Source organism: Haplochromis burtoni, unplaced genomic scaffold, assembly GCF_018398535.1.
Source record: "Haplochromis burtoni strain Fernald_Lab_line unplaced genomic scaffold, NCSU_Asbu1 Contig_76, whole genome shotgun sequence".
NCBI classification, from domain to species: Eukaryota; Metazoa; Chordata; class Actinopteri; order Cichliformes; family Cichlidae; genus Haplochromis; species Haplochromis burtoni.
The window spans coordinates 632,172-702,134 of record NW_024582437.1 but is presented as its reverse complement, the minus strand read 5'-3'; the positions used below and the strand labels follow the sequence as shown (position 1 = coordinate 702,134).

Genomic DNA, 69,963 nt, shown 5'->3' with positions numbered 1-69,963 from the left:
TCTCTCTCTCTCTCTCTCTCTCTCTCTCTCTCTCTCTCTCTCTAGCATACTGAATGAGTAGCAACCACAACAGCCTCTTATCACTACCACAGCACTTCGGCATTGTTTGCAGCTAACTGTGTTGAATCAGTTGTGTTTCTAGATCTGAGTTTCTTTGTTTAATTTCAGTCAGTGTGACCAGATCAAAGTCTGCACCGTAGCTGTGCCCATTATTATGCTACATGTGGAATGTGTGGACTGCTGGGTTCCCCGCCTTGCGTCCCTGGGCCTGCCAGCGTAATGGGGTGTAAAGTAGATCGAGCTCGGAGTGTCACTCTTGAGCCTGCAAACAGACAACGCCTCCCTCCTCCCCCTCTGCTTCATTAATCTCCCTCTCACACACACTGAGATGGCATGTAGCTCAGACAGAAAAGTGATCCAGTGTTGAACAATGGAGAAGCGGGAAGATCCATCGATCGTGCAGTGTTTCTGCAGTCCACATGCCATCACATCAGGAACACAGCTGCACTTTGAAAGAAATGACTTCATCCGAGTTGCACGCGTAGTGATTCATTGAACAGGGAATTAATTAACACACGGGGGGTGTGATCCTGTTCTCAGTTAAATGTTTACATCATTGGACTCTGTTCTAAACATGAAGATATGAATAAAGTTGATTATATGTTGGTTACCTCCAAACTTTATTGGAGACCTAATAGATGAGACTCTAAAGAAGTGCTTTGTCTTATACTTCCTCACATGCCCCCCCCCCAGTTTTTCTTTTTCTTTTTTTTAATGAAATCCCTTAGTTCTCTAGTAACTCATGAATGGCATTTTCTATGACAGGTTAAGAGTATCCTGTATTCGGGCTAGTAATAACTTGATAGCAGCTATAATCTGAAGCGATAAAGAAAAACACATCATTATTATTTATTTATCAGTTTTAACTGCTGGGAACTCGATGTGTTTCTTTCATCACCTTCTACTTTTCCAGACCTCTTTCAGTTCTTCACAGGCAAAGACATGTCCTCAGTGCTGCTGGCCAAGTTTGGAGTGTTATGATAGTAGAGCTCTGGCACCAAGAATCAAAGAGCGTGTTTACTCGAGTGACTTCCTTAAACCAGGCTCCTGTCATTGTCTCACTACCTTTAATACCCACACTTTAACTGTAAAAGCCGCTGAACTAAAGAGCTGTCGTGTAGAGATGAAAACTAAAACTAGAAAAGGTGGTCTCTCACCACAGCTAGGTGTATTACTCTGAAGGATTTGCTGTGCGATGATGTATAAAATCTGAATTCTGATAGATCAAAAACACCCTTAAGTATATTAATGAGGCAGATCTGCTGTCAGCATCCCAAAAGACTTTCATTGATCTGAGAAGCTTTTTGTTTTTCAAATTCCAATAATTCTAATAATAAAAATTTAAATTCTAACAATATAGACAAGTGACTTTAAAAGGGGGGGAGAAAAAGTCAAATCTATTTACCTCGACTTGGTTACCAGGTTTTCAACCCACTTCATAGTTGATGCCAAGATGAATAACAACAAGCTGTGGGCCAGAAAATTGGTAATGCTGGCAGCTTACCTTTGTTATCTATATGTGAGCAATCATTGAGTCCCTCAGACTGAATTTGACGCATGTGGTAGGTTTGTTTTCTTCATGTGGGTTGCATATTTCAGGGTTCCTATTATGTGTGGAGTCTTTCTGAAAGATGCGTTATTTTCTCAAATAGTAAATGAGGAATCTCACAGATTAATAAAAGTTAATGTACGTGTTTTGTCCAAGCAGGGGAAACATTTAAGCATTTAATTTAATGTTGCAGAAGGGAAGAAACCTGCAGCTTTTTCTTTAAACGTTCTGAAAACCAGTGTTGTTTTAATCAGCTTCTCACACTGAGGGATGGCGCCCTTCCAATCACAAGTCTGTCTCTGCTTCGTCTCCTTTTTCTTGGACTTAGCAGCAGCAGCTCACCTCTCGTTGCCATTTCTTATCATTTGTATGAATTACCACTGATGCGCTTGAGCAGTGAGCAGACATTGACACAGGGACGGAGAAGACAGGGCCTTGAGTGAGGCAAATGCCCTCATCTATCATCCCAATATAGAGCCCTCAGTGGAGCACAACCATTGTCTGCAGCAGGCACACACCCAGGAATAGCAGATGGAGGGAGAGAGGGAGGATGGGGCGAGCTGATTTGTTTTCTGGGCTTTGTTTATCTGAATGTGTGTTTTTGAAGTTGATTAAATCTCTACCACCTGTATTTTTTGTTTTTTTGCTGTTTGAAGACAGTAATTGCAGATAATGTGCTCCTGAGCTGATCAGTGGACTGTAGAGATTGAGTACATCTGTGGTTTGGCCAACAACAGAAAAAGAAAAATGTACAATTGCCCATTGCAAACTGGAATTTGACCAAATGCTGAAGTTCCATTTATTTTTCCATGTTGTGAGTTTCTGCATAGATTTTCACTCTTTACTAAACTTGTGCTTGTCATTTCTAGGTGGCGTACTTAAGGCTGTGAGATCGCAGGTCAGAAGGCTAGGTGGTCAGGACTCCCACTCATCACTCTTGGTTACATATTTCAAGAACTACTGGGAACAGTCAGGATTACATGTGCCGTTTCTTTAAGTTAACATCCCCCAGTGCACTGAGAGAATGGGAATGGAATTTACTGCAGGAGGGGGAGAAGTGCACCAAGCAGGCTGTAGCTTGTTAAGCACATCAAGTTGTGGATTGCGGTTGCTTCTGTCAGAATATTTTAGTGTGTCATCACCTGCACTTAGATTCATGTTGAAACAGGATGATGGCACACTACATTTGTAGTTCCAATGATCTTGAAATGTATCACAATGGTACAAAAGCCTGTGTATATGTGTTGGGTTTGGTTGTTTTTTTTTGACAATTCTTAGCAAAGAACCTGAATAAACAGTTGCTTAAAAGAATCACCTCTCTTTTTTTGTCTTATCTCCCTGAGATGACTGCTGGTTGATATGTGGGACATTGTTCTTCAGTTGGCTCTTGATGAAGGCTTATTATGGGAACACTTCAGCCCCAGGGCACAGCAGCACATCTTCCACTTGAGAGTAATTACAGCTCATGGAGCTAGGTGATTTTTTTTTTGTCTTGTTGTGGGTTTGTTTGGGAGTGTGTACCAGTTATTGATAGTATTTATATGATGTGCGTGATATGAGGAATTATTGTCAAAAAGGATGTTTATACTTTGAAAGTGGTCCTTTTCGTTTGAAATAATTGCTCTACTTCCAGATGGATGGAAATTCATGCAGACGGTCAGGATTTCCAACAGAGAAATCTTTGGTGGTCCCACAGATGGTGTGATGTTTATAGCTTTGACAAAAAATGTTTTACTATCACAAGGATTACCATGTAGCCTAGACATGTGTTAGTTATGTCCATCATTTTGGTTTATGATCAAACGCCTCCAAAACTAATAACACTCCCATAAACCTCATTCCTCTTAACATGCTAGCATTTTAAAATTAAGATGCTGAACATAATTAAAAGGTTGTCGGCGTGTCAAGTAAGGATAAGTAACAATCAGGGATTCCATGAATGACATTTAACTTGGGATTTACTAACACCTGCCTAATATTGTATTGGTCACCCTTTTGTTGCCCAGCCCTGACCCACTGAGGCATGGACTCAACTAAACCCCTAAAGGTTCACACACACACTGCCTGCACCAACTTGCTTTCTTCCCACAGTGCATCCTGGTGTCACATGTTCCCTGGGTATGGTGGAGCCCATGCACCAAGCCATCTATGTGATGTACATAAAATGTGATTTCTCTGTTGTCCAGTTCTGATGCTCACATGCTCATTGTTGGTGCTCTTGGAGGTGTACAGGAGTGAACATGGACACCATGACTGGTCTGCAGCTATGAAGCCCCCCATAGACAAAAAACTGTGATGCACTGTGTATTCTGACACTTTTCTATCAGAGCCAGGATGAACTTTTTCTGAAATCTGAGCTACAGTAGCTTGTCTGTTGGATGAGACTACAAAGGCTAGCCTTCTCTCTATGTGTGTATCAATGTTTCTTGGCTGTTGGATGAGCCTGTTGCTGGTTCACCACTGTTCCTTCTTTTAACCACTTTTGATAGATACTGACCACTGCAGACCAGAAACAGACACTGGCCCAGTCGTCTAGCCATCACAATCTGGCCCTTGTCAAACTTGCCCATTTTTATTATATTCACTTGCGCCCTAAAATATCTCACTGACTAACAGGTGCCATGATGATGAAGAGATAATCAGTGTTATTCACTTCACTTGCCAAAGCGAGGAGTAGTTCCCATAGCCCAGCTTTTACACGCTGAAGGCAAACAGCATAGAAGGGTCTGACAGTGAGAAGGAGTCCTCACTGGCTGCATTCATTTTTATTTAGCAAAGACACAAGCTTGCAAGAAATGAGGAGAGACAAGGGCAAAGTATGGTGGCCCTGAGAGGCCAAACGGACTGCAACTTAAGAAAACACCAGCAATAAGAAAAACACTGCAAAAGCACACAAAACACAACGGAAATAGGAAAAATGACAACAGAAATAGGAAAAAACAGATTTCCAAAAGCACAACGGAAGTGTTTCTGGGGAGACAATAACCCGACGGACCAGTTGCAGGAACCAAAATATACTAAGAATTGCGCTGGGAGACACTTTAAAGAAGTGGAGGATCGATTGGTTTTGTGAGGAAAGAAAAGATGAGAGGTAAGTGTGTTAGCCTAACTGTTAGCCTAAAAATCCGTCATCAGTATTATATGAATCATGATAAAACACACCTACCATGTTTTGGGTTCCTGCGACTGGCAACTAGCTATACAGTTGTATACAGTTGTTATGAAAGGGGAAACTGTCCATAGACGCTGGAACCATATTTTTTATTAGGTTGTAAAACATGTTTATTAATCCTGTAAAGTTCAGAATTTTAACATGGCAGTCTATGGGGACTTACTCTCTTTTTGATGCAGCGTCAAGTGGCCAGTGAAGGAACTGCAGTTTTTGGCACTTTCATCTTACTTTTTTTATTTAGATTTTATATTTTGTTTTGTTTTGTTTTGATGTCCTCCGTCATTTACATCAACGTCAGGTTGGGCCTCCTCTTGATACCTCCAATGAACAGCTACGAAATACAAGTCCAATATGTGGAATCGACTTAAGCTCTTTTGTCTGCTTAATTTGTTACTGAATAACAAGGGAACCTGCCTCACCTGTCCATGAAACTGTTTAGCAGTTAACTGTCCAATTAAATTTGAGCTTCTAAAAATGGTTAACTGTAAATAAAATATATCTATAACTCCTGAACATTTAATGCAAAACTTTTGTTAGACCCCATGAATTAAAACTGAAACGCTGCACTCCAACCAAGTCTTGATTGTCTGATTTAAAATTCACTGTGGTGTTGTGAATAAGAAACCTAGAAAAACTGTCCTTGTCCAAAAACATATAGACCTAGCTGTATATTCTCCCTTATGTAATGTCAGAAAGCCATATCTTTCACTTAGCTGTCACTTCAACTGCTCACCTCAAAGTTGACGCTAGTTTAACTCATGTATCCACTCTGTGTCACCAACAGTTATTCTACCTGTCATCACTACCAGTCACTGTTCATCCCTCGACTCTTTTTTTTTTTTTTGCCTGTGAAAAAAAGGTGATTTATTAATTTGACACTTTTAATTCATATTTTCAAATGTTATATGGAGAGCATGTCATCAGTGTCGCATTTGAATGCTTGAACTTGCCCCATAAATCAGGAGAGAAATACTTTTCCTTCCTGCTTATGAGCAAAACTGCCTCCAGAGGCCAGCCAGATGAGTAAAGCAAAATGATCTATTACAGATTACCACTGAAGCATGTGATGCACACACCTCTACTTCACGGCTCATGAACACGGCACCCAGTGTGCATAGGTTATCTCCGACCAACAGTGCAGCATAATATCTGCCTGCACATCTATTTTTACAGGCTCCTAGTGAGGACAAGGGGACTTTTTCTCCTTCCTTCTCCTCACTGCATGCCTGGATCTGCTTAATGCTGATGCGGCAAGTGACAATTACTTTTAAAAATACAAAGAAGCATTGTGCCCACCGAGGCAGCAAAGCAGAGAGTGAATTGGCTAATTAAATACATCCAACACTGAACCGTCAAGGGGTTCTCATTTCCTTTCTGCCCTTTCTCCACAAGTGCAAATGAAGTAGGCTCTAAATAACCCATTTGTTTCAAGCCCGCTGAGCAGACGGAGCTACTCCACATTACTGGCTACTGCCGCTGTTTTGAACATGCCAACAGACACAGTCACCCAGAAGCCTTGAGGAATTCTCCGTCTTCCCCCCTCTTGATGATAGACAATAGAACTGTCAAATTAAAAGTTTTTTTTGGCCAGTACACCACCGTCTGTTGACACTGTGTGGCTCATTAGCCTTTTCAGGCAGTTATCCCATGAATAATATCAGCCTGAACAAAGGTCTACTACATATTCTGACTAATTAATTACATGTCCATGTTGGAGGGCCTTTTTTTTTTTAATGGTTGCTCTTCTTTTACGTGTGCAGTAGATTTAAGGAAGAAAAGAAGACGAGACTCAGCTGCAGCTGGCAAGGATTGTAATAAACTGACATTGTTGTGCATTGTTCCAGGTGCAAAATTTTCCTGTGGGATAGTTCTGGCTCTTTGCAGAGATATCACTGTCATTATTACAGCCCAACTGATATTACCATGCCCATAATATTCTTCTTCTTTTTTTTTTTGCCTGTCCCATTGGGCACAGTAGCAATCAGAATTATTGTTATTATTGAAGGCCAAGAAAATGCCCAACAGATTTATTTTCCCATGTGGATAAGCACCCCTTCCGTGAGCACCCCCATTTCCTGGAATCCACCAAGAGCAGGGGGCCCAGGCCCATCCGGACTGGGGCCGATAGTAGCAGCATCGCCAAGCCCCACAGAGCCCGGGGCAGCCCACATGACCCCACCGCTTTTTGTTTTCTTGGATGGGTTGGAGTCATGTGGCATCATAGGATAATTTACTGACCAGTTTTACTGGAACGTTACTAAAACATTTTCAGAGATCAGCCTTGCTCTGTACGAGTGTTTCTGTGAGTAAGATCCACTTGATTCCCAAAATCCACCATTCCCCAGCAGAACATTGCACTATAACCACCTGTCACCAGGTTTTAATATAAACAATATCAAAATCAGCATTAGGGGTGGGGGGTAATGATACAGCAGTGTATCTAAATATTTTGCATAGCAGTATTGTATGGGTGCAGGGACACCAAATATCAGTATTTTATGAAATAAACTGAAAACTCTGGGAATACTATGAACAAGAGGGCTCACCTCATGTGCCACTATCCTGAGATAACGTTAGCCAACACTGGACATACTTAGCTTGACAAAGCAAACTCTTAAATCAGAGCAAGCTAACAGCTCAGTCACATGAGTAACTAAATGGTTGCCCAGAGCTTGAGGTTGTTGCACCTCAAGCTGTACTTTTGATATTAAGGCAACACAGAGATCGCCTGATAGGACCTGTCCTGCAAACAGTCACAGTCTGACTTGGACCGACTGCAATCAGTTTACAAATAATTGCTTTGCAGACAGATTGCCAATATGTTGCCATCAGTCTAAATGAGTCTTTATCAGTAAGGACATCTCCCAGGGGCTCAAGTCAATTAGCTGCCAGCTGACTGTATTCTGGTTATATTCATACAGAACAGGAAGGTTACTGACTGACACCGGTCACTTTGTATTATTCTGATACATCATTCGTCCCAATTTATGTCCTCAAAATGTAACATTTGAGGACTTAAATTGCAGTTTAAAAACTGTGATAAATTGGAATATTTCATTGCAGTACTCACATAATGTTAAAAGTCGCAATCATGTAGTATTTTGATAAGTTAATATCGTATTGTGGGGTGAAAAAATGAACTTTTCAAGTGCCAACCAATCAAATTTGGTTTATTAAAATGCTCCATTGGTGCTCCTGGCCAAACTAATCACCTTACAAAAATGTCCAGAGAAAGCAAAGTAGCTGCTTATGTGTCCTGTCCATAAAACTAAGCCTGATTATTTCAGTAAGTAATCACTCTGTGGTAATTGAGTTAGTAAAGTTAGTAACAGGGAGCTAGCTGTGGTAGTGTGCCTTGTGAGTGATGGTGCATAGCATAAGCACATGATGTTTTTATGTGCAAATATTTTATAATACATTTATGAACTTCTCTCAATATGTCCACACTCTGATGCTTTGATTATTTCAAGAGCGCCAGACTCACCGAGAAGCGATGTGACCAAAATAAATAAAATAAAATCATAGTAAAATGCTTCATAAACATCTTCAGGCGTTCTAGTGATTTGGTTAGGCTGTGTTTTGCACAGCAGGGAATCAAAAACAATCATCCTAGCAAAGTCCTTTTTTCAACTACTGGAAATGCTCGTATTGTCACGGCCGAGGCCGCCTCAAAGGTGAAAGGACTCAAATGCAGGACGCCGAACAGCATGTAAGTAGTTTTAGAGACGATGTTTATTTACTCAGTAAGTGTTCATAAACTGGAAAGTGAGGTTAACAAGTGCAAAGTGCCACAACTGAATCAAAGGGGTCTTAAGCAGCCTGGGCTAAGTAAGCAATCTGGTCTTGGTCAGTGGAAACAGCAGTTCCGGGGATTGGGCTGGAGGGAGAGTCAGACTAGGTCCAGGGAAAGGGTCAGAGTCACGCGGGTGGCCGGTGGTGACGTGGAGGGGTGAGTGGTCCGAAATTCCTGGCAGGGAGGCAGGCAGGTGGTTCGGGTGAACAGCCTGTGGGACTGTCAGGTGGTCCAGTATCCGGGTTGGAGCTCTTCGGCAGAGATTAGTGTTTGGCAGCTTGGTGTGGCTATGAGAGAAACACATGATGAGACAAGGTAATTCACAAAGCAAGTGCGAAATCACGGTGGTGGCCTGCACTAACTAGGGTTAGCTGAGAATCTGGCGAAGAGAGGTTGAGTGCGCTGGCCTTATGAGTCCCCGGCTAAATTACCCACAGGTGTGAGCAATCAGCCGAACACTGAGGCCCCTCCCAGGGGTGGAGATGCCGGCTCGGAGGGAGACACACTGGCACACACCCGGACCATGGCACATATTTGCTAATTAGAAATAGAATTAGTTTTGCAAATATTCATCAGTAGTGAGCAAGAAAACAAATTAGCCTGATGATTACGATATATAAAAATGTAGTGGTGAATTTATCTAGAAGGGCTCATTGGCTATAGCTGTCCAGACACTTCACTGAAAATAACAAATATCAACCTCAGGCTGGTGCTAGAGAAGAAGTCTGGGATCACTAATTAAGATGAAGATTCACAGTCTCAGAATTATGTGTTTGTCTTCCGTTTTGAGGTAATCTATCTGGATATTGACCTGTTACTAGATAAGTGAAAATGTTGACCTGACAGTGGGACTAAATAAAAGTTAGAGGCTCATCAAAGTCATTGATGTTCTTAGACTGGGACTGAGAAGTAGAAATTAATACATTTCTTCGTCCAGAACTGCTTCACCCGTCCGGAATAAATGTCCAGTAAATTGACACGTGACATCACACGTGTGGAATCATCAGGTCTGCAAACACCACAGTATGAATTTCAAATTGGATTTTCCAGGTCTGTGCCTCTGCTAATGGGTGTTGATATTATTTTCGGATTAAGCGAGACAGCGATGTGTGAGATTAGAGTATGACCAGTGTAAAAAGAAAGAGATCCCTTTGGGAGAGTTCAAGCCATAAAGCTTGTCTCATCTCTGAGGGGCAATGAGGCATTAGATTGAGTTCCCGTTTTAGTCACCCAGTCCTAATGGGTCATCTATCCTGAGAATCTTGGAGTTGTTCTGCCAAAGAGGAATCACACAAGCTTTGCTTCTCCTCTCTCTCTCTTTTTTGTCTGAGTCACTGTGAAGGTGACCAAGTAAAGAGAAAAACATCTTGAAACAGTCAAGTGATGTCCATCTGTAGTTTTCATAGGATTCCAATGGGATGGTGACAGATTGTTATTGGATTTGAAAATATTGCACTAATACAGAATTTGACCCTACATCACCCACTGGATCATCCATCCTTTACTGCAGAAGGCAGTACCATTTAACTGCGAACTTAGACTCATATCCACCGATCAAGCATAAAATTATGACCATGGACACTCGAGGTGAATAACACTGACTATCTCTTCATCGTGGCACCTTTAAGAAGGTGGGCTATGTTATGGAGCAAGTGAATATTTAGTCCTTAAAGCTAAAGAATTAGAAACAGAAAAAATGGGCAAGTGTGAGGAGTTCAGAACTGCAGCTCTTGTGGGGTGTTCCCAGTCTGCAGTGGTCAAAATCTACCAAAAGCGGTCCAAGGAAGGAACAGTAACAACAATAACATGGTCATGGCTGGCCAAGGCTCATTGATGCATGTGGTCCCAAAGGCCCATGTGGTCTCATTTAACAGACAGCCGACTGCAGTTCAAAATGCCGAAAAGAAAAAGTTAATCCTGGTTTTGACAGAACAGAATATACAGTGCTTTCCTCTGCATAGCTGCAGAGCAGTCAGGGTGAATATGGTGACCCCTGTTTACCACTGAAAGCACCAACGGTGAGCTAGTGAGCATCGGAACTGAACGGAGGACCAATGGAAGAAGGTGTCCTGCTCTAATGAATCACATTTTCTTACATGGATGGCTGGGTGCATGTGTTGCTTACCTGGGGAACACCCAGCATCAGAATGCATTATTGGAAGAAGGCAAGCTGGCTGAGGCAGTGTGATATTTTGGCAATGTTCTGCTGGAAAACCTTGAATTCTCCCAACCATGTGGATGTTAGTTTAGACCCTTACATAGAAACGATATTCTCTGGTGGCCGTGGCCTCTTTTAGCAGGATAATGTGTTTGACGACCACAATAACAACACTTTATTTCTTTATAATGTACTAGAAAAATGGGAAATATGTGCAGCAGTTTATCGAAACATGCACAAACACACATGGATATACAGTATACATTATGACTATCTTTATTTTCTTCAACACAGCCTGAACTGTGTTAGGTAGCTTTCTTATATAAGTAGTCTTCAGGATTAGTACTTCTGAATGCCATATATAGCACATGTTAGTGTGGTGTTTAATCTTCCTCATATGCTACAATGAGGCTGAATTTACTTATTTGAGTAAAATGTCTCGACAGCTATAGCTGTTTAACTTCTGTGACATTTTTCCAGTATTTTTGGTTTCTAACTAAATACCTGCAAGACTTTAAGTCTTAGCTCATACATTTATGTTAGTATCTTAGCATGCTAATTCATAGTTCTCAAAAAAAATTACCGTCACTGTGAGCATGTCAGTAATCTTATGTTAGTGTTCCAAACACTGCTGCACTTAAGTAATGACCACAAAGAGCCACTGGCATAACTGTCGTTTCTTAGTCGTTTCTGTGATCCTAATTTCAAAGTCAAACTGTCTTTCCCTCTGGCTTTCCTGACCCCATACATATAAACCACCCAACCTTTGCATCCATACATCTCCCTCTGCAACTTCCCCATCTCTGTGATCTAATCAAACCTTGGGTCATATCCATGACTCTTCAGGGGCTCATTAGTTTGTCCATCGGTCTCAACAAGCTTCAGTGCTAACCTTGGAGCAAGCCTACACCAAGCCTTAAAGCAGGCTAAGGCCACAAAGTCAACATGCTCCCGGGGAAGAAGGATGCAGCTGCTTCAGCAAGCATAAAAAAAACCCCATCTCAAAACAGACAAACAGAAAGCACTTTTAGAAGTTATAATGCTTGTGACAGCGCAATGACAAACGGAAAAGTGCTTACTGTCATGAGCAGTGGGTCCAGAGTGAGAATACAGTGGTGAGAATGACGCTTGTCAAATGCATCAGCAATATTTCAGTTGTTGGGGTTCCAGGATACACATTGATATTCAGCCATAATGCAAAACCTCATTTCTAACTTTGGAAAGAAAGTGAGGTGGTAGGTGGGCAGACAGATACAGATTGAGCTGAAAGCTGTGGTGTGACAGGCAGAAGACATTTTGAGCTGACAGCTGGCAGAGGAGATGGAAGCCCTGCTGGAAGTGGGGTGTTAGGATGCTGCTTCTGCTGCCGCTGCAGCTTGATATCTCCTCCAGCCCGAGGGAAGATAAATCGTCTGTTGCTTCTCAGTTTGGAGACAGAGGAGCTTTTGCCTCACTGTCGGGGGGCAAAATGCTTATCAGTGGTTATGTTCAGATGTATTATGGTAAAATAAGCAGTTAAGTTTCCTGTTGCTGCTAATCTGCACTCCAGGGGTAGATGCACAGTGTGCTCTAAAATCCCAATTCAAAAGGAACGAGTTTGTTTACCAGGTAGAAACAGGGCATAAAATCAAGGGTTCACACAAATGAAAACGAAACATGACTTTTTTTAGAGGTTGCTCCTGGATGTCGATGGAGTTTAGTTCCAGACCACATTTGGCTGATAATAGACTTCTGGTCTTAATTGAACTCGTGCTTGTATTTAGTAAAGATGAGCATGAGAATGATAGCTACGTGAACTGGTGGGAGGACCTGAACGAAGGAGGTGCAGAACAGAAAGAAACAGAGGGAGGGACAATAATGACAGAACAATCTGTCAGACTTAAAACGTTCCAATCTGCCCACAAATTTGATCTTGTCTTTTTATTCATGATAGACAACAAATAAGTAGTGAATTTTTCTGGGATGTTGGGATCAAAACAAAAAGCTTTGCAAAGGTTTACCTCACATAACTGTGTTCAAGTGAACTGTCCTTATAGTAAGCTACCAACTATCAACTTTTTCCTTGTCCATAAGCGAGGAAAAAAATGACCATATTTTGACCAAATAGGTAAGTCTGCTTCCTTGAGATGAATGCTACTCACACTCCACATTGATTATGGTATTGGTTAATGCTAACCTGCTAACATTTGGCAAGAAACACAAATACACTGCTGCAGCAATGGCTCTTTTTTGTGGGCCAATCTGAAAGTTAGCATTGCTAATACCTTATTACTGCAGAAAATAAGTCCTGGCAAACAAATGTTTATTACCCTTGTAGTTCTATTTTGCCAGATAGTCTCCACAATTAATGCAACTTTTATAAACAAAAATGCAATTTCCAAAATAAATTATTAACCTATGGTATGTAAAACCTTCAAATTCATCTAAACCCAGACCTCATTCCAAAAACAAAACAAAAAAATTTACATGTACTTTGACTCAGGTCAGGAACATCAATGATATTATAATTAGGCCTCAGGGAAACGACTTAATTCATTGGAATTCCACCCAATAGTTCTGGAGATGTTTCAATGAAAACCAAAACCATAAACCTCGATATTTCAGTCTTGACTAAAACATATTTTTTTAAAAAACAAACAAAACAAAACTGTAGACAAAATTGAAGCATTCATATTTTCAGCAGTTCTAGGACACCAGAAAATCTGTAGCCAAGGAGAGAAGAAAAGAATAGGGCACATACAAAATTGCAATATTGCTCAGCACATTTCTCTGCTGTCCTCCCCCTCTTTTTCTCCAGGAGTTTTAGCTGATTCTAGCCTCAGGATAAAGAGGCCTTCTGTTTGTGTAGCAGACCTGACCTCTGAAACCCTGCAGCAACACATCCTTCACATGATGAACCCAAGAAAAGTGGAAACCTGGAACCAAAGCAAATAATAGGCAGAGACACATTCCCACTGGCCAACCAGGATGGTCTCCACACTTTCTGTGTGTGCCTTCATGCCAGTTTGTGTGTTACCCATTGCTTCTTGCCAAAGCGAGGCTTTTTGTCTGTTCCAATATATTTCCGACAATCTATCTTTAGATGGCATTCAGTTTGATGAGTCCGGTTTTCTGAATGGTTCCAGGATTGTGCACATTATGAGCCTCTTGAGGCATTGATGTTTTGAGGTTCGAGATTCCCATTTCCTGGTACCTCTCCCAAATTATACTACCTTCCACATGCAGGTGTCCCTAGGCGGCCTGCTACATCAGACAGAAGCCTTTATTCAGTTGGGGGGGACTGAACAACGACCCTCGTATCCACTGAGTTGGAGGGGAGGACAGTTTGAAAAGTTGAGAAAGTCATTTCATTTCCTCTCTGTCAAAGTGCCGCTTTCCTTTTCTTTTGCAACACTTTCGTACCTTCCAGAGAGAAAACGTGAGTATAATATTTCCTTAAGTGTACTTACCTTTCTTTGTCTATTTTCAGCAATGGAGGGTGACAGAAGTTCAAGCGAAAGACCTTGAAATCATAGAGGATATGTGGGATTTGACTTAACTAGCCCCTTCTAAAGTTTTTAGTAATGGTTAAAATGCAGGTTGCTTCACTCGAAAGAAAACCTCGCAATTCCACAATCCTGAGAAAAACAATTCCTGTTACATTTTGGACACAGAGCATATCTTTGCATTGTTCTCTCAAAGAAAAAAAGCACATTTGAATGTTGGACCTGCTTGTCTCCACTGCTTCTCATCTATAAGAGAGCCTGTCCGTGCTGTGCCTCTGGCTGGGGATCTTGCAGTGCATTGTGTCGACTGTAATAGCTCCTGTAACAAAGTAAGAAATGATTCACTTCAATTTGCTGAAGGCTACATGCGTTGTACTGTGCTGTATGCGGTGAATGAATCACGGCCATGACACGCAGCATTTAATGTAATTTTTGTGGAGGAAAGAGGGCGAGGGAGAGGTTTTTATATCTACTTTAATTGCAGTGCACATTATTATCAAGAGCAGTTAGCAGGGACTTTTTCAACAGTGATGGCTTTATAATTACTATACAGCAGGTTTGACTGTCACCCTTGGCAGTACCATACAGTGGCCTCTGCACATTTTTATAAAATGATCATTTTAGCACACTGACAAATCGAACCATTGTAAGAAAGTAGGAGGAATGTCATTTGTCACCCACACTGAGTAGAAAAGGCCAATTAAATTCATAAACAGCTAGTTGTTAAAGTTTTCCTCTTTCCAGCATTAGGTCACAAACAAGCAATATGTTTTTACCTAATCTTGACAAACACACGCCTAGCTCAGTTTTAAAAGGGATGAGATTTTGCAATATTGAAAAGTAACCGCAGTGCTCTATGATTAATGGAGAAGAGTGTATGTCTTAAAGGACCTGTAGTTATAAGATATGCTGTTCTGCCAGTGGAAACAGTCCTATGCAACTCTAACTGACCTTTGTAAAGAAATAACCCAGATGATTTTATCAGCTTTTTTGCAGTACCGCTGATATCATCCAAAAAGAACTGGTATTTAATTTCACGCATAATGAACCAAGCTGTAATACCTCAGGATGAAAAAGTAAGCCAATGTGAAAGGGACCAAAAGCTGTAGCTCCTCAAACAGCCACTTGAACCGGATTTCTGTTTGTGCTCTTTGTGCCTTTTGGAGCATTTAAAATAAATTATTCATTTAATGATATGGCCTATAGTGTCGTACAAACAGTCCAAGAACACAAAAAGCTAACTCCCCTGCTCCTTGCTCCCAAGGAAGGACCAATGATGCCACAGAGTTTGCAGTTTTACAACCGAATATTTTATTTTTCTTTGAAGGTAGGAAATGTCAGGGTGGGTGTTGTAGACCGTGTTGTTGTTAATGTATGTTTGGGGGCGTTGCACCCCGGAACCTTCAGAGGTTTTTCAGGGTTTTCCCTGTTGGAATGTTATGTGAAAAACATTCCTGTATGTGTTGCGACTAGCTGTGGTTGTTTCTAAAAGTGGTCAGTAAACGTCCTAAAAGTGGCACCTGAGTTTCCAAGCATTTTTATCATGAGGTTATAGCAGTGGGCATGAACAAAACAACCAATAAAACGCTCTAGAAATGAAACACAGGCCTCTTACCTGTGTCCCTAACCTAAACAGGAGAAACAAAGTTTTGAAAGAAAAAGGCTTCCCACCCCTACAGCTACCAGATCAATCAACAACGGTCTAGTTACACTATTTACAATATATACAAAAACAATCATCTAGTTCTAGCCATAATCACACTCAGTAACACACAGCTAAACACAAAGTACAGGGCTAAATGCACAGCTTGTTTGGAAGCAGGCAACTCTGTCATAAGTTTCCTTATTTCCTAACTAGCCAGATAGAGGATCATCATGGGCAAGGCCTAAAACTTGTAGTTGGTAATCTTTTGGCATCGCAGCCTTAGTGACCACATCACACTCTCTTCCAGACACCGGAGACCACCACTTACGTAGCAATACACTGTGGTCAAATAGTACAACACAGGTTGGGTTACATGCGCTTGTTGCCTGGCAGCAGACAGGGACCCAGACAAAGTAGCATCAGACTGCTGAGTTTTAATGAACTGCTCTCTGTCTGTCGCTAAACACAAGTCATTTGGTAGCACATTAAATGATCTAGATTTATTTTTTTGTCCCAGGAGAAAGCTTAACAGCAGTTTTAAACTTCAAGAACCTATCGGAAATGTCCACCTCATCACCAAGGTGACGGCCTGGGCACGAGTAACCACGCATGCCGGTAAAACTGAAGAGACACTGAGCCCAGAGGGGGTATGAACGAAAACATCTGCAGCAGGATTTTCAGTGACTTTGGGTGTGGCAGGAAACACCTTTCCCCGAGGCAAATCATTTCCAAGAATAAGATCAATGCCAGCAACTGGCAGCTGATCTTGCACCCCCACTCGCACCCGAAAGGGGGGAAATAGGGTAAATGAATGAAGCAGCATGCCAAACATATTCATTCTTACTCCCCACACCAACAAATCTGAGCCACAGTATGACTGGTCAGAAAAAGGCACTACACCACATCGCACCACAGAATGCTTTGCACTGGGATCCCTTAAAATTGTGACTGGAACTTGGTCCCCCTCACTCCCAGTCAGTGAAAGAAAGCCTTTAGACATAAAAGGCTTGAACACCTTATCTATCTCTACTGCTGGCACTCTGGCAGACACTGGTTTATGTTAATCAACAGTAGATTGACCCTACAGCAGAAGTTTTATCCTTCAACATTTCTTTCTTTCTTAGCACCAGGCAAAAAGCAAAGAAATTACCAAGTTCCTGACAATAGAAACACCTCCAGCCACTATGAGGTTCCACTGGGAAACCTGAGGTGATCGTGCTATATCCACACCAGGTGAAACCATAGTGTCATGCCACGTCGGAGATGAAAAAGCACCCTTGTGAGTCAGGGCAAACTCATCAGCTAGGACATCAGTGTTTGCAAAACACTCAACTTTTTGTTTATTTAAATAGACTACCACATGCATTTCTTAAAAGCTTCGAAAAGCACTAGTTCTTTCAGCTTTGCAAAATCCTTGACTTTGCTAGCTTGACAACATTTATGAAAAAGCAGCCCAGGTTGATCTTTTTTTTTCACAATTTTGGAATTTCTGTCCATATGCTTCAGGCACCAACTCATAACCATCCAACACTGTAGCCTTAGCCACATCATAATCTAAGCTTCAGAATTTGCAATTAGCATCAAATCTACTTTTCTACACTTATTTAGCTGCTGTAATGTAGGATTTCTGGCAAACTCATCTAACTCAAAATCCATTGTGGCCAACCAAACAAAACAAAAAGCCAACCTGAAATATGAGAGAAATACCTACGGCACTTGCCCATTCAGTCTTCAAGCTGTTCCAACCTTTCTGAAACCCTGTGCTGTAACGTGCGCCATAATATACGTACGCGTATGTCTCTAGAAATACAACTACATGTGGTATCAGTGCCAGCTCAGGTTCAGTAGCATCATTTTTTCCCCTACCTATTGCCTGCTGCTTCTTCTTCTGTCATTACTTTTTACTAAATTGACTGGAGAGAATGGATGAAGCTGAACAGAGAAAGCCTGCTGCTAGCTTTGATGTTGATGGTGAAACTGCAGAACAACACAGGCACATAACGCACAAGTATAAATGCTGGGAATGATTTTACTGCAATTAGCAACAAGAAATGAGTCAAACCTAGCACCAAATGTCTGATTTTGATTCTTACAGGTTTTCAACATAAACTTTAGGCAATAATAATACCAAACTCCACACTTCCAATCTTTCAAGGACGTACTTGAGTATGTTATGTCATAGACTCGACATAGATTTAACAACCTTTAAATTAACTATAAGGAGCTGTAAGAAAGCAGAAGCAACAGCTCCAGCATCTGTTCAGGGAGTAGTCAGAAACAGAATGAGCAGTGTTTTGGCAGCAGTCAGAGAACAAGTGCATATTCAGCGTGGTTATGTTGGGAAAACAAAAGAAAATGAGACAGTTTGCCTCTCACATGTAGCACAATTGAAACAATATCACATAGTTTCTTTAGTTGCTGGGATCATATTATATTATTCTGGTTGTTTATTTAATTCATCACATAAGGTGATTTGAGCCATCGGTTCTTAGCATGAGAAGAGTGAGGAACATGATGCCACATCTATGATGGGCGATCTGCACTGTGACCTATCTGCGCTGCTTCTGGGTGGAAGTTTGGCTGCAGCACAAGGGAATACAAAGAACAATGTAGGCTTGATGCCTGCCCTACCCTCAGCCCGCCATAACAACAAGAAAAAATGCTTTAATTTCGTTTATATTACACTGTTAAAGAGTTTCTATACAACTTTCGAGAGGCCCTGGAATATATTCCACCTGAAAAAGAAAAGGAAAAGTTTAAACACAATAAAACACCCTACAGATACTTTTCTTATTCTGTTCTTATGCTTTATGGTATATTTTAAAGGTAACAATCACCCCTTAGTTTCCTCTGCTCGTCTGTATAATTAGCATTAATGTTGTTCTGGTAGAGGAAAGTAAGTTGACCCAAAATCAGCTCTTCTGGACTTTAATTCCTGGGAACATTTCAAAAGAGCAGTTTGAACTTAAGCTTAATGTGCAGCATTTGTCTGTGAGCCATGCATCTCTGTTGTTTTCACACCACTAAATGATGCCTCTCAGGGATGTCAGCGTCTCAAGCAGGGGATGTTATTACAGCAGCCCTTTTCCTCTGATCTTCCCGTCTGTGCTTGTTATCCAATAGCTCCTTTATCACTCGAACAGCCCCATCATCATAGTTCAGAGTCGCTGCGGAGGAGAGCGGCAGGCCTCGAGGACTGGGCTTATGTCACACGGTTGTGGAGCTTATAGGGTGCTGCGTGTACATCTTCACCAGCGTTCATGGTGAAAGCGCAGCTCCTACTTAAGGATGCTGACTAACTGGCCAATAGGGAGGATGATGTGATTACAGAGTGTGTGCATGCCCAGTCGATCTGTTGTCATTAACATTTTACGCTCCTCTTTGTAACGTCAGTGTAGCACAGCATTATTGCCTGCAGCCTTGGCCTCGCCGTAACCCTGCCAGCCTTGTTCAGGATCACTGCTGATAAAAGGAAACTGTTTGAAAACTCCCTTAATGGGAACAACAAGGAAGAAGCGTTTCATTTTTCCTCAACAGCTGTCTGTTTGACTTTGTACCCCTCATGCACGCGCTCGCACACACACACACACACACACACACAAACGCAAACACAGCCACACCTATCTGGTCTCTCTCTCTCTCTCACTAATTAAAGATGGAGTTTACCTGAGTCTGTGAAGGTAAATGAGCTCACAGTCTGCAGTTCTTGCCTTTCAAGTTGCTTATTAAAACACCATCATTACATAATTACATATATACACAGCACTCGTAAAATGTTATATATGCTATATGTACATTTTAAGGTTTAATGAGATACTCTTGCACTCTTGCAGAGACCGATGCCAAAATGAACTGGTTATCTGAATAAGAATACTTTAATTTTATTGCATAATAATATTAATTTATTTTTAATAAAAAGTTAAAAAATAAGATGTACTGTATAAACAATATATTTCATAAGTCATAAGGAAGAGTTGGACAGTTTGATGGCGTTCTGTGGTGCATCATGTTGGAATTAGTCTTTTGCTGAATGTTCTTCTGTGGCTATTCAGCATTAGCTATAGAAGCTGTCTAATACTGACAGTAACATGTAACAACAGCAATAGTAACTAACTCATGTAACATCATGATCATGGGCTGTTCTCACTTGGCTACTGGTGTTCAGGTTGCTCTCATGTCTATAAGCAGTTCCTTAGTCTTTGCCACGTTAAACTGCAGATGGTTCTGCTCGCACCACATAGCAAAGTTGTCCACCACAGCCCTGTACTCTTCCTCCCACTACTGCAGAGTCATCAGAAAACTTCTGAAGGTGGCAGGTCTTTCTGCAGTAGCTGAATTGCGTGGTGTACAGGGTGAAGAGATAGGGAGAGATGATGATCTCCTGCAGGGCTCCTGTGTTTTTGACCACACTGTTTGAAACACATTGCTGTAGGTGCACACTAGAGAGGCAGCCACCTGCATCACTGTGAGTTTTTCACCTACTAGAGACACTCTGATGGTCTTGAAGAAGTCAAAAAACACGACTCTCACAGCGCACACTGGCTTATCCGGTTGGGTGTAGACACGCCCACAGGTCTGAACCTGAACTGGGTGGGATCTATCGGTGGGCTAACCATAAGAAAGAGGTTGAGTCTCTCCACATCGTGATGCGTGATGTGAGTGCCACAGCTCTGTATTCCTTAGGGCCACTGGGACATGATATCATGGGAATTCTTTTGCATATTCAGGCTTTTTCATCTGCCTGGTTCTCAAAGTTGTTGGGCACAGAACCAGAACTCCAAGGCTCATGTTGTCACGCCCCGCAGACTTGCCTGAGTGATTTCTTAACAGCTGTCTCCTAATTTAGTCAACAGTGAAGGTGGCTGGAGCGGAGAGAGTGGTGGTGTCCTGATCTAGAGTGTCGAGAGTGCGATGTATCTGGGAACCTGGGGCGCAGGTGTGAAATAGGCTTGAAACAGTAGGCTTAAATCTGAAATTCTCAGTTCGCTGTGGAAATTTTTTTGTGTATTTGTGACTAACTGAATAAACCATACACAGATTACTGACCAGGCTCTATCCATGAATGCTCTACGGTGCTATTTCTAAGCACAAAAATCAATATTTTCTTGGCTTTGTAAGTGACATGAATGGCTGTACCTAGCTCCTCACTTTCCCCCCCGAATGCACTAATCTGGGAGTGACATCACTCCTGAGTTCCAGACACAAGGACTGTGAAGAGGAGAGAAGGAACAGAAGGTAGTTGGTGATCGTAGGCTTCACCTCCACTGCTGCTGGTTGTCCTGAAACTAGTGATGGTCTTCATGCGCCTCTAGCCCTCCCTTGCATTGTTCCACTGTAGTTTGTATTCCGGCTTCCTCCTGTAATTGCCCTTAGCCTCCTTGATGGATGTATTCAGTTCACTTTGAACTGTTCTCACCTCCTCCCTATTGCCAGCTCTAAAGGCCGTCTTCTTCCTGTTAAGGAAATGATAAATGGTTATGTTGAGAGAGATTCAGATCCTACTCTAAATTTATAGCACCTTACTTTACAATTACAATTACAAATATGATTTGTAGCTTCAAATGTATTTCATTGAACAGATTTTTTGAGTTTCATGAAGGAGCAAGACGTGTCGCATCATGTATTATGATTATCTGATAAATGTTACATTAACCAGTTACACTTTGGGAAATAGGTTAACTTAGGACATAGATTGTAAATCAAAGCTCCAAATTAATTGCAACATTTTACTACATTTAGCTCCAAACTTTAGAAAAAAGGGAAAAAGTTAAGTTTAGATTTATAATTTAAAATAAAATAATATATATTATACAATGCTTTCATCCTCCATCCATACATTCCCCTCTGCTTATCCGATTCAGGGTGGCAGGGGGGCCTGGGGCATATCCAACCTGTCATGAAACAAGAGGCAAGGCCCCGGACAGGTCCCAGCACCATTCTATGAAAAATCTAATACAGAGAGACAGAAAATCAATCAAAACTCACAGTCACACCTATAGCAAGTTTACATTCACCATTCAGCCTAACAAATTAGAGGACATGGAGAGAACGTACGGAGCCACGGAGAGAACACGCAAAACCAGCGCCGGTGAATTCAAATCCAGAACCTGACTACTAATATTTAAATATAAAATTTAAATCTAAATTTTAAATACAAATATCAAATCTAATTTTGTTTTAAATGTTACGTTTAAATAGTACACCTAAATGTCATGGTTAAAAGTAAATAATTATCTGTTATACAAATTTAAACTGCTGATCAGAGAAGCATCAAAAGAAAGCTTTATGAAAACTTTGTTGCCAAACAAAAGTGCTTTTCTACTTTCTTGGAGTACTCAAAGCACTCTATGGGCTTTGATCAGCATTATGATCTAACAAGATCATAATGCTGCTGACTGAACTCTGTAAATATACATATTCACTAATTACCTGTCACATTTACGTCCTATTTTATTTTTAAATATTTAGCATTTATATTTAAAATACATGATTAATTTTAGATTTAATTTTGATAATTTTAGATTTCATTTACGATTTAGATTTAGATTTAAAAATGTAAATATTGGTGTAAATCTTGTAGAAAATGACATGCAAAAATGCTACATCATATTTGAAAAAACATGTTTGAACTATTTTAATTGTGCTTTAATTTACAGCCGAGAACCAATAGTGTACACGAGCTGGTAGAACGTTTTGTTTGGAAACCAAACCTGTTTTGATTATGATCTGAATGATCACAATCATGGTTTACGACAGTAAATTAATGGACAATGCATTTCTTAGTAAAACATTGAACTGATAATAACCGTAAAAGAACTAATCAAAAGCCAGCAAAATAAAATAAAATCCATTAAAGGTAAAGGGATTTAGTTATTCCCTCACCTGATTTTTGCTATATGCATATCATACTTATCTCTCCTAATATACCATCATAGTGATAAAGGTCTATATTAAATCTATAGTAGATATAAAAGATTTGGCCTATATGCATGTACATATAATGTATTTTATACATTCAGCTATGGTATTGACTGATTGTGTCTTTATGTAAAGTGTGATGTGATAAATGTTCATACTGTCCTTGTTAAAGGACGATCAACACTCAGCTCTTTTTATGACCTTGTTTTAATTGAAAGTTCAGTAGGGACATTTCTGTTAGAAAAAGAATAAAGTGACATTATTGTGTTACTGCACTTCAGTAAACGAGCGTGCTTCTGTTGCAGCTTCATTACTTGCAGATATAAAAGATTTAAGGGAGAAAACGAGTTTTTAGGAAGCCAGGAGATCTTTATCAGATGATTGTGAGTCACATTTTAAACTCAATGTGACCTGGCTGGATTGGAGCAGAGGAATTATTATTTTTTTTTTTTTACCATTAACACGAAGCTCACCTCATTTCATTAATTGGCATATTCTCCATCAAATCAAAGAGATATTTGTGGAGTTACAATGCCCCACAGACATCATTTCAGAACTTTGTCAGCTTTTTTGGCTGCAATCCCCATATTTCTGATTTACAACCATTCATCTCAAATAAATGAATCTTTGACAAAGTGTGTCTCTGCGGGGCGAGGAGAAAATAGAAGTTGAGGGAAAGATAAGGGGGAGGGAGACAGTATGAGGAGAAACGTTACTTTTTGTCGGAGCTCCTTCATTCTGACGACTAAGAAGGCCGTGACTTCACCGCATACCTTTATAGTTACTGAACCGACGCCTCTTTAGACTGCCCACTCAATGACGTATAAACCGGAGGACCAGTTGTCAGATCAAATATTCTGTTCATGTTTATCCTCACATTGTTAAAGGGATTTGTGAGGGAGTGTGATGGATTAATCCTCCTTGAGCTGTGCTTTTTGTAAACTCCAGTGAATTTAGAAATTTTGCTGCTATGAGGGGGGCCTGGAAATTCATCTCAAAATGCAAAGTAGTGACAAGAAGGAAATAAGAAAGGTCGTAGCTTAGCAAGTATAGTATGGAATATGTCAGCAGGTATGTGAGCGATCAGCACTTTACAAAAGCTAATTGAGTTTCTATCCTTCTCATCTCAGATTGGCTTGTGTACAGAAGGGTAACCGGAGAAATCTAGCTTGCCCAAAGCGTTGGCTTGTGAATGGTAATGGAGGCATCGTCAAGTACTATCTGATGTCTACATATGAAGCTCGTGTTACACAGCACTTTAAGAATGCTGCATGTCATCTGTCGGGCGGGGTGGGGGCTGTCTGTGGCTCTATCTGAAGCCTGTTTCATTATTCTCAAGCGCTGCTGTCAGACCTTTCTGGCGTGGAGACTCGTCTCATTTCATACAGAGAATAGAAAATGACAAGATGGTGTGCAAAGGGGCGGAACGGCACACTTGACAACTGGGGGCAGAGATTGTAACAGGAGAAATGTGAATGTAAGTATTTCCACGTGCACTGAAGCTGCTGAGAGAAAAGGCTTCACTTGATGTCTTGAATATGCACATGTATGAAATTTTAACAAGGTGTGGGGCACTAAAACTGACAAAGTGCAGGAAAAAGTCCAAGTTATAGCTGAATGCTGCTATAAAAACTGTAATTTTCAAAATGGTGTCTAAAAGTAACATGGAATGTATGTTTTTTTTCATGGACAGCTCCTTGGAAGCACCTTTATTTTAATATCAGCATCATTCTAGATGATAGTACTCATGCAGCACTCAGAGTGATGTGTATGGGGTAAAATATTCCTGAATACACTTGGGAAACTATTGGATGTCCAAACATTACTTTTGTTGGACAAGGTTAATTTTTTCTTTGTAAAAATGCATCACATTAGATAAAAAAATGTTCAGTTTCATGTTCAGACACAAAATTATACAATAACTTTTGAATTAGGTAAAAATAACCTTAGAGAACTTTATCAATTGGGTCACAAAAATAAAATATATTTGTTGTAAAGTAAAGTGTGCGTGTTAGTCCCCATAGGGAAATAGTTCCTCTGCATTTAACCCATTCACCCAGTGAAGCAGTGGGCAGCCACCAGTGCAGCGCCCGGGGAGCAGTGTGTAGGGACAGTACCTTGCTCAGGGGTACCTCAGGGTAGCCGTTTGTGGATATGCATTATTATGTAATTTAACTATTACAGTCCCATGCTTTGTTTATGTGTGGCCATAAGCAACAAGACTGGCACTTATTTCCTCTACATTAGGAAATAAAATAATAACTTTTAACGTAACTCGGTTGAAATCCAATTATCACTGTGTTCAAAACAGTCCAACTTAACATATCAAGTTTAGGAATTCTTGCAGATATGCAGTATAATGTAAGTACAAAAGTCACCAAATTATCGAAAACACAAATCTATTCATTTTAATGCATCTTTATCCCTTTTATACATGTTATATCTTTAATATAGCCATTCCCCTGTATTTGCTGCAGTTAAAAAGTAGCAGCAGCAGTAGCATATACAATATTTGCAGCAGTGATTTTAAATGGTAACAATGATCAGCAACTAGTTTGAACAAATTTAACTCCAAAGACACAATCAATTTTAAACTTACTAAATACTAAAACCGTATTACACACTGCACACAGTTTAATCCAGGTGATAATCCAGCGGCCATACTGCACCGGTTCTCCTCTGTGATGTTTTTGTGATGTTTTGCAATTGATCCTGTGTAATAGTCGCCTGTGGCGGCCAGAAATATCGTGTAAGATCAACTTTTACATTATCGTAAACAGGAAGAGCATGTGTTTTTAAACCAAGCATAAAAAGAGCAAAGAAGTGCAAGTTAATCCGATGTGGCTGCCATGTGTAAAGAGCCATGAAAAAGAAGATAATTTTAGGCAGCATAAATTCTTGTTTCTTCTCTAAGTGCTGTAGCTGGAGGAGTTGACACAGCATCCACTTTAGCACCTCTTGTACCAGCAGATTAATGGCAGGAACACAGTTTTCATATTCTGTGCGGACCTTGTTATACTGATTCTTCAAGGCCTGCTGAGCACTCTAATTTGGATACGGAAAGAAACGTACATGTTTTTAAATGGGTTTTGCACCACATGACCTTGTAAAAGCAGTACTGGATGGCGCGATCAAGCTCCTTCTGGCTGTCTCTGCTCCTGTTGCTTGCTACTGTTCCGCTGAGGTCATTACTCATTGTGACACCCTCTGCTGGTCTACATCATATTACAAAGCGTTTAATATTGTTCCGTGTTGAACGCGTGGCCTCGCAAAACAAGCACCAAAAAGCCAAATTAAATACATCATCACGATAGTTTCAGTACTTCTTTCCTCAGCAAATCCTTCTCGTGTCTTGCAAAACTTTTTTAAGTTTTGCTTCGCAACTTTGGTTTGACATTCTGGTTGATTAGCAATTGATCGCCTTATGTGAGAAAATGCACACACTATGCAATCAAAACCTTTTCACATTTTACCTCCTGAGGTGTTACGTGTTCAGCCCAGCATAACAAACAATTCTGAGCTTGCATTTGTTTTCCACTCCTGTTGTCTTCAGTCCCACCCCCCACTGCAAAACTGGAAACTGCACAAAGACAAGAAGAAAAAAGATGACTTTCCATCTAACAATCCCCTATTTTTCCTGCTCTTCTCTAAATTTGATTCATTTCTTGCTCTGAGATGGTACATAATGTAGCTAAGATTTCATAAGAACTACTTTACCATACAGCACAAATGTGCCACAGAAAGGTTGTGCTGTATTTGCACATTAGGGAAATATTGCTTTAGATTGGATTGTGAATGTGTTTCGTTTTAATCTTTATTTTTCTGCCTAACTGCGTTTGTGTACGTGGTTGGAGTTTGTCCATGTAGAAATGAGAAGTCCCGTCTTAAAAGCTGATAGCATGCTGTGACTGAAACCACTGTAATGGAGCTTGTAGAGATTAATGTTTCCAACTGCTGCCTAAAAAGGTAATATTGGACTTTTGACCTCCTTTCAGTCTCTGCCAGGAAATCTGATTGTAATCTGAGAAAAAAAGCATGAACTTTTACAGTTGTGTTCAGATTACATGATAAGATCTAAAGTTCCAGACTGCTTTCTCTGTAATGAGATTTTAGTCTCATCGTCAGGAACAGGAATGCACTTGAAATTCTCCACAGGAGTGAAAGTCACCAGATGGCAGAAAAGGTAAATAATCCCACACTGAACCAAAGCTCTGGTGTCAAAATCTGATTTTAATTTTTATAATCACAAAATTTCACTTCAAACTCAAACTACATTTTACATTCGTCATTTTAATTCCATCTATGAACACAATATCTCAAACATCACAGTACAAAAAAAAAGCTGGCATGCATTTCTGTAAATCGCTATAATACATTTATAAAACACACATTATTTGCCAAGACTGTGCTCATACAGCTTCACCTAATGCTTTCAACAGCAACTCGGAGCTGTGAGGCCCTGATTGCGAGTCAGTGTAAACATGTTGTTTGTATAAGTGGACTGTAGAGCAACATGTTTCCATGAGCTCAGGGCTAAAGGTGTAAGGGTGTTACCTAGTCCAGATCAGGTTTCCAGACTACCAATCAGGTGGTAACACTTCCTGCGGTAATTTAAATCCCTTTATTTCTACCTCGTTGTCACTGTTGGTGAGAATCAAAGAGTAATTCATGGCAGCTAAATCAGAAAGAATCGTCAGTATTACTCTATGTAGAATTGGATTATCATTAAACTTCAGCATTGTGGCACCACCTGAGGGCAGACCCTCTGTGAAGTCATCATGAGACTCATTTTACAATCCCTTCATTTTTGTTTTAAATAAAAACATCAACATGTCTCAATATGTTGTCCTATTGTCTCTTGATCATTAATAACTCTTCCTAGACACCATTCTGACACCTGATCTGAAAGGTTTGTGATTTTTTTTGAGAACTCTTACTTCTCTTTTTAATAACAGGGAAACTGTGATAATAGATGGTCACGATGCGCCCACATTCTGCTGAAACCTTTTGTTTGAGAGGGGCAGGAAATCAGAAGACAGTCAGTTTGAAGGGAGAGGAGCACACAGAAAAGTATAAATAAAGCACGCAGACAGTGATGAGACGCAGGTCTTGCGTTCCATGACTGCCCTCGCTAGTGAAAGACAGCTGCAGTGTTTGTGTTTTCTAACTCAGGTGTCTCAAGCTGAAGAACTGCGGGGTGATTCTTAGAAACCCCCTGTCACCTTTTAAACACGTCTGCCTGCTACCCCTTCATTCAAGAAACAAATGAGTGTGAAAACACTCCAACATGTCACTTTCAAGCACTTGGTTGAGGCCATACATTAATCAGCTTCTGGTGGGGGTTTTTTAAGTGTTGGAAAGGCTGCCTTTGAGTTACTGACATTGCTAGAATCGGGCAGCTTTCAAGTCCGAGTTCACAGAAAACATATCGATGGAAAAACACGGGACTCCTTTTGAGACCGGCCCATTGATCAGCCATGTTATTGAGCGCTGAGAAATCAACACGAGAATCAGCCACGTGCGCCTGATAGATTGTTAGGCGCACAGGTAATTTTCAGCGGAGTGAGAAAGAGTTGCACAGCTAAATAAATCTTTACACGGGAGGCGTTCGGTGCGTGGATCAGTCTGTTTTCGTAGCCGCGGTGGTGACACTGAAGTACTTTTACGTCAAGATATTCCTGCAGTAGACTCATCAGAGGTGTGAGCTTCATCAAACTGAAATGTGAAATAATACAGCCAGGCAACCAGGGTTACTCATGGGGCATCTAAACCATGTTTATCTGCAGAATTTCCACAAAAAAATCACTTGAAAAAACACAGGAGCATATGATCTACCAGGGTGCAATAAGAATCAAATGTTCTTGGCCCAGTTTGTTGAATATCAAGAGCTTTCTGATGTGTTTAAGAGTGAATTTTTGATGTTCTATGAAAAACCTATTGAAGATCAAATCCATCATCCAAACAGACAAAGGTCACAGGAAAGGCTAGACTATTATTAACATTTTGCAACCATCATGCTGTTACCCAAGCTTCTATAAAAAAAACAAACCCAAAAACCCAGTGACATATGACATAACCCCAGCTAATCTACACATAAAGGTCACTGCAAATATGCATTTTAGCATCTTACAAGCATCCTACTGAGTTCCACCTTTTATATTTATTTTTCTTGGAGCCGCCGGATAGCTTCACAGCATTTGTGTCCTTTTCTCACTCATCCCTGCATTTGTGTCCCTCAAGCAGATGTGGCAGATGCTTCCGGTTGCTGGAAAAGGCCGCGGCACTGCCAGCTCAGATCCGTCTTCGTTTACGGAGGCTTGTGGTCGTCAAGCCCTGGTGTGGCTCAGCGGGAGGCTCAAGCGTGGCATCATAAATCCGCATTAGAGAAGGACAAGACGTCGTAAGGGGGAAGGAAAGAGGCTGGGCCGATAACAAATACTCCAGGACCAGCAATGCCCCAACGTACGCGTAAAGACCTCATAAAAACTGCTACACAACCTTTAAGGATGAGGATCAGTGTTGGTGATTTCTGTACCTCGTGTTGCTTTGTTTAAAATATCTACAAACATTTACATTATTTTTGCTGTTTTTTCTAACTAGGCCAGGCGATTAAGGTCAAGCCAGTCTGGGGCAACATAAGCCAGATGTGTTTTGTACTACTTGCGCACTAATTTTAGAAGCAGCACAGGATCCAGTGAAGTGTGCGTGAAATGTAATTACGGTCACTCTGGCAAATTTGAATTAAAACCTCCAAGAACCGCTCTCAGTTGCTCATACAGTAGTGAATAGTAGTCGCTGTTAGTATTGTTATGGCATATTAAATGTGGTGTGTGTGTGTGTGTGTGTGTGTGTGTGTGTGTGTGTGTGTGTGTGTGTGTGTGGGCAGTATAATGGGGTAAGTGTTCTGTCGGGTTTTCAGGAGTTTTCATCTGTAGGTGTTTTATTATTCAGTTCTCAAAACACTGACAAATTTCAGACCTTCTGATATATAAAAACTAATGCATTGCAACTTCAGTTTCTCTTTGCTAGGAGGCTATACTGTGTACACCCAGGTTATGGGAATGGCTGACAGTAACAAGGGAGGCACTTTTCTTCCTCAGGTTTATGCACAAGGCTGGGTTTGCCCCCTGGGAGTTATGTCTGTTGTCTAGAAGGATGCACTACCTTAACAGCAAAAGTCAGGGAACAAAAGTCTCCTGTGAGCACTAAAGGACAGGTAAGATGACTGTTACATAATCAGCTGCAGCCTTGATCTCCATTATCAGCTGTGATAGTGGCTCTGTGTCTTGCTGAATGCTAAGATGTGGCTTCAGCTGCGTGTTGGGTGAATAAAGTGGGGGTCTTCGAGAGCAGGGTACCAACATTCCCTTTTAATGCTTTAAAAGGCTTGCTAAGCAATTGGAGCTATCAGAGAAATTACATACAGATAATTTCTGCATGTTTAATTATGGGACAAAGTCTCTACTTTTGCACATTTATTTAATCCCACTTAAACTTCCACTTCCTGCTCACAGGAAGACACTTAAAAAACATCTCAGGCTGTTTGTTATTAGGTTTGTAAATTTATGGTTTATTAAATGTTCTCAGATGAAACTTATTTACATTAAAGGACATTTTTTGTAGGTTATGAGGTCATAACTTAGGAGGTAGGTGAGTGTTACCATTCAGTTTTCTAATTGCTAGTATCAATCCCCAACTTACTAACATTTAGGAAATTGCAAGTTAACACTCTTGGTGAACTCGAACCATCCCTTAATCACATTGGCAGGCCTAGGCTGCTGGGGGCTTTCCATGATGCACTTGTTCTTCACTCACCTCGTTTCACTTTCTGTGCATTTATACACCACTCTGCATTTAACAATTAGTTATGATTCTCTGCCTCTCTTCCACATTGTTTTTGTCCTGTCTTTCTCTCCTCACCCTGATTCTGCTGGAGATTTCTTGCTGTTAAAGGGGAGTTTTTCCTTCCCACTATTGCCAAGTGCTTGCTCATAGGGGGTTGTCTGATTTTTTTTTTTTTCTCTATTATTTTTGGGTCATGTGCCATTCTAGGGAGATTTTTAAAAAAGAAATAAAACATACTCCAGGGTTTTTATAATAAATATGACCTGGGCCTAGAACATGTGTCTCTAGGGAAGAAGTTTACCTGATTTGTCTACCAAAATTTGTGTAACATAACATAAATATGGGCACTTGTGTAGAAAGGAACTAAAAGAAAACCACATTTTAAAGGGTGGGTCATAGTAATTAAGCATACTGAACATAATTAAACATATTACCATAAATACAATCTGTACAGTACCAAAGTATAAAAAGACATAGTTTCTTATATATGTGTTCTTAAACATGAAAAGCACTCATTTATAACAAAGAATTAATATTAATTTAAAAAATGACCTCTCAAGCACGTACAGAGGTTTGAGTAGAAACCTTTGTTGGTAAGTATTCATACAAGAGGCAACAAGTAGGTAATATATGTACCAGTTGAGCCTCTGGTGCCAATATCTGTAACAGTATCTGCTTACTAACAAGTACAACCATCAGTCCTGCCCCTGTCTGGAAATGAGCTTTAGCCGACGGCCCTAACAGACTGCTGAGGGAGTCCAGAGAGCTGCCCGAGACACCACCTCCTCACTGGACCTCACTTGACACCACAAATCAGCGGCCAGCTATTTAGACATCCAGGCTGCTTGGAGACTAGAGTTAACAATCACAAAGGGTTCAGAGACGGTGTCGTCATGCTTAAAGAAAAGAAAGCCCTCCCCTCACTCATCTATTTTATTCTGCTTCCCCTTCAGCCATTCATTCTCTCCCTTTTCTCTCTCACTGTAATTACACCTGCTCTGCCAAGCGTAGCTTGAGGCGTGGCTGGGCAAAAATCACTTGTTAATATGAATCTGCAGATAGTGTGCGAGGAGGAGAGCTACTTACTGATGGTCTCTGTGGAAACATTAGGCTGTAAGCAGCCTGCACCTGTACGCCCCTCCTGGGAAGGCCAAGTGAGAAGCCTCACTTTGGGGAATAAAGTGTGCATGTAGAATGAGACCATCCGCTTTCAAAAATCAGCCGGCAACAATTTCGAATGCACAGTTGGGTAAGGGCTTGTTTAATGGGCTAAAACTTCAGCGCTAAAGCGTGCATGAGGAAGGTATAAATCAAAGGTGACATTGTTGAATTAGAGGACACACACATTGCACACAAAAGTACCCTCCCCATCTCTAAAACTGGCAAAGCTGTTGTTTGAACCAATGTCTTGAGAGATGCAAGAGTTCCACATGGTACGCACAAAGCTAAAGATACCGATAGTATAGATAACACCACTGATATTGGTATCAGATTGATAATAGCATGACTGGATTGACACTTTGTTTCTATCTACCAAGTTCAATATGTAACCTATTCTATGAATTCTATGAAATTCATTATTTTTTCTGCAAAGCTGAAAGGTGTGTTTTGTTGTGTTATTATTGTGAAAAGTAAAAATCGCAATGATTCAGTGATCACTGAAATGTGTTCAGAATTTGCAAACTGATAACGATTCATTTCAGAAATCATGACACACTGCTCTCCCCTCCATAAGCAGCCTTAATAAGTCAAAAGCATTGGTATGGATATCATCAGCGCTGGCCCCGTATTTACTTGGTATCACATTGATAGCAAAATTTGCAGTATCACACAGCACTACCTGCTGCACCTGCAGGAGACACACAAAGCATCAACACTAACTGGAGCACCAGATAACACAGACAGCGTTCCACATGACTTCTCTTTCTGATATCCAACAAGTCTAATCAGACACATCCAGAGACAGTCCCAACTACAGCAGCCGCAGCTGATGACAGAAGCTCTTATTTTCCCCCCCTACCCTGAAACACACAGATGTGCAGAAACACGCAGGCCTGGCAAAACTGTGAAGGAAATCTGTGCAAGAGGCACGCTGCGTGCACTGGAAATAGCATGCTGCGGGCAACGTGAGCCCCTTCATTAAAGAAACTGAGGAATAGGGAGATGATTATCTGTAATCTCTTCTTTTTTTAAAGGCCAAGGAAGTTCACAGTTGTTCCTGCATGCAGACACAACAAACATCATTATTTTGTACTGCTAGATGGCAACACGCATGGTATCCCTTCAAAGGAATACCACGCATTATTAAATTATTAATCCATACTATAGTGGACAACATGAAAAAAAGAAATAACCCTCCCCCCAATACAACAGCAACTGACAGATGAGTAAAAACACTAATGACTTACTTCCAGGGATGCAAGTTCCCCTAAAGAAGGGTTACATGAAAAGAAAAGCCGCTTGGGCTCATTTCCATAATACCTCCGTGTGCCCCCATGAGCGCCAGCATCTCTGGTTTGGTTTTTCTTCATTTGCATGTGCCATGGAGCGACACGAACACAGATTTTTTTCCCGGGTTTTTGCAGCTGGAGCATATTGAAATGCTTACAGTAAACGCTGGTAGGAGCTGTTAGTAGTGAGATTAGTCTTCTGGCTGCAGTGCAGGCTCACAGACATTATTCTGGGAGGGGAAGGGGTCACAGCAGAGCCAGTGGTTCTTTATCAGACACACAGCGTGAAGTAAATTGGACCGGAGATAACAGTTGGGCTACTCTCATCACCTTTAAACCCGCAGACAGAAGCTCATTTGAATTCAGGACGTGTCCTCTATTCAACATCAGAATTTGACTTCTTTCCACAGAAAGTTGCTTGTTAATGAGAACACAGCCGTACACTGTTACCCTGGAGATACTATAAGTGGCAAAAGTGCAAACGTTTCACACATTGCTGAGCTCGCTGACAGCTGGAGTGAGATTTAGTGTTTGTCATGTGGTTTTTAGCCGAGTTGTGGCCCTGCCTCAGGAATGTAAGTGTGTGTGTGTGTGTGTGTGTGCCCGTGAACTCCTTCATCACAGCTTTGGGATCACATTCCTCAGTATTACAATTAAAAAGCCCTCAGTCGAGACAGATACCAGCAATCCAGAGGCATTTTATTCAGCTCAATATCATCACAGGAGAAAAAAAAAAGAGCAATCACATCCACCTAATAAATCCGAAGAGCTAATGCAGTGTGCACTATAATCATTCAAAAGAAGGCATACTGTATTACACATGTTCACGTTTAAAAAACAAACTCAAGCAGTGTAACATTTGTCTGCAGCTGAGGCTTTACGAGAAGGATGCAACGACTGGCAGTGTGTTTTCACCAACTATTCTTTTAGTTACAAGTCAGTTCCCTTCATTCGTTTATCCTTTAGGGGAAAGTAAAAATAGAACATATCACTCTTTGCAACTGTCCAGAAAACCCCTTTGCCATGACTCATTGTCCATGCACTGTTACACAGAGACAATGCTGCTGACATCGCAGCTGCCAGGTGACTGGTACGGGACATGCGGCAGTGGCTGATGGGGAAGTCACTAAGGGGTGGGTAAAAAGGAGCGGTGACAGGTGCGAAGTCTGAGTATTATCATGGGGTGTGGGGGAGGAAGACTTTCATGCAAATCTTAATAGTATAAAGTCATTTATTATCTCACTACACGGTCCCAGGCTGGTGCCACGCTGTACGCCCCCTCTTCACACATCTGAATTGATGCTCAGGTTGGCCAAACGTGGGTCAGAGTTTATCTCATACCTGTAATGATACCCCTCCATGTGGTCCCTACAAGCATCCCGGATGTTGTACATCCACCGTTTGATGCCCTTTCTGTTCAGGTAGAGCACCAGCAGGAATATGACACCGATCAGGGCCAGCACCAGTCCCAGGAACACGTAAGAAGTCCCCAGCACGCCCTTCATCTCCATCGAGCACTTCAGCTCGTACTTCTCCAACTGCAGAAGCGGCTGGCGTCTCAGGTCCTTGGGGTTCGTGCAGGTCAGGTTCTGGACGTCGACGACCTGAGTGGAGTTCTTCAGCCACATCAGCGTGTCCTCGATAAAGCAGTTGCAATGCCAGGGGTTCCCTGCCAGCTGGATGCGGAGGTCGGGCTTAAGGCTGAACTCTGCCATCATGATGCTGGACAGATCTTTCAGGCTGTTGTTCCTCAGGTCAAGGTCACGCAATGGGGGCACTCTGAGAGTCCCGTTGTGGATGTTGATGATGGAGCTGTTCTGCAGGCTGAGGCTGACCAGGCTGGAAAGACCAGTGAATATATCGCTGGGAAGAATCACAAGGTCATTGTTGGACAGATCCAAGACTGTCAGCTGGACGAGGTTCCTGCTGCGCAGGAAATTTAGAAGCTCATCTGTGGTGGAGTGATTGTGCAAAGACCTACTGAGGTTCAAGTGTTGCAGTTTATTGTCACTGGGGAAAGCGCTTTCACTGAAATGCTGGAGTGTGTTGTTGCTCAAGTCCAGCCACACAAGGTTTGGCAAGTTGTTAAATGCCATCGTATCCACATACTCCAGCTCATTCCCACTGAGATGGAGATCTGTTAATAGCTCCAGGCGGGTTGGGAAGGAGTCCCCACTAATACGGGAAATGCTGTTTCCTGACACAAATAGAATTTTGGTGTTGTTTGGTATGAAATGCGGGATCTTGTCCAAGTCCTTGTTTTGGCATTTCACAGTTTGTGAGGAGCACAAGCATTCCTCCGGGCACCCGTGACCGGACGGCACGATCGCGAAGAGGAAAAGTAAAAACATCACGCCGGACTTTCGGAGTCTCCCTCGCGTGCCTCCGCAGTCACTATCGCACAACGTGCTTAACATGCGCCTCTTGGAGTTTGGAAATCAGTGTGCGCAGAGCGTGCGTAAGGAAATCGTTTTTAAAACAATCCAAGCGTGCGACCCCTGCTTCGTTATTCGTCCGCGGTGTGGGGAACAAAGGAAAGTTTTTCTAACACCGTTTCCCACGTTTATCCTTTCGAAAAATGCCCCCAGTTCCAACTCCATACAACTACCGCCACGCCATCCTTGTTTAGGATGAGTCTACATTTCAGTGAAGCAGGCAAACTTCTCCGATCCTGTTTCTTTGTCTTCCCAGTCTCAGGCTTTTCGGAACATTAGAGGTACACGATATTTCCCCCCCTTTCCTTAGCAAAACAAGCAAATCCAGAATATTTATTTCTTCTTTTTCTTCTTCTTCGTTTTTTTTTCTTTTTTTTTTCTTTTACATCCAGTTACTTATTCCGGCTGCCGGTTTCCAAACAGACAAAACTCTCGTTCTCCCAGAGGTGCCATATATTACAAACGTATTTCCAGCATTCCGCTCCTCCTAATCGTTGCGCGTCAAGAGGGAAAGACCAACCGCAGCAACACAGTGCAGACCATTGCAAGGAGGGAGCGTACCATTATTCAAGAAAAGAGGGGGTGAACAGAAAACTCCCACAAGTTTTCTTCGGCCTTCAGTTTTATTTCTTATGCTTATGCTTATAAGTGGTTTATTTTTTTTATAAACCTAACCTGAAACTCTTGCAGTATTCATAAATTGGCTCGCAGTATGTATGAAGAGGGCTGAATAGTTCATCTTAAATGGGACATGGGCTTATGGATAGTTTAGTGTGGAAGTGTTATTCCTGAAAATCGCAGTTACTTTCTGTATTAAATAATAAAATGTTCTATATAGTCTCAAAGAAATCAAGAACAGATTTAAAGAAGCAAGCCAGTCTGGCTCTTGGATTAAGTGTTATATATTAGAAAGAACGAGACACAGCACTGTCATTATTAGTATTATGATGTGAAGACATTATGAAGAGAGATGGAAGGGTTTTGTGCTCATGCACACTTCAGTTGTTTTCTTATATTTTAAATTTTAATATGTCACTGTTCTACCCTACAGGAGTCTAGATTTCCTTTTATAAATAACTGTAGCGTTTGGATTGAATGACTTGTCAAACATAAGTTAAAAATAAATGTAATGAAGCTCTAATAACTCATGAATAAAACGGAAGCGGTACTTGATATTCTACAAAAAGAGGAGGTGACCCTGCATGAGGAAAGGGAGGGAAGGTAAAGGATTATCAGTCCTTATTGCATTTTTATGAATGGTAGTTTTTACTAAGCAACAGACCATAAATCAGTATTTTGCACTGCTTAGGTAAAAGGAAAAGGGCGCTTTCATGTGGTCTCTTATGTCAAAGGGTCACCAGATGCCCTTGCTTACCCACTCATCCGAATTTCTCAGACTTGGGACCAGCACTGGGAATACACCAGCTTGTGTCCTCCTGAGTCTGGGTTCGTGTGTCTCCTCCTGGTCTCAAACTGGGGACAGTTTGCTTACATGATGAATCTATGAAGATAAACGAGGAACACCGTGAAGATTTATTACATGTCAGCAAAATACTAAATTAAATAACAGTAAAGAAAACACAAAAAGTGCCTGGATATTGTGTATTAATATAGTACTATATGTGTAATTTCTAAACATGGTTTTGATCCCCATTAATTATGGCAAAACTGTTTGGCTGTAATTGTACCTGACTGCGGCCTTGTAGAAGCATCGTCTGGGCAATTGAACAAGAGTCATAAGATTGAACAGTGAGGGAGGGAGTGCTCATTAATATGGCATATTTGGGAGCAGCCCCTAGTGTGTATCTGAGCGTAATCTTAGCTTTACCCTCCTTTGACCCTCTACTATAGTCCTGGCCAATATGCCAGTCATCTGTGTAATTCCATGAAACCTGGAATCTGAATATCTAACTACATGATGCTTTTCTGGAGAACCTACAAACTTTACATCTTCTTGTTATATTAACGCTAAATGTGGTAAACTCAAAATGTTGATCATCACATACGTTTTATTCACCATTGAAGAAACAAAACAATGATCAGAGATGGTTTTTAAAACCTTTTCTATCCTATTAGTTTATCCTCAAAGTTTATATTTTCAAGTGTGAATAGCATTAGTCATTTAAAAAATATTCAATAATGAATTCTTGCTTCTATGGAACGCTTATTATTGTCTTTTCTCTTGATTAATCTGCAAGCTTGTTAAGATGTAATATTTATGGTATTTATGTTTTCATTTTTTTTATTATGTTATTATTCATTAACATATGTACAAGGCACAGTTATTATAGTTTTGTATTTGCTGATCATTTTTTGTTTTTATTTCATTTTGACTTTTTGTTTTTAATTCAGTTTAGTTTTAGTTTGGTTCCATACTGGGTTTTCTTGTTTCAGTTTACTTTTTGAACTTTTTAAAAATTTTAACAGTCTTGTAGACACACAGAGTCATCAGCCAAACTGTAACTATGATAATAATAATAATAATAATAATAATAATAATAATAATAATAATAATAATAATAATAGTTATTAGTATTTATTTTATTTTCATCAAACTAAGAAATACTAAAACTAAGATTTTCCTCTATATATTTTTTTTAATTTTATTTTAGTTAATTTTGAGGTCACAAAATCGTTTCAGTTAGCTTTATTTTTTCCCCAGAATATTTTATTTTTATTGTAGCTACCTAAAAAAAATTTTTTTATGCAGTTTTAGTTTTTCATTTTGTGTTAGTTAACCAGAATAATTTTGGTATAGGAAACTAAATGTCAAAATCGCATCCTATGACATCACCCACAGAGCGACTGACCGCCCCAAAAATCCGCCAATAGGACATCAGGATGCAGGAGCCGTGGCCAATCAGAAGTCTTGACATTGATGCAAGCTCTCTTACCTAACCTGCAGGGGCTCATACCTGTCCAAAATTCGTACCGGCGAAAAAATACATTGCGTTTTCCATTTGTAGTAATGACAAAGTGGATTTACGTCGTTGATGCTACTTTCTCCATGTCCTCTTTTTTCTTTCACTAGCGGAAGGTAAGCAATACCCCGACGTTAGCTTGCTAAAGTTAGCTTGCGATGATGTGTCAGCTAAGCGAGCTATCAAAGTAGTATTAGGTAACTGTCTTTAATTAACTATACTGGGCTGATTTTCAAACTTGTCCAAATCGGTGCGTTTATCCCGCTTTGAAATTATCTATGTTGCAGTACCCAGTTAGGCAGGATGAGCTAATATCACTGGGTGAAGTAGCTGCTGTGCACAGCCTGCTTCTGCAGCAAGTTAGATAAGCAATAAAGGAGATACGACTGTTTCTATTAAAGAAATGGGGCCACTAGGCCTTAACATCAAGGGTGTTTTAGCTGGCCATTAGCGAGACCAAATGGTGAGTGGACAATAACAGCAGTTAACATTAAGCTAAGCTAAGTTAGCCTGTTACATAATCGTGGTGATTAGTCAACATTAAACCTTGTAAACTCAGCTGACTCGAGCTACTTCAGACTGATTTCAGGGCAGACTTGTTCTAAAGTTTACACTTTTGTATTTGACTATTGCACACGTGATTACATGTAATCAAAATGAGGACGCTGTTTTGTCACTAATGTGTGCTTCAACTTTCTCCTTTAGGTACACTCTACAATTATGGAGTTGTGAAAAAGAGGTGTCAAAATTTGGGGGGGAAGGTGGCCTTTCCCCTCAGGTTTGATGGTTGGGACTGCAGGAGGAGAAGGTCAGAGGGCTGGTGAAGTTGTTGCCTTTTGTACATAATTAGAGGGAAGACTATTTTTGCAGATGTTGTACAATTTCTTTTGTATAAATTCATAAAGAAGTTTTCTATTTATTAAAGTCCTGATGCCATTGTACACTGCGAGCACCCAGCCTTGTGTGCGGTCCTTGGTCGAAATGGTGGACTGAAACGAGTCACGCAGAGCTCTGGAGTCGCTAGGGTGCGGTGGAACCTCAACACAAGCACAATTCTAGCACTCCAATCTACCTCGGCTGTTTTATTTTTGTCCTATTTTTTCCCCGATTGTTTCTGTTGTTTGTTGCCACACATTACATTGTTTTTGAGTGTGTTTGCCATTATTGGTGGTGGGCTGGCAGAAGGTCTTTGCCAAGAGGACAAGGGCTTCACTGTGAAGATTTGTCAGAGGTCAGGATGAGTCAGGCACCGCTGGACTGCACCCCCAAATGCCGCTCACAGCAGCATGCAGACCAGGTGGTTGCTGCACTAACAAGCGGCTCTGAGGGGCAGCTCCGGGCTTTCCTGACTTCACACTGCCACAATGCAGCCACTTTGCGGGATGCCTTCGGTCGTACAGCCCTGCACCTGGCAGCCTCACTGGGTAAGAAGGCCCTGCTGGAGTGGCTGCTGGAAATCAAAAGTGCTGACCTGATGCTTAAAGATAAGGAGTCCGGCTGGACCGCTCTGCACCGCAGCGCCTTCTATGGACAGATCCACTGTCTCATATCACTGGTCAAGGTGTGTTTTGATGGAGTGCCATCAAAATTCAAATTATTACCAAGAAGAAACAGTCCAATCAAAGCTTTTAGTACTGTAAAATGACAAACATTATTCTGAAGAGACTCAAACTTTGACCTACATTTGAATTTTGAATTGCAGCATGGGGGACTTCTCTCCACCCAAGACAAGGAGGGTCTTTCAGTCCTGGACTTGACCATGAAGGACCGCCCATCACATGTCTTGTTTAGAAACACTGGTAAGAAAAGCCGACCCCCTCAGACGCTACTTTTAATGCTTTGGTTTGGAGATATGTCACTTCGCTTGTTCAAAAAAGAACAAAGCTTGGGCATATACTACGATTCAATATATATGTGATATCTTTGTCTTTTCTGCCTTCCCTTATCATATCACTGGTAATAGGTAAGTGGTTATCGGCTGGATCAGTCAAATGTAGCCCACATTGAAGAGGCTGTGTTGGCAGCATATGACTAACCACAAATAGGGACAGGTCCGATGGCAACTGAGCAGTCTATTTCATGATGATCAGATTGTAATAGTACAAAAATACAACCACCTGCTGAAAGCAACACAGCTGCTGCAGTCAAATAAGCAAAATGCAAGTGTGTGTGATAGGCAAAGTGCTGCAGAGTAGTTCAGTGTTGAAAAGCTCTGTGTAAATGTGTTTAAGTGCACTCTGAGCTTTGCTCAGTGAGACCAGAAAAGCTCACTGTGTCAGGTAACAGACTTATCATTATCATAGCTGTATCACTGGAACACAGGCGATTCAGACATATAATTACAATTGCGTATTCTGTTAAACAGTCTGTGTTGTGTGACGTGTTTGTGTTATTCTTGCAGCTGAAGCCCCTGCGGTGTTTAAAAGGTCTGAAAACAAATAAAGAATAAATATAAAAATGGTAAATGGGCTGTATTTGTATAGCGCTTTACTACGGTAGTCCCTAAGGACCCCAAAGCGCTTTACACATTCAGTCATCCACACATTCACACACTGGTGATGGCAAACTACAAAAACAGAATTTAAACCAGTAACCATGTTTAGTGTGCTCGATTTGATTCAAAATCACCAAGTCAAGAGCTAAAATTCTCCACTTTAGTTTCATATTGCTATATTGAGGCTTCAAAAGTCTGCAAAAGTTCCTACCTGCGCATTGTGGACCTCATTGTGTATGTAGTAGGTTTCCAGGCTTTTCTAGGAATAGTTATGTTATTTTCCAGGGAATTGATTGGTCAGCAGGTGGTTGTTTGGTATGCGTTGATCTCCTTTGTGGAACAGAACAGTCCAGAGCAGCCTAGGACTGCTCTGGACTGGCCGTCTGTCAAGAGCAGGCTAGGTTTGCAGCATATGTGCTGTCTCACTGAACCCCAAATCCAGTTTTGCACTACAGGCCTCTGTAGTTAAATCGAACATTAGGTGGAGACAGTGTTTTGGCTTTTTTTTTTTCTTTTTTGAAATAGTGTTTCTTTCTTCACCTTAGACCCAACTGAAGTTTACACGTGGGGAAACAATACAAATTTCAGCCTCGGTCATGGCAATCAGGAGAGCCGACAGCACCCTGAGCTTGTCGATGTCTTTGCCAGGACTGGAGTTTACATCAAGCAGGTAGGCTAACAATGCATTGCTGTCTTAACATTTCTCAAGGGAGTGGGAAAGTGTTTTTCTACCTCACACCCTAAAAACCCAACTCATGTGTATCCCTGTAGCACCAGGAATGCTGTAATAGCTCCGTGTTTTGACTGAGTACCAAGATACTACATTAAATTTAAAAAAGAAAAAAGAAAAAAGCCAGTGCACATGGGTGTTTCAGATAAGCCACATCACTTGGGTAAAACCAGTAAAACACTCCTATCCCCAGAGCCCTGTATTACACCACCTTCTCCTCAGGGCAAATGAAAATTTGCAGAATGTTTTTTTTTTTTTTTTCCCTCCCCCTTTCAGCTGTCCAGTACTGTTTAGTTCACAGCAGCTGAAATAATGCTTATGCTGGAGAGCTTCAAACTGTACCTGCGATAAATGCATTAAGTTATATATTAAAGCATATTACATACTATAATTGGGCATATTGTAGTGAGTCATGGCCTCATTTCCCGGTTCATCTAGGAGGTGGCTGGATCAGTAATGTTATTTGAGTCTAATACAGCATTGTTTCTGTATCATCAGGCGTGGTCTGCCATCTCTTGTACAACCTTCATTTGTGACTTAGTGGAGCTGGTCTGTACATTGTTAACCCCTGCTAGCTAAACTGTGCCAAGCCAGGCTACAATTTCATGCGTTTGTCATGTCTAGGCTCTTAGTGTGATTAATATAGCTCCTGGAACCAGTTCAATTACCCCCAGTGGCCTGTGTACCCAATGGGTGTCGGAATAAGATAAGACTGCATTTGCTATATTTTCACTTTCTGTTTATCTGTTGACTAATAATTTATCTGTGCCTAATGTTGTGTAATTGCTGTTTACAGCTGAAAGTGTGAGGGTTGTTCTTTTTCTTTTTTTTCCTCTAACCTGCAGGAGTCATTTCATAAAGCTAGTCGAGGACAGGTGGATCTGATTTCATGACCATTTCATGACCCTGTGAGACTCAGTGTAGTCTTTGTCTACCTAGTCCAATCCAGCAGGTGCCAGAGGTTAAATATTAATTCCACAATGACATGTTTTTAATTAAATGAGCTATACTCATGTGTACGCATGTGTGTGGATGTCCACATCAATGCGATACTTCAGGAGACATCCCTGTGCTCTATTGAAGGCTTGAGGGGAGCGATGTATTAGTAATGATGTTTGCTTTTCCACCTGTGCCCTGGCCTTTTATTGCTGTAGTGTTTTACTATCGCTACAAGAAGGGTTGGCCCAGGGACATGGAAAGAGATGCATTGCAGCCTCGGACGTGAGGTCAAAATTATAATGACAAGAGCATTAATCAGCACAACCAAGCACCTTGTAATTTTCCTGTAGTGGGATATGCAGGCTATTAAAACTGAAAGCAACAAGGGGATACCACAATTACGTTTGTTTCTTCTTTTTGCAGGTGGTGCTGTGCAAGTTCCACTCTGTGTTCTTGTCTCAGAAAGGCCAGGTGTTCACCTGCGGGCATGGACAGGGAGGCAGACTTGGCCATGGAGATGAACAGACTTATCTGGTGAGATCTGGGCATCATGTCAAAATATATTTAAAACGAAATGAAGAATTCCTTCCTCTTTAATGAACAAATATATCAATGCATTATCATCATAATCATGTGCTTGTGCATTTTATTGCTTCAGTTACAGAAAATTTAGGTTTAAAAAAAGTGGTTTTGAAACTTGATCTGGATTTGATATTCATTTAAATCATAATTCTAGACAAACAAAATCTATTTTAATCTATTATAAATGAAGTTCAAAACAGCCAGGTTTTCTTTGTGCTTGCTGGCTTGGGAAAACCTTAAACCTCAGTTGTAGATAACGGGTATCATAACGGTGGTAAGCCAAGCTTTCTGCTTTGGTCTCCATGTGTGCTCACATACAAAATGATCCCTATGAGTGCCTCCTCCAGTCAGAAATGTTTTTAGATGATGATGATTATTATAAAATGGTGATTAAAAAATATATAAATAATACAAAAATGTCAGTAAAATGTAGCATTTTTAAAAATAAAATTAGATTGATCGTGCAGAATTAAATATTAGTCATGAGATTTAATGTACAAAGCTTAACAAAACTTAACTTCATACATCACATTGTTGTTTGATCTTGTGAGCATCTACAGTCTTGAAAATCCTCTATTTTTACTCTTCAGCCGTAAAAGGCTGATGGGTTATTTTTGTCACTCCACTTCGTCCTCGAGTTCACAATCTTGGGTGTCCACATCACTCTAGTGACGTGATTATTCCCACCAACGTTTTTTTCCTTTCTTTTCTGTAGAAAAGCAGATTTTGTCAGTTGCCAAACTGGAGGGGCGCTCAATATCTCCTTGACTCAAAACACATATTTTAAGGAGATTTTTAAAAGCTGTCAGCACAAAGGTTCACTTACTTTGTTCAGTTGACACTTTTCAGTACATGCTGAAAAATGTGTGTTCAATAAAGCCACAGGAAGTACAATAATTGTGTTCACTAGAGGATTATGGTTGTCTGTGGGACTTGGAGACTGGGATGGTAAGTGAGAGAGGTGCTTGTATCGCATCTGTAACTTAAGATCCCAACTACACAGATATACGGTACAGAAATGTCTTTAAGTCTGTTACGCTAAATGCACAGTCTCATTTGTTTTCTGAGCTTTTAATGGTTTAACCAATGAAATGTAGAGCTGTGGTATCAGCCTTCTGCTGATACGAATTTAACACTTCTTTCGTGTACTTCAGATGGGCTTGGAAACAGTTGTTAAACCCTCTGCTTCTCTCTCTTTATCTTGTTTTATATTTTTGGCTATATTTCTTTTGTCTCATTCCTTTTTTTGCTTTTTTTCAGGTTCCTGGAATGGTAGAAGGCCTGATGTCCCATCACTGCTCCCAGGTGGCAGCAGCTAAAGACCACACAGTGGTCCTGACAGAGGAAGGCTATGTTTATACGTTTGGTCTCAACACATTCCACCAGCTGGGCCTAGTTCCTCCTCCCGCCTCTGCATTTGTACCTAAACAGGTAGGAGGTAGCAGTGGGAGCTGCTGATGTTTTGCAGTGAATCAATCAAGCTTTGGCTTACCTTTAATTAATTTGGTCATTATTAGTATATAAAAGGACCTTATGAATTGATGTTATCTGTTTTGTTTTTTGTTTTTTTATGATGTAATATTTGCTTTTCATAAAGGTTTTCTCCAAGATGCTCAAAGGTAGGACTGTGATTGGAGTTGCAGCAGGAAGGTTCCACACAGTGCTGTGGACCAGGGAGGCTGTCTATACAATGGGACTCAATGGAGGCCAACTGGGTAAGTCCTCATCCTTAAAGTCAGCCAAAATATTACCACAAAATAAAAAAATAAACACTTTTCAGATACATGATATGATTTAACAGTTTAGATCAGTCAGTTTAAGATGAAACACACAGCAAGGGGTCATGTGTGACCATGCCAGAGAACAGAGCCAGTATATTTAGCACAAATTCATGAATAATGATTGTATTGCAAAAGTAGCTTTGCACAATTTCCAGTTTACTTATTGTAGGAGAGACGTTTTATTTTTGTAAAATGCCATTAATAAGATAATAAGGAGATTTAAAAAATAAAATAAAATCATTCCATGTTTTGAAAAAACTCTTTAATAATCACTCCCTTTCTGGTATGTTTTGTCCTCTTTTCCAGGTTACTTGCTGGATCCAAATGGAGAAAAGTGCGTAACAGCCCCCCGGCAGGTGTCAGCTCTGCACCACAAGGATGTAGCCATATCTATGGCAGCAGCTAGTGATGGTGCAACGGTAGTTGTGACCGAGAAGGGGGATGTGTACCTCTTAGCTGACTACCAATGCAAGAAGATGGCTTCAAGGTGAATAAATCAGTAGGATATCGTGCCAACCTTAAAGTTTAGCGCTCTTAAACCTGCAAAAATGTATATTTGGGCCATGTGGGGGCAGCAGAAACAAAGTATGAGCTCAACATTATCATGATCCCCATTTAGATTGGTGTTGTGATCAAATAATTAATCATTTACACATTGAGCAGTAACTTATTCTGAGTCATCTGTCTGGCTATTTGGCAAGCTTGCATCTAGTATTCAGTCTCCTTTAGCTTTGGTTTTGTTCGCCGCTGTTGTTTCCACTGACTCCTGATTGCTAGATGATATACTCAGTTTGGCAGTGGTTTCCTAACTGTGTTTCTGTGCTTATACTCACTGCTAAACAAAAGTTGGAAAAAAAAATGGGTTAAAATTGGCTGGCTAAAGGGTTAAATTGATCTTCGTAGCAAAGCCAAGCGTAGCTGCAGAATCGGCTGATAATTTTCTGTCGGTTCATCACTATGAGAGACTCAAAGGTTTCACATTGCCATATTATTATTGTGTTAGACTAGACCATAATCCTATACCCGAATCAATAAATAGCTTTTAGATTAAGCTATGTTAAATGGCCCATCTTTTAATTTGATAGAACAATACCATCTGGAATCAAATAACTAATGGACAGTCTTCACTTTGCTCCAACCTTCTCATATTTTTCTACTGAAAATTGCTCATACTCTGGCAAAAAATGCAGAGCTTTTATCTGTAATTATGTTAGAGCCAGATGTGAAGATTTTTTTACAAGCACAGCAATTTTCTCATTTATTTTGTTTTCAAGCGATTGTTTTATCTATAAATATAAGTCTCTTTCACTGCAGCTCAGAAGTTGCTGCTTGTTTAACGTGTAGTCTTAATGAACTGCATTTCAGGCACTGCTCTGTGTCTGACAAAAAATATTTGAGAACAGCTTTATTAGAAGTTTGATTTTATTGTATTAAATATCATCCCCTAGATTGGAAATAGTTGTCTATTCTGTGAGTTCTGTAGTTTAGTGTCGTACATACAAATGTATGTATTTGTAAATACATTCCTGCTCTTCTTTCTTTTCCGATTATTGATTTTGATGGGTCTCTTACAGGCAGCTCAACATCAGGAAGGTCCTGGTCAGTGGGGGGAGTTTGGACCATCGAGTAGCTCCACAGATCTTGAACGAGGGAGGAGTGGAAAAGGTGGTCATTCTGGCGTTGGATACAGCTGGGAGGGTAAGTGCACTGTTATGCAGCGCTGTGCTTTTTGTTCTACTTTAGAGGTGCTTTAAAAACCACAAGACAAGCACCATTTAGTTCCTGTATCTTCAACAGAAGAGGGATGTACAACAGTAAAGCTGTAGTTCACTTGTGCTTCACTTATTAAATTCTGGTACATGGAAAGAAATACATCCTGTTATTTTTATCATCACTTTACTTTTCCTATTCTTATCTAACCTATGCTACACGGTTACACAATCCAAAATCTGCCTTACCTGTGTGACAGCCTATAGATAAAAATGGTGAGTAAGACTAGTTTTTCTCTTGTCTCTGTCAGGTGTTTTGCTGGCGTTCCACTGGCAGCTCGGTGAGACAGTGCCGGTGGGCGTACGCGCGTCAGGTCTTCATGGCGGACATCGCTCTCAGCAAGAACAGCATGATGTTTGTGACTCAGGATGGAGAGGGCTTCAGTGGTGTGTGGGCTGGAGAATATAAGAAGTACGGGGAAAAGAAAGGTGAGGAATTTAGGGGGGAGAAAGGTGTGTTAAGTTGGCAATTGATTTATTTATTTTTCCTCCACACTTTTTTATCCGTGCTGGGATTAGACTTTGTTATATTGTGGCCTATCTATAAAATACATTTCAATGAAAGTTAAGAGGAGTGCCTTGAAATGGATTATTACAGTATGTGGTAAATGTTTTCCTTCTGTGTTACAGAGGGCAGTGTGGAGGTGTGTGGCCACTCGGATGTTGGGACACTGTATGAACGAATCCGCCTGGAGAAACTCCCCTATGTCCACAGAGCTGTCAGCATTACCATGGACTCAAAGGGCCGGAATTTTGGAGTTCTCCAGGCTGACCCAAAAACCAGGTACACATACCCTCAAGTGAAGAAAAGGCACTACAATAAGGGACGGACACTTTAGTAGAGCTGTAGATAGAGACTTTGCTCATCCCACGCTGGGAAAATACAGTTGTTACAGGAGTACAAGGTCAGGAAGAAAAAGTGAATTAGAGATGGATTAGAAAAAATAAATGTCGTGTACAAAAAAACCAAAATATTATATAAAGGTACACAAACCTAAAAAATTGCCTAATCCAGCAGCCCACACATGCAATAGTTTATACATCTCTGTTAGGTAACCCACTGTAGGTGAAATGGCCATGAAAAAGTTTTTTGTGTGTGCCAGTGAGCACAGACTACTTCCCAGTATGAAGGCAACAATGCAGCACCAGAAGGTACACTGTCCAGAATGATTGTAAGGTAGTTTTATCTTAAACATTTTGATGTGTTAGGATAAAATTCAATTATTATTGCCTAGAGAGCCACTTTTGGATCGGTTATCCACTTAAAGCTTGAGAAAGAAAGCAGCTTAAACACAGCCTCTGCGAACAAGGCGTAGCTAATGAAATGACTAACACCTAAGGAACAACTGACATGAAGAAGTAAAGTCTTAAAATCTTAGTTCTTTATGTCTATGAAGTATGATATCTAAACTTAAGTAAAAAGAAGAGGTTTAATATTCTGATCTTTACTAATAATAATCACTAGTGTAATAAGTTCTTCCATCCGCAATAAAAACATGGTTATAACTATCCACTAGGGGTGTGTTTTTATAATCGATTTATCGATTAAAATCGATTCTGGCTTGGATAACGTGATATCGATTCATTAAAATCCTGAATCGATTTTTTAATATAAATTTATTTTGCCCGAAATGCCAGAATCTCAGGTTAAACCTCACAAAATTTCAACAACCACCAAACAGCTAAAACAGTAAATGAGAGCAGGAACACGGATTCTGCACAAAGACGTAAACACAAAGCGCGGACCCGCCGACGGATCAGAATCAGTGAGATGTCGCCTTTCTCACCCACGGCACGGACACGGTCGGGGCTGAAAGCCGACAGCTCGCTGATTCTTGTTTCGGCGGGTCGTTGTTACAGCCTGTCGACCTTTTTTTTCCTTTCCCCGAAAGAACCTCATTTCTGCTGTTCAATACTGAACAAATTTAAACTTTTTAAAATTATGCAAAATGCAAAACGCTTAGCCGTGTCTCTAATAAAACCGCTGTAACTTCAGAGGTAATGTTCATATGTTGATTAATGGTTTTCTTTCGTTTTTGATGTACTGCAGAATATTTTTATAAAATCCCAGGCCAGGAAAATCACCTTCATGTTTTTCTGTGTTTTATCTTCAGCTACTTTGACACAAAGGCATCTGCGATGCTACGTAGTTGCTGTCAGCTTCCTTTTTATAGATACAAAAATATGTAAATGTACTGATCTGAATTATAATATTTCTGACTGTCAAAATTTCCCAGATTCAAATTGAATTGAATCTAATCGAATTAAATCGAATCGTGGATCAAATCGATTCGGGACCTTGTGAATCAGAAGCGAATCGATTCTAGAAATGAGTGACGATACCCAGCCCTATTATCCACACTTCGGTAAAACCTTAAATGTTAAATACTTAAAAAGAGGTACTTTAAAGTCGTCGTCCCCCACCCCCCCCCTTCATACTTAAAAAGGTCACTAAATGATGTGTTTTGGATTCACACTGCAGCTGCTTATGCATGAATCAGGAGAGTGGACTGTTTCTCTGAGCAGCTTGTGCCTTGTTTTTTATTTTTAGATCTCTTCTCTGCTCATTACATTCATTGCTTTATTAGGAGTCAGCTGGGAAGATTCTTGTCTCTTTAAGGGCTAAGCTACTTGCTATCATTCTTCTCTTGTTATTCAAAAGCTATGTTATATCATTTCTGATTAAACTGGATTTGAAAGATTAAATCCAGTTGGGTTTTTGTGAGTGTGTTTGTAATGTATGAGTTTTTATCATTTAAACCTCAATCATGTTCCCTGTGTATATGTACTCCAGCCTGTACGAGGTTCCCAGCATTTCTCCGTCATCCTTCTCCCAGCACTTCGGGAGCCTTCTGGATGAGGCGGACGAAATGGACAGCATCCACGATGTGACGCTTCAGGCTGGTGATCGCACTTTTCCGGCTCACAAGTACATTCTGTCCATGAGGTCCGAGTTCTTCCGGAAGCAGTTCATGTCTGAGCACTGTGGGGTCGATGAGGAGCTCGATAAGGAAGTGAGGAAGAGCGAAGATGCCGTGGGGTGCGATTTGCTCATTCTGGAAAAAATCCCACCAGACATGATGGAATACGCTCTTCACTTCATCTACACAGACTCTTGTGAGCTGCTGGTACACGGAGCGAGGCCGAGAGTGTCGGGGGTCATTACAGTCCCAAACCAGGTGAGGGGGGAAAAAAAGGAAAATCATATGTGCTTGATTACGCTGTACTGTAATGTAGCTTTTTCTTTATGCTACATTGATTTTTAACTCCACAATAATTTCATTTTCATTGACCTGGGAGGTCTGTTAGCTCTGACTCGGCTGTGTTGATTCATGAAGACTGTCTTCTGCTGTATCCATTGCCTTGGCCAGGATTCAGAGGAGGGCAGGCTTATCAGTAGCCTGCAGGACTTGGGTCTGAGTGGTCGTTCAGCCCTCGAGGTGTACCGTTCCCTTCCACCTGCAGCCAAAGGCAACAGTGACAAGGCCAAGGGCAAAGGCTCCAAGCCTGGCAAAAAGGGGAAAGGAAGCAAAGGTGACAAGGCCGGAGCCAACGAGGGAGGTGCCAACCCAGTGAAAACCTTACAGGGTGTTGCAAAAAAACTCGGCCTGGGCAGCCTGTCGGCACGGTGAGAAGCCGAGCGCACTTTAAGCTCAAGGGCAATACAGATTTCGTGTCCTTTGTTTTCATCCATTTTTTTTATTTCTGCACAGACTGGATGGTGTCAAATACGAAAATGGAAAAATTAATGTTACAAACAAGAAAACAGGCAACAAACCAAAATTCTACCAGAAGAAATGGTACGTATGTATGTCTATAATCAGCTTTAGTTACTGAATAAACTGCAAACTTGTCAGACACAACTTAACTGTTTGTATATTTTGTTCTTTCTATGTCTGTGCAGCTCTTATCTTTGTGATGTCACTCTGAAATCTGAAGATGGGAAAGAGTTTTCTTGTCATAAAAGTGTCCTCTGTGCCAGACTAGGTAAGATGAATCGGGTAGCATTCAAATCAATAAAAACTGTAACTTCAGTTTGTTTTGCACAACTGTGTATGGCATAACATATCATTTGCACCATTTAATTCTAAAAGGGCTAACCGCTTAAGAAAGTAACTCATTACCTTTTGTAGCACAATTGGTTTTCCTTCCTTTAGCCTGTAAGAGAGCATGCAAAGGTAGTCTGTAGGTTCAAATACTGTTACTGAAAAGATGAGTTTTTATCATGCATGTCATCTAGATACACATGCTACCCCCTCCTGGATCCAGAATGACTGTTTCAGTAATCCTGTACACCATATTCTCCTTAGCTGAGGTAACAAAGAGACGTCTAAAAAATGAACCTCACAAAATACAATACCTGTAAAGTGAACCAGATGTTTTAAAATGGGTTTGTTTTTAAAATAAAAACCCAGTTGAATGTAAATGCAGAGTTTCTGTTCAAGCAGTAGGATTGTAATTAACAGTATTTCTTAGAAGACTGTGGGGTTGGCTGCAGTCTTGCAGTCTTGCAGCCAACCGTTCTGACATTCCTAGGGTACTTAATATTGGTCCATGTTCTGTCCCAACACCAGCTGTCTATATAAATAAATCCCCCAACCCAAAATTCTGCAAATGCAATCGAGGCAGTTCCACATCCAGTTCTTCCTTAATTATTGTAGGCCTTTTTGGAGACAATATTCTCCAGAAGTACACGTGAGAAAACCTAGTAACATGTTTTCGATAGTCATCCAGTTTGACCAAAATTGAAACCTGTATTTTATGTAAATGTTCGCTTCACGTGAGTAGCCAAACTTTAGTGTTGATTAGAAACACTTTTTTTTTTTTTTTTTTGGAAAAATGTACTTCAATTGTTTTCTTGTTTCTGTCCTTCTGCAGAGTACTTCAACAGTATGCTCGGTAACCCCTGGATTGAGGTATGCCAAGTCCCCCATCCTTCTGTTGTGATATATATAATTATTATTATTTTTTTAAACCAGTCACAGCTCTAAAGTCACACAGTTTCGTACTGGTACTCTGATAATATTGTCTTGCAACCCTTCAGGCCACGTCTTGTTCTGCACTCGAGATGCCCACTAGCTCAGAGATCCTGCAGGTCATTCTTGAGTACATTTACACAGATGAGTCACCCACGATTAAAGGTAACCTAACAAGTTAGGGGTTTTTTTCCTAATGAAAACACATTTTGAATTGTTTTTTTATGGTCACGTGCTCTCCAAATTTAGATGAATGTGGGAGAAAACCCCACACTGATCATACTGTTCTCTCACTTTTCCCTGCCAGAGTCTCTGAATGTAGAGTTTGTCTGCAACGTGTTGGTTGTCGCTGACCAGCTCCTCATCACACGGCTAAAGGAGATGTGCGAGGTCGTCATCACGGAGAACCGTACGTTCTCTTACTCCAATTTGTGACATAACTTCTTGCACTTGCACTTTTCTTTTTCTTTTAGTAGCCCCCTTCATTTGAGAGTATCTAATTCTCTCTCTTTTTTTTTTAATTATGTTTTTATTGAAGAAAAAAAAAAAGGGACTTGTTACAATAAAGTGCATTGACATTATTTAGTCAAAAAAAAGAGAAAAGGGAAAAAAAAACAAAAAAAACAAAACCCTTTTTCTTAGTCCTTTTGTTTTACATTCTGATAGCAAAAAAATAAAATTAACTCATTGGCTTGACAATGTGTTACATAATGCAGCATGTTTAACTTATTTACAAAAACTACATTAGGTACATATTATGAAGTTGAGGGTCAACCTGCCATTTATTCCATATTTTGTAGAATTTGTCTTTCCGAATTTTTAAAAACAATGTCAGTTTTTCCATTTTAAATATTTCGAAAACCACATTAAACCAATCCTCAAGTGTTGGCGGAGTTGGATTTAACCACTTTCTAGTTATTGATTTTTTGCTGGCCGCTAATAGCGCTTGTAAGAGTTTTGTGTCCCCTCCCCGGACCGAGCCAGCAACCAAGCCCAAGTACAAATTTACAAAATTGATGTCAAATTTTATCTTAAAAACCTCACACAAAGTTTTATGGATTCCCAGCCAGTAATTTTTTAAGTTAGGGCAGTCCCAAAAGATATGATAATGATGTGCCTCTTCTGATCCACATCTTCTCCAGCATTCTGCTGTCCCATTTTTATATTTAGTTTGATGAGGGGTTTTGAAAAATCTAATAATGTTCTTCCAACAGTGGTCTCTCCAAGATAAAGAACTTGTTGAGTACCAATGAAAATTACAAATCCTCTCCCAGTTCTCGTTTGTTATACCCATCCCCGATTCCAATTCCCATTTAATCTTAACATTTTGAGTAGTATCCTTCCTTGCTTGAAGGAGCACATCATATAGTTTGGAGATTGCCTTTCTCAGAGAACTATCATATGCTAATTTAACTATCTTAAAAATTTCTGACTCAACCATATTTGGGTTTGGGATATTGCAGTGTTTATTAAAGTAATCCCTCATTTGAAGAAACCTGAAGAAATCTACTTGTCTTAAGCCATTTCTTATTTGTAAAGACTGGAAACTCTGTAGTGTCCCTTTATGTGTGAAGGAATGGAATGTTGTCAGTCCACTCTCTATCCAGGACAGAAATCTAATCTAGAGTATCTAATTCTCAGCATTAGCCTTGGGGCACCTGTTTAAAGTTAAGTTCACATTGTCCTCGTGCCATCTTGATTCTGAATAATTTCATACATAGAACTCATGAAAACAATAAGCACACACAGCTGCATCGTTTCAAACCGCTGCTTTTCTGCCCTCAGTGACTCTGAAGAACGCTGCAGAGCTCCTGGAGTTTGCCATCATGTACAATGCAGAACAGTTAAAACTGTCCTGCCTCCAGTTCATTGTGCTCAACATGGCCGCTCTGCTGGAATCAAAGTGAGAACTTAAAGCCAGTGTAGCATTTTGGATTCAAAGTGGTGTGTTCAAGATCATGAATATGTTTAGTAGAACGTGTGCATGTAAATATGGATCCATAGAGCAGAGCAAACAGGAGAAGTGTTTTCTAATCAATATGTTTTTGTTTTGTGTTACTTTGGTGTCCTCAGAGCTCTGGATATTCTCAGTGATGAAGTGCTGGTGGAGCTTTCTGCAGCCTACAGGAAGATGGTGAGTCCCCTTCCACCCTTAAAAACACACCAGTCTGTGTCAGAATTTCTTTTTAAAGATGCTCATTGTTTAACTTGATTTCTTTTTTTCTTTTCCCCCCCCAGTGAAATAAAATAATTCTTTAAAGTGAACAGCAGGGGGCAGCTCTTGTAGTTGTAGAAAGACATGCAGTTGTATAAAAGCCTATAGGGGAGCAACCCTTGGCTTCAGTTTCCTGATGACTTTATGGGCTCAGTTGCTAGGTTAAAGTTACACTGAACACAACATAAAGTTCACTTTGTACATTATTATCAACAGGTGGGGCTTCACCTAGTCTGAAGTGATGTCGCTACATCTGCCTTTTACTTCCAGTCTTTTGTCACAGAAATCATCCTGTTGTTCTGACTTTTACTGATAAATCTTAAAATTATCTACACAATGTAGAGATTGAGCTGTAGAGAGTTTCTCCTGCCTCTGCAGACTGAAAACATGTTTGTCGATTGATTAACTGTAGGTGATGTAATGTTTTCTAAGACAGCCATACTTAGATTTATTTGTCTATTGCATAGAGTTTTTCATAAGTTTTTCTTTCTTTTTCTCCATTTGATTTCAGATCCCAGCAATGCAGAAGCGTGTTATCACCCCATATCCTGGTGCACCAGACCTCAGTATGTATGAGGATGAGGATTTGGACTCCACATTCAGCCCTAAACCAGAAGCAGAATTGGATCACTCTTGCAGGTACAGTCAAATATGGTATTAACTTGGTACACAGTATCACTATGTTAATTTCTAACGGTTTATAGCTAAAAGGCAGGGAATTATCTGTGATACCTTTAAAGACGTCTATTAAATGTCTTCAGTGTGTCAGCCTAACAATAATCTGCTAATAATTTCACACATTGTCTTTTTCAGGGAAATCCTGTTAAAAAAAGCTAAAATGAAGGCTAAGAAGAAACCAAGGAGGCGCTCTGATAGCTCAGGGGGCTATACTCTCTCTGATATCATCCAAAGCCCTCCTGCTGCTGGTATGTGGCTGTCAGCTTCTTTGTGATGTTGGATCTTGTTGTTATTGAATTTATGACAAGTTACCTAACACATGCTTCTTTTTTTGCTCAGTGGTCTCCCCATGCCTGGTGAAGTCAGGTAAGGTGAACTCGACTGAGTCTCTGCAGGAGCTCCTCACATCAGACTCTGAAGGCAGCTACATGGGGGTCGGCAGTCCCAGAGACATGCAGTCACCTGTTTTCCATGAGAGAGCTGAGGTTAATTTTACATCTTTAATATGTTGCACATTGCGTGTAGTTAGAAGTGTGAAATAATTAGATGAATTGCTAGATTAAAATCAAGACTGCAAAGATGGTCGACTTAACACTGTTAAGTTAGAGTTGAAGTGTTTGTGAGTTTTATTATTTTTTTATTTGCAGGATGAGAAAACCTTTAGCCAGAGGCTGAAGACCCCACCCAGCACCCCAACATCTATTAAGAACTGCCTCCCAACTCCCCCCAACTCTGCTCCGCAAACCATCCCAAAGGTCCTTCCCTGGTAGGGTAACTTTGATGGTCTGAAATTTATCAACATTTTTGTTGTCTTATTAATTTGTTTTTCCCACGTCTCCTCGGCTGAGAAATGCAGGTTTAAGATTGAACAAAGGCTATCTTGAGAGGATGTCATTTTATCCTGATATCCACCCACTTTATGTTGAGGGGGTGGTTAACAGAAAGGAAGCATTTTCAACCCTGATAAATGAATAACCACTGAAATCTGAGCAGTATATCTTTCATATTAAGTTTGACTCTGTTTTTTCAATTTGCAGTCCTGCTCGTGCACCTCCAGTCTTGGATCTGAGAACCATCATGGACATGGAAGCCAACTCTCTGCAGACTCTTGGAGCAACTCCTAAAAGCCCTGGAAGGTGGGCGGGTGGTCTACAGTGTTTAACTGAGAAATCTTCAATGAAAAAATGATTTATACCACTTATTCCAGTCAATAGAAGGGAGTGATGGGTTTAATTAATGACTAATATCTGTACATTACACATGTATCTTTCAGTTCTTAATCCACTGTCTGGAAATGAGAACTGTTGCTTACTTGAGCTCTGCTTATTTTCCCACCTGTCCACAGTGTCAGCACCAGCATTAAGCACTCCCCTCTTTCCACTAAACTGTCCCAGAAACAGAGGAAGATGCTGGCCATGGCTAACAAGGAGGCCAGTGCAGAGTCCACAGCATCCAAACCAACCCCCACAGCCACTCCATCCAAAAGCAGTGGAAAGGCCTGGTGAGTGAGCCCAAATACGAATACCGCTACTGTCATGGAATACCTTTGTGCTCCTGATATATTTCAGGAAATCTCAAAAGAGACAAAATGCATTTTGTGCAGTGAGCCCACACATTCCTACTCTGGATGGGACAAGTATTTGTGAAATTGTGTAGCATGTAGAAAATATCAAGAGTGGAAATCTCCCTTCTCCTCTTAGCTAAAGTGTGTGTGTGTGTGTGTGTGTGTGTGTGTGTGTGTCTCAAAGCAGGTTTACAGCTAATACAAGTACAAACAGCTACAAAAGCTCTATATTTCCTATTTGTAAAGTAGATCTGCTTTATTAAGAAAAATATTTGTTTACATTGTACAACAGGTAAAAGTTGGCTTAGTGAAAATGCATCATTGTGATTGTTTGCCTGCTTGTTGATGGTTTGACAGCAGAAGGCTTATGTTGCATCCAGTGTTTAGTTAAAAGGCTTGGAGAATACTTGTGGTGGATATTTGTTGCTGTGCTTGGATTAGGTAACACTAACTATACTAGCAATGTGACACTTACACATGATCAATTTGCATTCTGTTTCTGAAACAGGTTATAAGATGTGCCACAGTCATCTGCCTTGTGATCTACCCTACACTATGATTTTAGTATTTATTTATTTGTTTTTACCCTCAAAGTTGGGCATGCTTACAATATAGGTCCCCTTTGAGCTTGGGCATTTGAAACCTGAATCTGTGGTTAAATTACTCAAAAAGGGACAAGATGAAGAAAGTTGTGAGCCACTATGTAATGTCTTAAACGCACCAGCAGCTACAGAAAGGGTAGCCACCTTTTGCTTTTAATTGTGAACTTCTTCTTCCCTTCTATGATTTCTTTCCACCTGCAGGGTAACTGCTGTCCAGTCCCCACCCTCCTCGTGTTCATTTCGGGCTCTGCTGGAGGAGGAAGAGAACCATTTGATCCGAGCAGGGCAAACCGGAACGCAAAGGGGCCAGAGCACCCTGGGATCCCCCATCGTTGCTGCACCTGCTGCCAGAAGGGTCACATTCAAGTGTGCTGAAGGCAGCGAGTCAGAGAGACCCGCGGGGTAAGCAGAAGTCGAAGTGTAGCGTACAGGAGTAAGGGTTTCTTCCTTACACACTGGAGGTAGAGCCAAAATAGCCTCTCTTTTTAAGGAGATAGAAATAGACTTGAATTGAGACTCGAATCTGTGCCAAATATTTTGAGATGGCCAAAGAGTACCTCATCTGTTACATAAAACATATTATAGGTTGCTGCTGCAGTAAGATTGAGTGTTTCTGACTTGTGCTGCTGATTTCCACTTGGAGGCACTATTGAGGTGTCATCATGTATCAGCTGTTGTGTTTTTTTTTGTTTTTTTTTCCAGCAGTCTGCAGACCTGTAGATAACCAATTGTCTTAGCAGTAATCTCCCATTATTTTTACTTCTAATTTCTGCAGCCTGAACATCAAACTTGGCCCCCAAAACAGGAAGACAGTATATACGTAACACAAGCAGGCACTGTTTCGCAGCTAAGACATATAAAAGAGGAAGTGATAGTGATTGTTTAGACTTATTGTTCAGGAAACGCAAAAATAAAAGCTGTGATTGTAACTAACCATAACGCTAACTAGTGCCAGGGCACTGATAAGATGTGCTGTAGTTAGATAGGCTGACAGCCTGAGAAACGCATTAAGCTCTTTGTTGTGTGAGGTGAACGGCTCTGAATGACCCAGTGCTGCTGGGTTGACCTGCCCTTGACTGAGTCACCCTGACCTTTACAATGTTCCTCAACAGCTGGATAAACACGGCATGCACAGAAGATATTCCTAGCTGTAGTAAGTGGCGTGCTCTTCTTTCTGACGTTGGGTAGCTCGGAAGCAATGAAATCCTCTATGTTTGGCCACCTTTGCAGCTTTTAATTCCTTTCAGGTCCGCAAAGTCAAGTTAATCTTGTCTATCTGTATCTGATTTCATCCTCCTCTGCTGTATGTTTGGCCATGCTTCATGCTGTTAAGAGCAGACTGCTAGATATTAAACAGCTGTGAAAGTAAGTCAAGTGAAGCTAGTGATGTTAATCAGAATTGATAAGGGCAGCCCTCGTGTCACAGCAGATCACACAGAAACGGGAGCAGGTTTCAGGTTCGCCCGGGTATTTGGATGAGCAGACACGGACGAGTTCAAGGCTCAGGAAGCAGCCGTGCACGCTCTTGTGTCTGCCTTCTGGGACACAGTTTCCACATCCCAAATCAGATTTAATAGAGATGCCTTTATAATCTGCGCTGTGATTGAATGTCAGACATTTTTTCCTCTGCTTATGTCTTGTGGAAATATTTCCAGCGTTGTCTCTCGTCCAGATGAACGATCAGACAAGCGGAGGCCCCTCTTTCCATACGACATTAGCGTGCGCCATAATGGAGTGTTTTTGGCAGGATTTGTAACAACCCGCTATATAAACGACCTACAAACTAAAAAAAAATCACTTAAAGCACACACAAATCAGTCTAAAGGTAGCTCATTTGTATGAGTCAGGTCATATTTTACCCACTGTGTTGAATAGATGTATTCTTTAACAAACATTATATATTTATACCCTCTTCTCTAAGTTGTTGTACAAGTATTTTAGGAGGATTTAGAAATGTGAATATATATATATACATGGTGTTTCAAGGGAAAAACACCATCTATAAGCAGCAGGAAAGGGGTTTAAGTCGGCTTTCAGTCAACCTTTGTGCACACTTTGAATCCTCTGACAGCTTTTTTTTTTCCTGCTGTTGCAGTAACTCGCCTCATGTTTACAAATGATAACAGGTGTGACTTTTCTTATACTGTTGGAGCAAGGTCTGCATTTTATTTTTAGGCTAATCCATTTGGACACTGATGTGTGAGCCGTCACGTTTTGGAGTCTGTTTTTCTACAATTTTTAGAGTCAACAAGGATGCTGAATATAAAAGTCTAAACAATGTGTTTGCGAACGCAAATCCCAAAAAATGTTGCTGTGTATGTCCTCGGTGTGTAAATGGATATAGCTTGTGACTGTTCTTACCTTCATTCCTCTGACAAGGGAAGATTAACAGACTGAACAGTGTGCTGCATGCTATCAGAAACCCCACTGAGCTGCTGAATGTAATGAAACATGTAGCTATTAACTTGGTCTATCAGAATAACTTTGGGCGGGACTGAATGAGTGGGAGAGTGCAGTGAGAACTGCAAACTCTGACACAGCTTTACTCTATAAATGCATTACACAAGGCAGCATTAGAATATGCTGGTATTTTTAAACTTCAGCAGTAAGTCAGACTCCAGTGGTTTGTGCCCCTCGTCATCAATTCTGCTCATATCTTTATGAACAGAATTTCTAGTTTCAGCCAAGAGGTGAAACTAGAAATTTGAAATTGAATTTGCAAAAAGTTTTTCGCGGATGATGTGGTCTGCAGTAATGAAGACGCTTTACCAAGTCTGTTTTGGTAAAGTGAGGTCCAAACATCAGAGCCAAGTTATCATCTTACTGGTGAGTCTACATTCTTACCCTCACCTATGGCCTCGAGGTGTGGGTAGTGATAGAACTGGATTGCAGATACAAGTGAAGGAACAAACAAGTTCCTCCGAGTGGTTTCTAGGCTGTCCCTCAGAGATGAGGAGCTCAGTCATTTTGGTGTGGCTCAGAGTAGAGCAGACACTCCTCTACATTAAAATGAACCAGCTGAGGTGGTTGAGGGATATAACTCCTGAATCCCTTTTAGATCAGGTGTTTCAGGCACATCCTACTTAGAGAGGACTCTGGGGCAGACCCAGGAAACCCCAGAGAGATTATGTCTATTGTCTGGCTGGCTTGGGAATGTCGCTATGTCCTCTGTCTCTTCCCATCCATCCCTGTGTCCCTGACCCAGACCCAAATAAATACCATGATATTTGACACAGCACACCTAGGAAGAGTGCTGTGTCAAATGCAGCAGAGATCAGAAAGGGTTGTAGCTTGACTTTTTATTGTAGCATGTGCAGCAATCATGTTAAAGTCTTCAGCAAAGCATTTTAACTTCAGTACTGTTGTGCAGTAGTGGCAGAGGCTTGTTAAAGCCGGGTGGACAGGTGGCCATTCACACACCGGAGCTTGTCAGTAGTGGTTGACTCAACCTTTGTCCACTGACTCAGACTCTTGTTGCAGCACTGGATACCAACGTGTGTGTGTGTGTGTGTGTCTCTCAACCATCTATCCCCTCAGGCCGTGGGTGCTGGGTGCAGTGGGCAGCCCTCCCCTCTCCTCCCTGGTGACCTTTGCTTCCATCGTGGAGGAAGAGAAGCAGCAGGAAGCCGCGCTGATCCGCAGCCGAGAGAAGCCGCTGGCGCTCATCCAGGTAACACATTGTGTCTGTGTGTCACAAGCACGCACACACACCCTTGGCATCACTGATTGGATAGCTTCTCTGCACAGCGTCGGTATGGAAAACATGGCAGTGGTCCATCAGAAGATGCTTCTTGTGTCTCCTGTCTTGCCTTATCTGACTGACTTTTACCTAATCAGCATTGCACTCTGTACAGTGCTGGTTAGAAATGAGGTGTCTCCAGGTTTGTCTCTTTGACAGCACACTCTTCTCCTCTCCAGCTGGTTGCCAGACTTCTGTCAGAGCCTTCACAAAAACACTTTTTCCCCCTGAGGTTTTCTGGTTGCTATTAAGTAAAACACTTATTACCATTAAGCTTTCAGCGTCAGCATTTTGTTCTTTTCCCTCTCAATTGAAGTTTGTTTTTTGTTGTTTTTTCTCACAGTTTTGTCCTTGTTATTTTCTGTCTTTATAGATTGAAGAGCGGGCCATCCAGGATCTTCTGTTCCACTATAAAGCCCATGACAACCCAGATGAGCTGATAGTGGTGGAGAGGTCTTCCAGAGGTCCCATAGCAGTCCCGACCTGGAACAAACACTGATGTTTAACGCCAGTGACGTTCACCACAACCGCTACATACCATCAATGTGAGAACATCTCATCCCATGGTCACTCTATACTTCAGGCAGTTTCCCCAAGATCCATCAGTCCATACTAAGACGTACTTGGGACTCATCATCCTAGTTTAAGAGGAGTGTGATGCGAAGCTCGCTTCTCTCTGCAGTTTTAGGTTTAATTTGTTTTATTGCTGCTCAGCATTTTGTTTGTGTGTGAAAGAATGAGTGTTTTTCCCACAATTGAATACAGTACTGGGACTGGGATGAGTTGTGCATGTTTTTTTTTCTTTTGATGTACTCTTTACTCAGCAAAAACAATGGCATAAAAAGTAAACAACTCTTACAAATGAATATTATTAGTGATGTGAAGTTGAAGTTGTCAAAGAAGTGAAAATGTGAGACGTTCCAGGCCACACAGAATGTGTCCAGGCTACATCACAGGGGCTCTCTGGAGCTTAAGAGAAGTTAAAGAGTGCCAAACATCATCTGTGGTAGAGCATCAGGAGCAAGTCGTATGTGAGCTGTTTAGCAAGGCAGTACTTTTTTTTTTTTCTTTTATGAACCCTCCTGCTTTATATCAACATTGTGTGCTTCAGTTGATCTGCAGTGACATGGTAATTTTGCAGTAAACAGTAACCTTTACTTTAAATTCAAACACGCTCACATTTGTCATAGAATAAAAAGCGTTATTTGATGCAGTTACAGCGAAGGCTTAAGCCAGACTATACTCAGTAGGGTTGATTGTGTTTAACTGCTCAGTAATGTGTTCTAGAAATGCTCCTGTGCCTTTCTATTACATGATAAACAAAGTAAAGCAGCTAAAAACAAAATTTTTTCTTCTCCTTATTGTTTTACTCTCCAGCGCTTTTCCTGGAGCCAGTGTAAGCTTGGTAGGTAATGTTCTCATTTTCAGATGCCATTTTTGCCAGTGCGTTTGTATGTTTGAGGCCTAAAGATGTGATGGGAAAATGGCATGCAATAATAAAACATCTCACCTGTGCAATGAACCTGGCTCCTCTCTGTGTTTCATAGATCTGAGTGGACAGAATAGAATTTTAGAATTCCTAAATAAAGTCTTATCAGAGAGACTCAGTCATTCGCTGGATAATGTGGATCTCAAAGTATCTAATAAAAAATAACATTTAAGCTCTCCATCTCTCTGCACGTCATCTGCCCTGCATGAGCAAATGACCATTATTAAGTCTCAACCTGTGATTAACTGTGATGACCCCGATCTGAGCAGAGAGCACGGTGATTGAGGGATTTTATTGGCTGTAATTACAGGTAGAGCATCACATTGGAAGTCAGGAAGAGACAGCTCACGGGGAAAATGTTAATTACAGATTAAGATCTATTAGCTGGTGCAGAGATGACACATGAATCAATGCCTCGGAGGGAGAAAACTTCCTTTTTGACATCACACCAACGTAGCCTGGAAACTAATGAGAGATTTTTTTTTCTTTTCAAAAGGACTGCTCATGCTGTGCATTTGTGTGCTGAATAAAAATTAAGTGGTTTAGCGTGTAGTGTAGTGCCACACGACGTCTCCTAAATATGACTGTAGAACACAAGCCCAGATAAAGTATTAAGGAGTATTAACCAATAAGCTATAACTTTAAAACCTAATAATATGTAGAGCCCCCTCAGGGCATGGATACAGGACAGGAAGCAGATCTTGTGGGTTGTGTGGGTTGGCTTCTGAAGGATCTCGGTTTTCTTAGGAAATAGAGACCACTTATCCCCTTCAGCCTGTTGTTGATGTGGACGCACTTGCGTTCCTCCATTACATCAAGATCCTGCCCCGGGGTAGACATGGATTGTCTCTGATTCTTTCCAAACCACTTCACAAACTCATCCACTAGTGCCTCCACCCCACTAACACATTCAATCAACCACTGCAGAACTGTCAGTACTGTAGGTAGGTGGCACGACCCCGTAGTAGTGTAAATCTGAGCTGTACACTGTGAACAGGAATGCAGACAGAGCACCAGTCTTATATACTGCACCCTGTCTGTCAGGTGGTCATTGATGTATGAGCTGGTCAACATGTTTACTGAGATTTCCTATAGCTTCTTTTTCAGCAGGTGAATCATGTTAAAGGAGGTGATCTTCACTGTGCAGCTGCTACCACCCAAATGGGAGCAGGCTCTCTGCAGCATGTGGATGATTAGATTCATTCTTTGTACACAAACAGCAGAGGGTCACACAGACTAGAAGTGTTGGAAACAGGAAGCCTGGCTCTGTTAAAGTCTCACCGTTATGTTTTTCTTCAGTTGGGATGCTGCGTAAGTTTAACAGAAGAAACGTATTACCAAAAATCATTCAAACTGGTCAAACATCTCACTGCTAATTAGGTTAATGAGTAGAAGAGTTGTGTTTAAAAAAAAAAAAAAAGGAACATCTTAGAGTTGTTCAGAAGGAGAGGTGAATAGCTGTGTGGCAAAAAGTTCAACAAATAAAAAATGATTTTCACTACACAGCAGGAAAAATAGGGATCATTCAATTATGTTTTCGACAGCTGGTATCTTCTGCTATCTCACCCAGGATCTCAGACAGCTGGCTAGCACAGGTCCTCAGAACCTTGGGGCTGATGCCACCATCAACACTTCAGTGCAAATGCAGCCATTTAAGCAATACTTTTGGCTCTTACCATTTAGATTAGCAAGCCACGCAGCCTTTACCAGAAACATTATAGGAGAGAAACGAGACAATGAAATCTATGGGAGGATTGTTTTAGCCATTAGCTACTCTTTGTTAACTGCTTAACCTTTACTTTTAGATAAATAGCCATTAGCAACCTTTAAGCTTAACAATTTTATCATTACATGTCATTATAGCCTTTTACTTCGTCTATATCCATTTAGCTATGTTGATGCTTTTCACTCAGTTTCAGTGACTGACAATGTAGATTATATTTTTTAAAATTAAGTAATGTTTACATTCCCTCTGACAGCTGCATTAGTACCTCCTGGGCTATATTTACCCTGGTTAGGAATCAGTGCTGTAGTATTTGGCAAGGAGAAGTGTGACCGAGCTGTTCGGCATGTTCGAGGAAGGAGCGCTCATCCTCTCAAGTGGTGCTCACTCCTGGCCTTCCAGCCGGGCAGATGGGAAAATCATAGGGCTGTCCTCAGGATGGTGAAGATCACTTCAGGATTAATTTGTTTATGGAGAAAAAGGGACATGCTTGACGTCTCATGGAACACATCCTACATTCCCAACTGCTTTGCCTGGAGAGTTCCAGGTTAAAGCAAAATCAAGGTCAAACCCCATTCATCCAGCCAGATTTAATCACTCATCGAGTTGCTCTTCATGGTCATGGTTATAATTATGATGCTTTAGCAGCGCTCCGACTTCTTCTTTTTTCTTTTTAAATACTGCGTATACAGTATGCCAGGAAATACCAGAATAGTAATTTGTTTTCATTTCTTTAATCCTGAGGTGAATTGTTTACTATCTGGGTCATTCAGTGAAAATTCACCTCACCCCCACAGAATTATTGATTTTCTTCTTCTTTTTTTTTCCTTCAGTAAATTTAATGAAGTCCATCAAAGTACATAACAGACAGAAATTTGGCAAATTTGGCATTTTCCAGATATCCTTATTTTTTCAGTATTTTAAATGCCTCCGAACTTATTAAGTACAGGAGATACATACGTGAAGTTTTCAGGGCTGAAAAAAATATTTGTTATATTTAAAAACTGCAGTCAAATTATTTTTAAACTCAGTCCAAGTGTCACAATCTGAAGCTATTTGAAGAAATAGTTTTTTTGTTTCTCCTATAACCAGATTTGAGCACCAGTATAATGGGAGTATAATAGTGTCTTTCACTAAGAATAACAAAACCGTGTGTGATGTGATGTAGCATTTTTAGTGGCCGGTACACTTTCCAGGGGCATAAGCGACCAGTCAAATCAAGTTATAGTATCTGATAGGTCTTCTTTTATACCTACTCTTTGATACCTGGCTGGATAGTGTTGTTGGTCTGAAAGTTTGCGCTTCTGTTATCAAAATGTGAAAAATAATGACCTGCTGTCTCAGGATCTAGAGCTTTTCTTTTCTACAGCACCAGGAAAATGATTGTGGCTGAATGTTCTCAATGGATATATTCAATCTCAACATGTAGAACTATTACAAGGTGCGTTTTTAACAGAACTTACATGCATCACTGTCTGTGTAGGTTCTCATTCATCCAGGTCCTGACTCAGTCCTGACACTGTCCTCATCTGACTAGCGCTTGATGCGATCAGTGTTGGGGTCATTGAGAGAAACGTAATGCATTCGACGCGTTACACAGAACACTGCAGTGCGTTACTTAATTACTCCCAGGAGAAATTCATTCATTACATTACTTTCGTGTTTCTTCATAAAATGATCATTTAACAGCATGAACCTATAGGCTAATGTCCCACACACTGCCGCTGACTGCTCATTGGTTAGTTACCTGTTGAAGTTCAGGGTCTGGCTGCTGGTTTGGGGTCAGCAGTCACTCAGCTGTAACATCACTCTGGGTTCTTGGCTAGCTTAACGTTAACATGCAGTCAGTGCAGGTGCTTGCAAAGAGCCGGAGTTGTGATAGCAGTATAATGCAGTTGTTTTTGCCCTGGATGCAGTTTGCACTTTACCATCACGCTCTCATCCTTTGCACAATAAAAATAAAAGTAATGTCCACATCCACGCTGTAGACTGTACTATTTTTCTCCTCTGTCACATGAACTGAAATAAGTGGGATCAAAAGGCAAGCAGACTATCAAAGGGCTCAAAAATGATGGAAAAAAGTGATATTAAAATGATAATTGTAACTTGGACAGTTTTCACAGTATGAAGGTAAAATTTTATATGATGTGCTGAAGTTAATACAAAAGGTTAGTAGGAACGTTTCTCCAATATTACTCACACTATAAATTGAAGGTTAACAACACACAAATAAGCACTTTAACTAAAGGTTGTTATTTTTTTTTTTCAGTCCAACAAGCGTATTCAAACATATTCAAGTTCTTCTTCTTCTTGTTTCAGTTTCACTTTATCGTCTGCCTCCATCACACCCTATTCCTAGCTTCCTCTTCATCCTCTGCGAGTTCCTTCACTACATCTACGTCCAACCTCCTATCTCCAGCTTATCCACTATGCCTCCTCTGCAGATGTCCAGACCATCTCAGCTATGTCACACTAACTTTGTCTCCAAACCCTTCAGCCTGAGCCATCCTCATGTACTCTGACCTCTCCATTCTGGTAACACAATGAAATGAAAAATAATAGCATTTTCTGCTCTGCCCCCTCTGGCACCACCTTTTGTCTTTGTGTCACGGCCACTGTCTCTAAACCATTAATCACAGCTGGTCTCTCTCTTCTTCATTTTTCTTGTGCACTGTCTGTCACTTTGGATAGTTGACCCCAGGTATTTAAACTCATCTACCTTTGCTATCTTTGCCCATTGTAACATCAAGTGTTACATTAAATAAACATTTTATGGATTGGAAGTGAGACAAAAATACAAATTACGCCTGCAACGTGTCCACGTCATCCAGTGAAGCGTTATATAGAAACACAGTGGGGATGTCTTGATTAAATATTTTTCAGCAGAATTGACTAATTTGTTCACAAGTTTGCCCGCTGCTTGGTTTCTTTTCAGAGCCTCTGTCAGGAATAAAAGTTCAACAAGCTTCTTCAATCCTATTTGCCAGACAAGAAGCCAGTTAGCTCAGGATTACCTGACCTAACCACGGCCGTCATAGAGCTGGCAGCTTTACAAAGACCATTAGAGCCTCTGCAAGTGTTTTACTCCCAGAGTGTGGCTGAAACGTGGCACCCTACCTGCCGTCTTGGATCTCATTCAGGAGATGCCCTCTCAGCTTCACGTTGTTTTCCAAGAAACGTGATGCATTAATTATGGCCTTTCCTAATAGATCTTTTAAAATATGTTAGGCATCCTGGCTCTGTTAAATAAAGATCAAGAAGGTTTTACTACTATATGAATGACTGTGTGGCAAAAAGGGATCTTTAAGAATACACTGTCTATTGGCTTTGTCAGAGAATACATAAATATAAAAAACTATTATGTGATTCTCTGATGGAAGTTTCTGTTTTGGGTTCAGGAACACTTCTTTAGTGAAACGAGATTTAGAAATGCAAGACAACAAGAAAATGAAGAAAATATAGAGACAGGAATCAAAAATGCCACTATGTTTTCTGGCCCATGATTATATAAGAGACAGAAAGTGGAAATTTGTCCTATGACCTGACAACTTTGGATTTCCTCTTTGAAATCATTGACAGCATATCCTGACTAGCTGGCTTGAGGTCTGGCTTCTAGCACTCATGGCTATTTCTTTATATTTACTGTATAGCCCCAAGACTCCACCTTTCTGTCAGTCTCAGCAAAAAAAAAAAAGAAATAAACATTTTGCCCAAAATTGATGATGTCAGTGGATAAAAAATAGACAGTATAAGGCCTCGTAGAGTTAGCTGGGTTTGCGTTCTACCTTTAGATTCAAATGACAGCTGAGACGTGTTGTTAGTATAAATGGGCACACCCGTAAAGGATGCAGGGTATAATTATGTGTGAAGTCACATAGCCACAGATTAGAAAACCACATTTAAAAGCCTTCAACTTTAAGGTGTGGCTGTTTGATGTGGATGCTTTCCAGCATAGTTTGAGCTTCCAGGTGCAGGGGAGTGCTGTCATACCATTAGCGTTGGTCAAGTATGCCAGACACAAGCACATACAGTACTAAAAAACAGCATATCTGTAGCATCTATTAGGTGGTGAATTAATTTAGCAGCAGCATTCAGATCCTTTGCTGTTCCTGGTCTTGCACAAAGACCCTGTAATGGGGAAGATTAGATGAGATGGGCCTCACTTATCTCCCAATGAAATAAGACCTGTTTTGTAACTTTTAGCCGTAATCGACCTTGAGTAATCTGAAGCCAAGCACACCACAGTTTGTGTCTCTTTTGGATCAAAAGAAGCTGAAATAATGGGATCCTCTGTGCAAAGGTGACTGTTCCTTCCCACTCCACAGAACCCACATAACCCCGCACTGCTTTTCCTTGAAGGCAGAGCGATTCTCCAGCTTTTTGCCACTGGGGGTCAGAAGCAGCTCGACTGAAGGTGGCTGGAAATCCCATTTCTCTCTCTGCGCCTCTGATCCAAAACCAAAACTAACTCTGCTGTCAGCAGTGGGAATATCTCTCCGACAGCTGGGACAAACTAATGCGACCCTCCTGGAAATCCAGTTATCTCTGAAAAGAGAGGACGAGGGTAAAGGATGATAGGGGAGACAGAGAGCTGAGAAGTATGAGTAGATCTTTGTTTCCTAGTTATGCATGTATTTTCTTAGGCAACATTGCCTTAGAAACTGGTCACCCATATGTGAGATCTCAGTCATGCTGCAGAGCTTCTCAGGGCAAGTGTTTCTGATCGAATCTGACATCCAATTATTCCATCTTCTTTTCTTCTCTAAGTTACAGCGGCAGCAGGAACCCCACCCCCCCAAAACAACTTGAAAATGAATTGTCTTTTATGTGACAGTGCTTGTACTGTAAATCCTTTGCTTCTGGTTTCTTTGCTGGCAATGAGAAAGACATATTTATCTTAGAGGAACTGTTTCAGTCACCATCTCTCCTGGCTGAAACAGTTTACCAGCAAAAGCACCAAAAATAATGCACGCATAAGATGGTCCTATTGGTAGAGCCATGTACACAGATTGATGTTGTAAAATCAACTGTTCCATTGGTAAAATGTTTGCAGTGGCTAATGTTACATAAGTGCTTAAGCTAAGGTAGTGCACAATCATTATATGTCATTACACCTCGCTACTCAGCATCCTTCCTCAACAAAACATAACATTTACATTTAAAATTAACTTTCCGCCACAGCAGGGATTTAGAATGACTTTTTAATAAAGGGGTTTCTATTTAAACTTGCTAGGCTAGCGTTAGTTGATACTATAGAGCTCCATCCACTTGTCCAGAAATGGTCACTGCCTGGTCCAGAAAACCAGCATGGTGGTGAGAGGCCAACTTGACGGCACCCAAAATGCTGACTTTGAAGAGTCTAAATGAGACTTCCCAAAGCAGTGGGTGATGTCATATTGGCTACATCCTACAGTCAATGTTCAGTCTGTGCTCTTAATGAGCTGCATCTCCACCATCTACTCTGGAGTCAATTCCACCTTCTTTGAATGCAAAGGGTCTACGTCAGGATGTCAGATGTGATACATTCATCTCAAAACCTCACAATGTCATCAAGACTTTGAACAGAGGAAACACGACAATCATAATGACAAACATAGGAAAATTGCCACTGGCCCAAACTGGAAAAATAAAAACAAACAAACAAAAAATGCTAACGTGGTTGTTTGCAGTATATAAGAATAATAGCATAATAATTGTTTTTCGTAACTATAAAGGTTGGGTGTATTACTAAATTTCTAAAAGTAAAACATGCAACAAGGTTAGCTAAAACACTATAGCGAAACTATGCACTGCTAGTGACATTAGCACAATAGCTGAAGTGTTACTGTATAGTGTTACCTAGAGTTTCAGCTTGACAAATAAAAACACATGGTGTGGAAATGTTTTGTGTCTCCATCTATTGTGATGTAAATTTGTCATTTGACTTTGTTCTTGATAAAAAAAAAAAGAATGTCTTTAAAAATGCTAACCCTAAATTAGCCATTTAGTAACAGTAGCTCAGCCTTTATTTTATTTATTTATTTTAGCTAATGCTAACTTATAGAATGTTTAGACTTATGATAAGAAACAACAATAAAACGAGAGGTAGGAGAGGTTTTGGCTTCAGCTAACAGTAAGCAAAGCCAACAAGGTGGTTACAAATCAATCAATCAATCAATCAATCAATCAATCAATCTATCTATCTATCTATCTATCTATCTATCTATCTATCTATCTATCTATCTATCTATCTATCTATCTATCTATCTATC

At 40.7% G+C, this 69,963-nt stretch overlaps 3 protein-coding genes across 5 annotated transcripts in view; 2 read left to right on the top strand and 1 right to left on the bottom strand.

Moving 5' to 3' along the window:
• ube3d (ubiquitin protein ligase E3D) overlaps positions 1–4,491 on the top strand; it is a 21,994-nt gene extending 17,503 nt beyond the window's left edge. For both annotated transcript variants that reach the window (XM_042221855.1, XM_014334206.2), the window contains one exon: positions 2,479–4,491. In XM_042221855.1, the coding sequence (XP_042077789.1) occupies positions 2,479–2,499 (21 nt within the window). In that variant the 3' untranslated portion in view covers positions 2,500–4,491. The remainder of the gene's footprint in view (positions 1–2,478) is intronic.
• Positions 4,492–33,755: 29,264 nt separating this feature from the next.
• tpbgb (trophoblast glycoprotein b) lies at positions 33,756–36,043 on the bottom strand. The gene has a single exon (XM_005924306.2). It carries the CDS (start codon positions 35,490–35,492, stop codon positions 34,359–34,361), a length of 1,134 nt encoding a protein of 377 aa, XP_005924368.1. The 5' UTR covers positions 35,493–36,043; the 3' UTR covers positions 33,756–34,358.
• Positions 36,044–38,353: 2,310 nt separating this feature from the next.
• Positions 38,354–62,022, top strand: ibtk (inhibitor of Bruton agammaglobulinemia tyrosine kinase). Of its 2 annotated transcripts, XM_005924307.2 has the most exons (29): positions 38,354–38,547; positions 39,137–39,992; positions 40,134–40,230; positions 41,471–41,595; positions 43,018–43,128; positions 44,437–44,607; positions 44,774–44,891; positions 45,264–45,444; positions 46,532–46,655; positions 46,978–47,155; positions 47,357–47,510; positions 49,521–49,905; positions 50,098–50,354; positions 50,440–50,526; positions 50,631–50,713; positions 51,605–51,642; positions 51,771–51,867; positions 52,010–52,111; positions 53,488–53,605; positions 53,776–53,836; positions 54,429–54,556; positions 54,731–54,843; positions 54,935–55,080; positions 55,243–55,361; positions 55,633–55,731; positions 55,941–56,096; positions 56,963–57,163; positions 60,299–60,431; positions 60,874–62,022. In XM_005924307.2, the coding sequence occupies exons 2-29, from the start codon at positions 39,669–39,671 to the stop codon at positions 60,997–60,999; spliced, it is 4,032 nt and encodes a 1,343-aa protein (XP_005924369.1). In that variant the 5' UTR covers positions 38,354–38,547; positions 39,137–39,668; the 3' UTR covers positions 61,000–62,022. The 2 variants fall into 2 exon arrangements, with proteins under 2 accessions (XP_005924369.1, XP_042077786.1); XM_042221852.1 differs by lacking the exons at positions 38,354–38,547; positions 39,137–39,992; positions 40,134–40,230; positions 41,471–41,595 and adding an exon at positions 41,610–42,607.
• The last annotated feature ends 7,941 nt before the right edge of the window (positions 62,023–69,963 follow it).

Coding starts and splice junctions, on each gene's coding strand:
- tpbgb (XM_005924306.2), bottom strand. CDS start 35,492: ATGTTAAGCACGTTGTGCGATAGTGACTGCGGAGGCACGCGAGGGAGA.
- ibtk (XM_005924307.2), top strand. CDS start 39,669: ATGAGTCAGGCACCGCTGGACTGCACCCCCAAATGCCGCTCACAGCAG. Junction 40,231..41,470: donor TGTCTTGTTTAGAAACACTG/GTAAGAAAAGCC, acceptor TCTTCACCTTAG/ACCCAACTGAAGTTTACACG. Junction 44,608..44,773: donor CTGCATTTGTACCTAAACAG/GTAGGAGGTAGC, acceptor CTTTTCATAAAG/GTTTTCTCCAAGATGCTCAA.